The sequence below is a fragment of the Triticum urartu genome, chromosome 5A (assembly GCF_056163025.1).
Source record: "Triticum urartu cultivar PI428250 chromosome 5A, HENAU_Tu73, whole genome shotgun sequence".
NCBI lineage: Eukaryota > Viridiplantae > Streptophyta > Magnoliopsida > Poales > Poaceae > Triticum > Triticum urartu.
In genome coordinates this window covers 556947105-557019193 of record NC_141877.1, presented here as the reverse complement: position 1 = coordinate 557019193, position 72089 = coordinate 556947105, and the positions used below count along the sequence as shown (strand labels likewise).

Here is a 72089-nt window from a genome sequence, read left to right as displayed (position 1 = left end):
AATCATACCATAGGCTAGCTTCTAGGGTTTAGCCTCTTTGATCTCGTGGTAGATCTACTCTTGTACTACCCATATCATCAATATTAATCAAGCAGGACATAGGGTTTTACCTCCATCGAGAGGGCCCGAACCTGGGTAAAACTTCGTGTCCCTTGCCTCCTGTTACCATCCGACCTAGACGCACAGTTCGGGACCCCCTACCCGAGATCCGCCGGTTTTCACACTGACAGAGAGTCTCCTATGTTATCACTTTCATATACTAGTGGGAATTTTTCATTATAGAACTTGGCTTGTATATTCCAATGATGGGCTTCCTCAAAATGCCCTAGGTCTTCATGAGCAAGCGAGTTGGATGCACACCCACTTAGTTCCTTTTGTTGAGCTTCCATATACTTATAGCTCTAGTGCATCCGTTGCATGGCAATCCCTACTCACTCACATTGATATCTATTGATGGGCATCTCCATAGCCCGTTGATACGCCTAGTTGATGTGAGACTATCTTCCCCCTTTTTTGTCTCCTCCACAACCACCATTCTATTCCACCTAAAGTGCTATGTCCATGGCTCATGCTCATGTATTGCGTGAAGATTGAAAAAGTTGGAGAACACCAAAAGTATGAAACAATTGCTTGGCTTGTCATCGGGGTTGTGCATGATTTAAATACTTTGTGTGGTGAAGATAGAGCATAGCCAGACTATATGATTTTGTAGGGATAACTTTCTTTGGCCATGTCATTTTGAAGAGGACATAATTGCTTAGTTAGTATGCTTGAAGTATTATTATTTCTATGCAATATTGAACTTTTGTCTTGAATCTTTCGGATCTGAATATTCATACCACAATTAAGAAGAATTACATTGAAATTATGCCAAGTAGCATTCCACATCAAAAATTCTGTTTTTATCATTTACCTACTCGAGGATGAGCAGGAATTAAGCTTGGGGATGCTTGATACGTCTCCAACGTATCTATAATTTTTGATTGTTCCATGCTATATTATATTCTGTTTTGGACATTATTGGGCTTTATTATACACTTTTATATTATTTTTGGGACTAACCTATTAACCGGAGGCCCGACCCAGAATAGTTGTTTTTTGCCTATTTTAGGGTTTCGCAGAAAAAGAATATCAAACGAAGTCCAAACGGAATGAAACCTTCAGGAACGTGATTTTTGGAACAAACATGATCCAGAGGACTTGGACCCTACGTCAACACATCAACCAGGAGGCCATGAGGTAGGGGGCGCGCCTACCCCTCCCCCCCCCCCCCCCCGCAGGCGCGCCCTCCACCCTCGTGGGCCCCCTGTTGCTCCACTGACATACTCCTTCCTCCTATATATACCTACGTACCCCCAAACTACCAGATACAGAGCCAAAACCCTAATTCCACCGTCGTAACTTTCTGTATCCACGAGATCCCATCTTGGGGCATTTTCCGAAGCTCCGCCGGAGGGCGCATCGATCACGGAGGGCTTCTACATCAACACCATAGCCCTTCCGATGAAGTGTGAGTAGTTTACTTCAGACCTACGGGTCCATAGTTATTACCAAGATGGCTTCTTCTCTCTTTTCGGATCTCAATACAAAGATCTCCCCTCTCTTGTGGAGATCTATTTGATGTAATCTTCTTTTGCGGTGTGTTTGTTGAGACCAATGAATTGTGGGTTTATGATCAAGTTTATCTATGAAAAATATTTGAATATTCTCTGAATTCTTTTATGTATGATTGGTTATCTTTGCAAGTCTCTTTGAATTATCAGTTTGGTTAGGCCTACTAGATTGATCTTTCTTGCAATGGGAGATGTGCTTAGCTTTGGGATCAATCTTGCGGTATCCTTTCCCAGTGACAGTAGGGGCAGCCAGGCACGTATTGTATTGCCATCGAGGATAACAAGATGGGGTTTATATCATATTGCATGAGTTTATCCCTTTACATCTTGTCATCTTGCTTAAAGCATTACTCTGTTCTCTTGAACTTAATACTCTAGATGCATGTTGGATAGCAGTCGATGTGTGGAGTAATAGTAGTAGATGCAGGCGGGAGTCGGTCTACTTGTTTCGGACGTGATGCCTATATACATGATCATACCTACATATTCTCATAACTATGCTCAATTCTATCAATTGCTCAACAGTAATTTGTTTACCCATCGTGAAATACTTATGCTCTTGAGAGAAGCCACTAGTGAAACCTATGGCCCCCGGGTCTATATTCCATCATATTCATCTTCCAATACTTAGTTATTTCCTTTGACTTTTATTTTACTTTGAATCTTTATCATAAAAATACCAAAAATATTATCTTATCATATCTATCAGATCTCACTCTCGTAAGTGACCGTGTAGGGATTGACAACCCCTTATCGCGTTGGTTGCGAGGATTTATTTGTTTGTGTAGCTAGGTGCGAGGGACTCGTGGGTGGCCTCCTATCGGATTGATACCTTGGTTCTCAAAAACTGAGGGAAATACTTGCGCTACTTTGCTGCATCACCCTTTCCTCTTCAAGGGAAAACCAACGCAAGTGCTCAAGAGGTAGCAGTAGAGCGATCTGTGCTTTGGGTAGCTTTTGGATGGGCCACTGAGGCTGTATTCTTCGGCGACCAGGACTTCGGTCCATCTGTCGTTGAGTTGCTCTTGGTCAGCTTGAAGCTGTTGCTGCTTCTTTTTCAGGCTCCTTGCCGTAGCTATCAGCATGCACTTAAAAGCTCCTGTTCGAGGGGCTCTTCGGGTATGATGAAGTCTTCATCGCCGAGGCTTTCCTCATCTTCGGGGAGCGGAAGGTAGTTGTCGTCTTCCGACCTGTCGCTGTGCAGGGCCTGTTTGTTGGGGCTGGCTTGCCCGTTTTCCTGTTCCTCCTGCTCGAATGTTGTTCCCACAGGGTCTTTGTTGCTTTTGGCGCCATCCAGAGTACTATTTTCTCCAGTGCCATTGTTGTTGCGGTGTGGCTTGGGGCGCCGGAATTTAAACTGTGACTCCAGAGTTTTAACTAGGTCTCCCTTGTCTCTTCCGTGAGGCTTTTTGAGTGTATCGATCATGTACACATTATGTAAAGGGGTGGCCGTTTTGCGCCTAATGACTGGCAGATCTTGGCCTTTCTCCTTATCTGCATCGTTGTATGGGCCATCAATGTCTGCGGAGCCAGGAGTGGGCATGTCGGTTAAGTCCTCGACAGTGGCTATGAAGTGGGCGGTGGGCGGGAAGCATAATTCTCCGTCGTCAGCCCCTAGTTCGAACCGGGCATAGTTCGGCTGCGAGCCTCCCGTGAATGACAGGTTCCTTAAAGATTTTAGCACGTCGCCCAAAGGTGAGTGCTGAAAGACGTCTGCGGCACTACATTCGAAGGTCGATAACCGATCTAGCCCCGTGTCCGCAAGCATATATGGCTTGGAATTTATAGCCGGAGATGAATCCAGAGTTCCACTGACGCAGATATCAGGGGGTGCCGAGTCCGTGTGCGGCTCCAACGCCGCGTACTCTGTGGCTTCGGATGGCACAACCGGCTCTGGTTCTAAGGTCGTTGCAGCAACAGGGACCATCTCCTGGATGTGATCCGATGACAGATTTAAGTCATGTTCCACGGAGCGAAGGGGAACGATCGTTGCGGTCTCGAATCCATTGAAGATCAAGTCTCCACGGATATCTGCGATGTAGTTCAAGTTCCCAAATCTGACTTGGTCGCCAGGGGCGTAGCTATCGATCTGCTCCAGATGGCCGAGCGAGTTGGCCCGCAGTACGAAGCCGCCGAACATGAAAATCTGTCCAGGGAGGAAGGTTTCTCCTTGGACAGCGTCGCTATAGACGATTGAAGGAGCCACCAAACCTTTCGTGGATGGCACAGTGGAACTCTCAATGAAAGCACCAATGTCGGTGTCAAAACCGGCGGATCTCGGGTAGGGGGTCCCGAACTGTGCGTCTAGGATCGATGGTAGCAGGAGACAGGGGACACAATATTTACCCAGGTTCGGGCCCTCTCTATGGAGGTAATACCCTACGTCCTGCTTGATTGATATTGATGAATATGGGTGTTACAAGAGTGGTTCTACCACGAGATCGTGATGACTAAACCCTAAAAGCCTAGCCTATATGACTATGGTAATGAATGGTGTCCTTTCCGGACTATCCCCTCCGGTTTATATAGACACCGGGGGGATCTAGGGTTTACATAGAGTCGGTTACATAAGAAGGAATCTTCATATTCGGTCGCCAAGCTTGCCTTCCACGCCAAGGAGAGTCCAATTCGGACTCGGGTATAGTCTTCGGCCTTCATGTCTTCACAGCCCATCAGTCCGGCCCAATAGATAATAGGCCGGACGCCTGAGGACCCCTTAGTCTAGGACTCCCTCACCAGGCGTGTTTGCTGGCTGCGACCTCTCATGCTGCTGAGGTCTCCGGACTTAAGCAGAGTTTGGAGCGGACCGAGGAAGAGCTTGGCCGCGTGAAAAAACAGATGGAGGACCATCAAGGTATGCAATGACCTTGTGTAGATTTAAGAAGGATGAATGACTTGTGTTGACCATAGTGCCATGATATTTTGTAGGAGCAGCGACCGAGGTGGAGACCCTCAAGAAGGCGCTGGCTGAAGCCCAGGAGAGAGCGGCAAATGAACAAGCCGCCCGCGAAAAACATGAGGCTAGGGTTGGTGAGGTCCAGCAAGAGCTCCAGGATGTCGTGAAGAAATATGAGTCCTTGTAGCGAAATATTGCGGACCAAGAGTCCAAACTTGCCAAGGCCAGCCAAAGCGCACACGATACCCGGGTTGAAGCCCAGGGCGCCCTCCAGGAAATCCAGGAGGCCAGAAAAATCGCGGCAGATAAGGCCTTTATTATGCAGAGCAAGTATGTGAAGCAAAGGTTCCTCTTCTGACCTGGATTTGGAGTTCTCCAGGGGCGTTTGCGGATCTGCCGCGCAGTGCTACCGATGCTACGGAATTCTTCCGAGCCGAAGAGGGGAGCTTGACGGAGAAGCTATTCTCGTCGAAATACCTTGCGCCAGAGCACCGGTGTCCCTTAGCGATCAGCTGAAACAGCTGACCGAAGTGCATAGCATGGCCGAACTGGCCATGAAGGATTTGATAATCTGTCTGTGGGCTGCCGAAGCCATACCCAGCAGCTACTTCAGGCTCGTGAAGCGGCTGGTCAATGCCTGCCCTCGGCTTGATGCCATCAAGCGGTCGGTCTGCATTAAAGCTGCGCGGATGGCCTTCGCCCGTGTCAAGGTGCAGTGGGCGAAGATGGATGCCGTCAAGCTCGCGACCGAGGGACCGCCCGCGGGCAAGGAGAGCCGCACTTCCGAGCGATATTTTGATGATGTGTTGAAGGGATCTGCATTGTAGAGGGCCAGTGTTCAAAAGACATTATCTTTGAATGAAGTCGTTCATGTTATCCCTTCTTGTATTATGAAACAAAGCCGTTATGTAATATAATGTTTATTGTTTGAAAATTTTACCTCCTATGCGGCCGTTTTGTTAAATCTGAGAGTTGCCCAGTCGTCGGCTTCAGCCCCCATGTAGGTAGTACGGGGGTGTTCGGGGTGGAATCTAAACACTCTTGATCCAAGAGTTTGGTCCTTAAAGGAGGTGTTTAGCGCAATGAACCAGGCAATCGGACTATGTGGCTTTATCACCCTCACTTAGCCATAGGAGTTTGACAATAGAAAAGTAGGCACAGCCCCTAGTTAGTATTTAACCCGGACTAGGGTGCTGTAGACACCTGATCGGGTAAAGGCCGATTCGTAGCATAGTGCGGAAAAAATCGCAAAATATTTGTAACCTCCAAATAGCTTACCAGCTCTCGCCATATCATGATAGTCAGTTTTCGGCTTTCTCTACTGAGGTGTTTGCTCGGATAAACCAGAAACACAATCGCAGTAGTTCTCCCTTTACTACCCTAGCCGATAGGACGGAACGTAAGGTAGCAAGCACAGGAGCTGGGCAACCCAACTATTGACCTAAGACATGATTCGGAGCCGGTGCATATAATGATAAAATTCGGTGTGCCGAACTGTACTGTAAAAAGTGTTCGAACTTTGTTGTCGTAGTATGGAGCACAATGAAGCCCCTGGCAAATTAAAGCGTACCAAAGTGTACGGGTGCAATCGATAACGGAATAAAATGAAGTAGTAATCTAGTTCCACGTAGGTTGGGCCGCAAACTGTTTCCACTATAATAATACGTCAAAGCGTATTTGTACAAATAGTGTGATAAGCAGCAGGGCTATTTAACATGCCAAGACCAAGGGAGAGCTGCGTACAGGTCCTGAAAATAGGTAGAATGATCGTCAAGAAGAACATCTAGAGATTCCCCCACACGTCTGTGCTGCTTGCCGCCTTGCTATATCCGTCCTTCGAAAGGACCGGTGATCAGGCCGTCGAGGGGGGCCTGTAGAGACGAGACCAAAAAATGGTAAAAAGGAAAAGGAAAATTGTGTGTGGAAGCCGTATGATGGACCACAATAAAGTTACGCCTCCGTCTATGCCCATGGTATTTTGAGTGCGTAGTTATGTACACGCGGTACGTATGCCGCCATTTGGTCGGGACTGAGACGGAGGCCGAATTTCTAGTCGAGCTCCTGACGGGCTGGGCTGTCCTACTGCAGATTGGTCCGGACTCGTTTGACAGTGTCCGGGAGCTTGGCCGCCGAATTAAGATTCTGCTTGATACTACAAGGGCCGCGGTGTGCTCCTCAGTACAGAGGGAGTGCTCCGTGTTTCCATTGACTGTTATGACACCGCGTGGACCGGGCATCTTAAGTTTGAGATAAGCATAGTGTGGCACCGCATTGAATCGAGCAAATGAAGTTCGTCCGAGCAGTGCGTGATAGCCACTATGGAAGGGACGATGTCGAAGATCAATTCTTCGCTTCGGAAGTTGTCCGAGGATCCAAAGACAACTTCCAATGTGATTGAACCCGTAGGCTTGATCCTTTAAAGGTAGTTTTTGTGGGCTTGATCCTTGATGGATCGATGCCCATTTTGCGGATTGTATCCTGATAGAGCAGGTTGAGGCTGCTGCCACCGTCCATGAGGACTCGCATGAGGTGGAATATATCAATGATTGGGTCAAGGACCAATGCGGCTAAACCGCCGTGACGGATACTGGTCGGATGATCCCTGCGATTGAAAGTGATCAGGCAGGACGACCATGGGTTGAATTTTGGAGCGACTGGCTCTATCGCATAGACGTCCCTGAGTGCACGTTTGCGCTCCCTCTTGGGGATATGGGTAACATATATCATGTTCACCATTTTGACCTGGGGGAGAAACTTCTTTTGTCCCCCCCCACCCCATGTTCGGCAGACGGGGCTCCTCGTCATCATTCTCGCTTTGAGACTCCTTCTCCTTGTCTTCGGCATTTAACTTGCCGGCCTGTTTGAAGACCCAACAACTCCAGTGGGTATGATTGGCTTGTTTATCAGGGGTGCCGTGGATCTGACATTGACGATTGAGTATGTGGTCCAGGCTGGAAGAGCCCGAATTGTTCCTTTTATATGGCTTCTTCCGCTGACCGGACTTGGAGCCACTGAATCCGGCGTTGACCACCGTGTCATCAGTATTGTCACCATTGTTTCGACGCTTATGCCTGTTGCGTCGGGGCTTGCCATTGCTATTCTTGGCTTCGAAGGTGCCAGGTTCGCTTGCATTATGATTGCTATGGGCTAGACAACTATCTTTGCCCACACAAAAGCGGGTCATAAGTGACGCGAGGGCCACCATGGACTTCGGCTTTTCTTGGCCGAGGTGTCGGGCGAGCCATTCATCACGGATGCTATGCTTAAAGGCCGCTAGGGCTTCGGCATCTGGGCAGTCGACGATCTGGTTCTTTTTAGTTAAGAACCTTATCCAGAATTTCCTGGCTGACTCTTCGGGATGTTGAACTATGTGACTTAAGTCATCGGCATCCGGGGGTCGGATGTATGTGCCTTGGAAGTTGTCGCGGAAGGCGTCTTCCAAGTCCTCCCAGCTGCCAATGGAGTTTTCGGCAGGCTGCTCAACCAGTGCCGAGTTGGTCCCTTGAGTTTTAGTGGGAGGTATTTGATGGCATGAAGATCATCACCGTGGTCCATGTGAATATGGAGGAGAAAGTCCTCAATCCATACTGCGGGATCTGTTGTTCCATCATATGATTCGATATTTATGGGTTTAAACCCTTCTGGGAGTTCATGCTCCATTACATCATCAGTGAAGCAGAGGGGGTGTGTGGCGCCTCTATATCGGCCCAAGTCGCGACGTAGTTCGGATGGAGTCCATCTGCGGCTTTTGGCCCGGGCGTGATTATGCTTGTCATGTTTGGCTTGATAGCCGTCGTCGCGCGTCGAGGCACACCCCCGTGATTCGTACATCGACCTGGCCGGACCTGCTTTATTCTTTAGGTCCTGCCGCAGGTCATATGTGTATCCCCGAGACCTTGTGTCTCTACCTTTACGGCGAGATAGTATGGGCCGGTGATCGGCTTGAGTTGCCATTTTGTCCCGGCCACATGGTGGTCGGTCAGCCGCATTACGTGTTGCTGGTACGATCTCAAGTGCCTCGTCATCAAATTGAGGTAGCAGTTTATGCTTCGGGTAACTTTTGGTTGGGCGCATGCGGTCGTATTCCTCGGTTGCTAGGACATTAGTCCATCTGTCGTTCAGTAGATCTTGATCAGCTTGAAGTTGCTGTTGTTTCTTTTTCAGACTCCTTGTAGTGGCTATTAGCTATTGCTTAAAGTTCTCCTGCTCGAGAGGTTCCTCGGGCACGATAAAGTGTTCGTCGCCGAGGCTCACCTCATCCTTGGAGAGTGGAAGGTAATTACTGTCCTCCGAGTCTTCATTTGCGGCCTGTTCATCAGGGCTAACTTTCCCATCCTCCCGATCGTCTTGTGCAGAGTTTTACTCGGCGAGGTTTTATTGGTCTTCGGCATCACCCGGAGTATTGTTGTCTCTCGTGCCGGTATTGTTGTCTTTATGTGGCATGATTTAGAGCGGCGCAGTCGGCGTTTTGGTTGTATCTCGGGAGGTTTATCCTCTACTGGATTTTTCTTGTTATCGCCGTCACCCTCCTTGGGTGTATCCACCATGTCCATGTCATACGAAGAGGTGGCCGTCCAGCGTCCAGTAAACGGCGGGTTTTGGGCCTGCTTTTCTCTGGCATCGTCGTCCATACCATCGACGTCTTCGGAGCCGTAATCGAGCATGTTAGTTAAGTCCTCGACAGTGGCGATGAAGTGGGTGGTGGGTGGGACGTAAAATTCCCCGTTCTCAGTCCCTAGTCCGGACTGGGCGTAGTTCGGACGTTGCTCCTTTGTACTGACGAGGGATCGCATCAAGTCCAGAGCCTCACTTAAAGGCGAGGTTTGGCCAGGGAGAAGAGAATCCGTGGAGTACGGCAGGAAGGGGATTCCTCGGCCAAGCCCACACGATGTTGACTCCGAGAGTTTGGAGCCAGTGTTCGGGGAAGAGTCTGGCTTTGTGATGGTTGCCAGTGGCACTGCTTCCTCCGGCTCTCTCGTACTGGGCCTAGTGGCCACAAATAGTCCGGCGGGTTTAGAAACCCCGTGTTCGAACCTGGCGACGCGCTCCGGCTCTAAGGCCAGAGCGGAGGTTGGGGTCGTGAATCCATGGAAGATCAAGTCTCCTCGAATGTCAGCGACATAATCCAAGTTTCCAAAACTAATCTGGTGACCTGGGGCGTAGCTGTCGATCTGCTCTAGATGGCCAAGCGAATTGACCCATAGTGTGAAACCGCCAAACACAAAGATCTGACCAGGGAGGAAAACCTCCCCCAGGGCGGCCTTGTTGTAGATGATTGATGGAGCCATCGAACCTTCCAGTGAAAATGCAGTGAAACTCTCAATGAAAGCACCAATGTCGGTGTCAAAACATGTGCATCTCGGGTAGGGGGTCCCGAACTGTGCGTCTAAGGTCGATGGTAACAGGAGGCAAGGGACACGATGTTTTACCCAGGTTCGGGCCCTCTTGATGGAGGTAATACCCTATGTCCTGCTTGATTGATATTGATGAGTACGAGGATTACAAGAGTTGATCTACCACGAGATCGTTGTGGCTAAACCCTAGAAGTCTAGCCTGTATGATTGTGATTATGACTCTACGGACTAAACCCTCCGGTTTATATAGACATCGGGGGAGCCTAGGGTTGTACAAAGTCAGTTTACGAAAGAAGGAATCTACATATCCGAACGCCAAGCTTGCCATCCACGCAAAGGAGAGTCCCGTCCGGACACGGGAGGAAGTCTTCTATCTTGTATCTTCGTAGCCCATTAGTCTGGCCCATATTACATAGTACGGGCGCTTGAGGACCCCTTAATATAGGACTCCCTCACCCCCCCTATCGCCCACACTCACTTGGCGATGGTTCCAAATGTCGTCGCGGAAAGGGGTTAAAAACCGTTTGTATAGCACTGACGCGTACCAGTGAAATCCTATATCAAGCATCTTTAAATTCTCCCCTCCCCTTTGTTTAAAGATAAGAACCTCATTCTCAGGAGTGTACGCAATATAGGAAGAACTATCCATAGTGACAAAAAGTGACAAAAAAATTGCACACAAAAAACAGATCTGACGAGAAAACGACGAACGAAAAAGAGGGCGAATAAAACAGCAAATTTTGTGAAGTGGGGGAGATGAAAATGAGAGGCAAATGGAAAATAATGTAAATTGCAAGGAGATGAGATTTTTGATTAGTAACCTGGTAGATGTTGATTATGTCTCCCCGGCAATGGCGCCATAAATTCCTTTTGATGCGGCTTGAACTACGTCGGTATTTCCCCAAAGAAGAAGGGATGATGTAGCACAACTACGGTAGGTATTTTCCTCAGTGATGTGACCAAGGTTATCGAACCAGTAGAAGAACCACACAACACTATGTGAATGAGACCTGCACACAAAGAACAAATGCTTGCAACCCCACGTAAAAGAGGGGTTGTCAATCCCTCCCGGGTAAACGATAGGTAAAATTTGTAGTAGATTGGATAAATAGATCTCGCTGGAACATGAGATAAAATAAATAATAATAAATTGCAGCAAGGTAGTTTTGGGTTTTTGGATTAATAGATCTAAAAATAAAAGCAAATAAAAATATATCTCAAAGACAAACATAATAAAGAAGAGACCCGGGGACCGTAGATTTCACTAGTGGCTTCTCTCAAGAAAAATAGCATATGGTGGGTAAACAAATTACTGTTGGGTAACTGGTAGCACTTCAAATAATCATGACGATATCCAGGCAATGGTCATTATATAGGCATCATGTCCAAGATTAGTAGACCGACTCATGCCTGCATCTACTACTATTACTCCACACATCGACCGCTATCTAGCATGCATCTAGTATATTAAGTTCATGGAGAAACAGAGTAATGCAATAAGAACGATGAGATGATGTAGACAAGATCTACTCATATAGGAATACACACCATCTTGTTATCCTTAATAGCAACAATACATACATGTCGTTTCCCCTTCTGTCACTGGGATCGAACACCGTAAGAGCGAACCCATCACAAAGCACCTCTTCCCATGGCAAGAAAAATCGATCTAGTCGGCCTAACTAAGCCAAAGATTCAAAGAAGAAATACGAGACTATAAGTAATCATGAATATAAGAGATCAGAAGACTCAAATAACTTTCATGGATAAAAACATAGATCTGATCATAAACTCAAAGGTCATCGGATCCCAACAAACACACTGCAAAAAGAGTTACATCAAATATATCTCCAAGAGACCATTGTATTGAGAAGCAAAAGAGAGAGAGAGAGAGAGAGGACCATCTAGCTACTAACTACGGACCCATAGGTCTACAATGAAATACTCACGCATCATCGGAGAGGCACCAATGAGGATGATGAAGCCCTCCGTGATGGTGTCTAGATTGGATCTGTGGTTTCTGGAACTTGCAGCGGCTGGAATTGTTTTTTGTCGACTCCCCTAGGGTTTCTAGAATATTGGGGTATTTATAGAGCAAAGAGGCGTTGCGAGAGACCCACCTGGGCACGCCGTCCCCACCGGCATGTGGTGGTGGGTAGTGGGCCCCTCGAAGCCCAACTGGACGTGAGACCGACACCAAAAAATCCTATAAATGCAGAAACTCCTAGAAATAACCCTAGATCAGAAGTTCCACCGCCGCAAGCATCTGTAGCCATGAAAAACCAATCTAGACCCTATTTAGGCACCCTGTCGGAGGGGGAAATCACCACCTAGGGCCATCTTCATCATCCCGGCGGCCACCATGATGAGGAGGAAGTAGTTCAACCTCGGGGCTGAGGGTTTGTACCAGTAGCTATGCATTTAATATATCTCTCTCTCGTGTTCTTGATCTGGCACGATCTTGATGTATCGCGAGCTTTGTTAATATAGTTGGATCATACGGTGTTTTCCCCTCTCTATCTTGTTGTGATGAATTGATTTTTACCTTTCAGATTTCATTATTATCGGATTGAATATTTTTATGGATTTGAGAGCACTTGATGTATGTCTTGGCACTCAACTCACGGATTCTCGAAGTGACATTGGGGTAATCTATGCATAGGGGTTGATGCATGTTTTCGCCTTTGTTTCTCCGGTAGAAATCTTGGGGCACTCTTTGAAGTTCATTGTGTTGGATTGAGTATTATGAATCTGAACTTGTTTGATGCATATCGTATAATCAACTCACGGATACATGGTGACATTGGAGTATCTATGTGACATTAGAGTTGGTTGATGTGTATCATATGGTGTTATTTTAGTACGAACTCTTGGGTTGTTTGTGACACTTATAGGAATGGCTCGATAGATCGACCGGAAAGGATAACTTTGAGGTGGTTTCGTACCATAAAAACAATTTCATCTTATGTTCTCCACTAGATAAGAACTTTGGAGTGATTATTTATCGCACGTTGAGGGAAGGTTATATGATCCAATTATATTAGCATTGTTGAGAGATTGCACTAGTGAAAGTATGAACCCTAGGCCTCATTTTCAAGCATTGTAATACCGTTTGTGCTCACTTTTGTTACTTGCCACCTTGCTGTTTTTTATTGTTCCTATAACAAAAAATCAATATCTACTATCATTACTACACTTGTATCACCATCTCTTCGCCAAACTAGTGCACCTATACAATTTACCAATTGCATTTGGTGTGTTGAGGACATAAGAGACTCTTTGTTATTTGGTTGCAAGGTTGTTTGAGAGAGACCATCTTCATCCTACGCCTCCCAAGGATTGATAAACCTTAGGGCATCCACTTGAGGGAAATTTGCTATTGACCTACAAAACTCTGCACTTGGAGGCCCAACATGAGTCTACAAGAACAAGTTGTGTAGTAGACATCAGCTAGCAGGCTCAAGGCAACATTCCTCGCTCTCATGGTGGAGGGGTCGTGCGCTGGGATCACCGCTGAAATAATGGCTAGTGAGGTTCAACATGAGCACAAGTTCGCTTAGAGTGACATCACTATCGCGCCATTGTTCCCCAAGGATTTTGCCCTCACCCTACAGAACCCTTACCAGCATGACCTAGTGCTAGAAGAAAGGCGCGTCACAGGCCGTGGTGTGACCTTCAACTTGCGGCCTTTGTTCGCTTCGGTGCCCGGTACTCATCGAGTCTGGTGTTTCTACTATCGGGCTACGATCAATAGACTCCCCCACTATGCTTGGGCCGTGACACCACTGGCAAGGTCATTGGGGGCAACTATGCACTCGATCTCATTGAGCACAAGTTGTCGTTGATACGTCTCAAACATATTTATAATTTTTTATTGTGTATGTTATGTTTATATCATTTTGGTATAGCTTTGGCACTAGTTTTTATCACTTTTCTAAACTAACCTATTAACTTAGTGCCTAGTGCCACTTACTATTTTATGCATGTTTTTGAATTTACAGGAAAATAAATTTTACGGAGCTCCAAAAATTACCAATAAATTTTAGATTTTTTTAGCTGAGAAGCTTCCAGGCAGCCCAGGCCCCACCAGAGGGGAGCCCTATGGGCTTCACATGGCCAGATGATGCGACCAGGGGGTTGGCCATGTGGTGGACCCTTGTGGGCCCTACTAGACTTCTTTCCACCACATATCGACGCCTATATTTTTCCTTTGCTCAGAAAACCCGAAACAACAAGGATTTTTTCTGTTCCAGTCGGCGCGCCTCTCGGTTCCGTGTCAATCCAATCTTGAGGCCATTTCCGGTACTCTGCCCAAGGGAAAAATCATCACGGTGGCCATCTTCATGAACTTGAAGGTCACCATGATTGCCGATGAGTAGTTTCCTTTGGACTCTGGGTCCGTAGCATTAGCAAGATGGTTTTCTCTCCCTGGCTTCTGAATACAAAGATCACATGAGATGTCCTATATGATTGTGATCCATCTAATGTAATCTTTTGATGTGTTTATTGAGGTGTGATGAACTGTCTCTTTATGATCAGATCTATCCATGAATTCTTTTGAGATCAATGTGCGTACTTTGTTGTATAATTATTATTCATATATACTCCCTGATCTATTTGTCTATCTTTTGCCAATTATGATAGATGATCTTCAAGAGGGATTTGTGTATGGTTGTTGGGTTCAATCTTGCAAGTAATTTGCCACGGTGAAAGAAAGTGAAAAGGCCTTGTATTGTGTTGTTGCCATTAGGTATACAAAGATGATTACCTCGTTGTTCTTTGAACATGTGTTGAAAGTTTTTTCTTGTGAACATCAGTATAGACATAAGCGCTCATATATATGTGCATACACTCATCCATATGAACCACACACGCACACCCTACCCCTATGAGCATCTCCGAGAGACTAAGCCGGCATATCATCTTAAGATTTTACGAAGTCACAGTAGGCGCCTCGTAGTCGATGGGAATGTCTCCTTCCACTGAACGTGTATCGCCGGAAATCCTGAAATAAATCCAGGATAAATGCGAGCACCAGGACTTGAACTCTAGTGGGCTGGGATAGCACTGTTCACTTAATCATCCAAGCACAGGTTGGTTCACGAACATGTGCTAAAAGCGCGCAGGGTGACAAACAACTCAACATACATATCTATAACTTAAGTTTTATATTGGCAAGATTCTCAAACTGTAGGAATAGAAAGAGTGCATGGTTATAGTGGCATGTCTTCCCGGAACGTGACCAAACACGGTGCTCCTGGTTGAACTAACTACATAGCAGCTAGAAGCTTCTGGGATCCCCTCCCTGAAGAACTCTTGTCGACTAGCCAGTCGCCGCCTCCCCAAAAGTTAGGGTCCCTCTGCCTCCCGCCAGCGCCGGCCCGCCCCATCTCTGGTGGCCTTAGGGTCATGGGAGCGGAGTGGATCCTGGCCCTTGCCGGTGAGAAGGTTCCATTTTTATATCTTTTTTCAAGTTTCATTAGGGTTTGTGACTTGTTCAGGAAGGCGAGACGGCAGCGGCTCCATGAAGTTGAAAAAAAAGTCCTCCCGTCTAGCCCTCATCAGATGATGCGTCTAATATCGTCGGTGGGCGTGTGGAGGCGTGTCTCCAGTGGATCTGTCTTTGGTGGATTTGCTCGGATCTGTTCGTCATTTGTCTTTGTTCATGTGTTTTCAGGTTGGATCCTTCTGATCTACACTCTTCATCAGCGGCAGTTGCTGTTCTGGTGCGTTGGTTCTATGGGGCCTTAGCACGACGACTTCCCGACTATCCACTACAACAAGGTTTGTCCGGCTCCGACGAGGGAGGGGCGATAGCAGCGGCTCTCCTTCGGCTCGTTTCAGTGTTTATAGTCATCACTACATGGTCTATGGATTTGGATGTAATTTTATTATTTCTGGTGTTCGTTGTACTATCATAATTGAAGATGAATAGATTAGAAGTTTTTTCCACAAAAAAATAGTGGCATATCTTTTTGAATCCTATAGAACTAGCAGTAAAATACATGTACTAAGATCGAAGAGTGTTCTTTTTTCTTTTTCCCTCCAAACTTGAGTGCAAGCAAATCCTTAGAAGAAGGAAAACGAATCAAACAAGCAAGGCATGAAAAGTAAAATCTCATGAATCTTAATCATCCCCATATCTAATGAAATTATTTTTAAATGGAAGAAGACCTAAGTAAACTCAGACCTACTACTCCCTCCGATGCGTATTACTTGTCGCTCAAACGATCGGAGGGAGTATCATTATTTTAGACTACTAGATTGGCTATCAAGGACAACCACTAGACTCGAGCGCTCAGCTAATAAGTGTACTATATATCAAGCGTGATGCACACCCGGCTCAGTTGGTAGCTATAAGATGTGAAAATATCAAGGAGAGTGGCTTATAGTCAGGATTGTACGCCTGATACACAATGCAGACACCGGCAGATTTGTTTACGCGTTTGATGACAAGTTGAGATGCTTGCTCTGTCCTTGGTAGCCGGAGTATCAATTTGCCCGTTGTCATTTTGTGATCAACATGTCAGGATGCGCTGGGCAATCGATAAGAACGATACATTGTCCCGGGCCCCGACAAATGCGTGCATCGCATGGTCGATTTTCGACTAGGGTTGAATCACCATCACCATCAAAACTATATATATCATTGAAAAAAATTAAGGATTCCGTACCCTGATTTGCATTATTTCTAATTTTCATATTTATGTATGTATTCGGACGAAAGCAGGAGAGCTGGGAGAGGGAGAAGGAAAATGAACAAATGAGTCAGGGGATGGGAAGAAAAACACAACGGCAAGCAGATTATTTCATTTTTAAGACAAGTGCACGAGAGGAGATCGATATCATTCACCAGTAAGTTATCGAGATCGAGAGCTCGGCCGATGCCTCGGCGCTGGCAGGAGCAGAGAGTGCATATTGGCTAATGAAAGCTTGTCAAGACAAGTTCGATTTCTCTACCGATTCTATGGTCCCCTAGCTAAACGAGATTTGACGGATGCATTCTTAACTCCTGATTCATCAGCCCAAGGTCTTAGAACTGAGATTCAACTCTGCCCAGTCAGAGCATTGGCAAATCCGGCCCTATAAACATCCGGGCGTTTTCGCAGACACTTACTGATCATGTCTCAAAAAATGCATTTCACATTCGAATATCACACATCAGGTCCATTCCTTAAGTGCTCTCCGAGTCGCCCCCCGCGTGGGTGGCCGGGAGACCCCCAGATCCCGTTGGCCGGCCCTCCCCCTCCTCCCTCGCCGTCGCCCAGGGGCGCGGCCAGGCGAAGCCTGGTCGTTGCCGGCGGCGGCGGGGACTCGGGCCCTCTCGCTCGCGTGGGGCTGGCACAGGCTGGCGCCCCCGGGCCAGAGCGTGGCGGGTGGTGGCGGCGCCTCGTCGACTTCGCATCCCCGCGGCAGGAGGCCTCGTGATCTGGTGCATCGCGGTTGCCAGGGACGGCGGCGGCGTGACCGGATCGGTTCGCGGCGGCGCGGCCGGATCTATGCCCAAGTGTGGGCCTTGATCGCTGGTCTGCCGTCGGCAAGGTGGCGGGTGCGACTCGTCGGCAGCTGGGCAGATCCGCCGGGATTCTACCCATGTCTGATCCTTGACAGCGCGGGCATCTCCGGGGGAAACCCTAGATCTCCTTGGGATCGAGCGATGACCGTGATTTTGCGTCATAGTCCCTCTTTAGGGCATCGCTTTGGAGTTTACTCCGGTTGAAGGGACCAGCGACGTCGGTGGCGCACGTCTGGTGGAGCAACTGCCGATGAAAATCGCGCCGACTACGGTCATGGCGGACGATGACGGCGTCTTAGATGTCGTTCCCTTGTCGAGGCATCATCGTTGTAGTCTGCGTCATCAGGCTCGGGATGCTTCGGGGGAAACCCTAGATCTGGGTCTTCCGGATCGGACGATGATGGCGTTTTATCGCTTTCCCTCCTGGGGGCATAGTTTTGGAGCAAGTGATGGCTAGGGGGATGGTGGAGCGGTACTTCATCTCACACATTGATGGCGGCGGAGATCGGCGGCATGGCGCTGTGGAGGTTTGGCATCCGATGCGCGAAGATGGACTCGTGCAGGAGGAGGTAGCTGTCTGGCGTCATGGTGACGTCGATGGTAGAGTGGCCAGACAAGGTAGAAGTCTCAATATGATCTGAAGACGGACCTATGGAAGATGGCGGCGATGACACACGATTGCATCTGACCGGATTGTGCCCCGGACCCGGTATGTGGCTCGGCTGGGGTTTTCGGATTTTGATGTTAGGCTTAGGTGAGTGGTTTGGGTAGTGGCCCAGCTAGCATCCCTTCATCATATGGATAGGAGTAGCGGCATATGTTGCCAAGATGGTGGATTCAGATATATTGTTTGTAATACTTTGTAAGGTCCTCGAGAATAATCAATAAAGTGGCCGTATGCATCTCCCAGATGTAGAGGCCGGGGATCATCCTCCTTTTCTAAAAAAAATTGAATATCTCTAATTTAGAAACATCAAATCCATATTATTATATGCAATGTAAAACGATCTTTAAGTAGAGCTCGTCCGGCTCCACCGTGCCCATGTTCGGCGGCTAGCTGCGCTCCCCAGAGTTCTCGGTCCGGTCACCGGCAAGGTGGAGTAGGGCACGGGGCACGGGTCGGCTCAGGAGACTCAAGGTGCCGCCGTCTTCCATGCCCTACTCTTCCTCGTCGGAGTCCGGAACACGTTGGGTGCCGGTGGACATCATATCTATAATGGATCCGTCCTGCAACGAGACGACGAGATCCACCACCACGTGGTTGCGACGCCCAGACTGGTGCACCATACGGTGCGCCGGAGAATGCGATTCAGCCTCGCCGACGTTCACCGCCGCGAGGGATGCCGCCGCCTCCCGCGCCCACTGCCTCGCACGGCGGGCACGCCGCGTCATGGTTGCGTCGGACAATGCCCATGGTGCGTCCATGGTCTCGGCGCGCTAACAGAGGGGTTGCCAATCCGCCACCGCGTTCGGACGCCAGACGGACCACACTGCCTTCGGTGAGGCAGCAACGACTGCCCTAGCACTGGATCCACGCGTCATTTGAGCATATGCAATGGATTCCTGATGGAAGGAGTCCGAGCGTTGCCCTGCACGGGCCTCCTCCCGGGAGCAGCGGAGCGCAAGTCAGGCGGCCATCTCCTCCTCGGGCCACATGCGATGAGCTCGAGGTTGACAGATCTGGAGGTGAAACTCGGATCCGATGCCCACCATGCCGGAGACGCCGGAGGTGAGCTTGGGTGACGGAGGAGAGTGACGTGAAGTGGCTAGGATTTGGTCCGACGAGCGGATGGGGAGGAATATATGTGGGGTCGGGTGTGCCAGCATAGGCCGGGTCCGACATAGCTGACACGCCCGGGCGCGCCCGGGCTCCCCAATATCCGTCCATATTTGGACTGGATACGAGGGGTGCCGATCAGCCCGGGCGTATGAGGCAGATTTGGGGTGTTCGACTGTAGATACTCTTAGATTATATTTGCCCACTATAGATCTTCTCCACACCATTGACTTTGTTTATGTTTCTCGCGGTCTATACAGTTGTGTCCCTTACATCATCTATAACTGGACTTTGCAAATCCAGCCCATCAAAAGCCCGCGGACGTGCCCGGGCGCGTCGGCAGACACTGACGGATGAAGCCTCAAATTTGTTTTCTCACATTCGGACACCTCAATTATCATATCTCAAATCCATACAAACTCAAGCAACTACGTCGATGTTTTACACACATCGTCCGGCTACTACATCAATACTAAACATGCCATTGGACTACAAAGTTTTGGCATGTGTCGGTATGGTGGACATCATCCATGGCTGCCCTTGCCCTTCCCGACGCCCTTGTCGTCCTTTTGCGGAAATATCGGTCGAAGACGCAATAGGGATCGAGCCAGATCTGCTCGTCGCTGGAGCTGTCCTCGCCATCAATGTCCTCTTTCTCCTTCGTCGGTGGTAGTCCAGCCGTGGCACAGACCGCCCAATTCTGCTCTAGGGCAAGGGCGCACATGTTTCTCTGCTGTCGTTTCTTCACAATCGGGCACGGATGGCTTTTTCTTCTAGGGCCACCCGCGCCACCACATCAGTCGCCTCTGCCGCCGCCATTTCCTCGCGATACGGGCCTTGGCGGCCCTTATCCTCTCCGTCCCATGGTGAGCACACCGGTCCCGGTGGGACTCATAGTCCGCCCGACCGGTGATAGGGAAGGAGAGATTTTCCGACTGCCGGGACCACGATGATCTAGCCCCAGAGAACCCGAGCGCCCGTTGAGCCAATGCTATTGAGTCGCGCTGGACAGATCCTGCCGTCGGGCGGGCGTTGTCCTCCCGGAAACGGCAGTGTACAATGCGGACCGTCATTGCCTCCTCCAACTCGCATGAGATGGCACCCCAGTCGACGGATCTGGATTAGTCGGAGTCAGATCCACTGCCCGCCATGCCGGAGACGGCTTGAAATCACTGGAGGTGAGCTCGGGTGGCGGAGGGAGTGGAGGAGAGTGGGGTGTGAAGTGGCTAGGGTATGGTTAGATGAGCGGATGGAGAGGAATATATGTGGGGTCTGGTGGGCCAGCATGGGTCCGGTCCGACGTGGCGGACTTGCCCGGGCGCCCCCATATCCGCCCTATATTTGGGCTGGATATGAGGGATACCGGTCAGCCCAGGCATTTGAGGCTCGTTTGAGGCGTCCATCTGCATCAAAAATTCGTAACCGATCAGTGATCGGGCGGCCCGCTCGGACGTATAAAACGAGTTTAGGAGCCCGGCTGTAGATGCTCTTATTTACCAAATCATCAAACTCATACATTCCCACACAACTTAAAATAAACACACGTAGTTCATTTAGGTCACACACACACATAGCATAGACATAATTCATCATCCAAGCCATCGACTATCAGACTATTATAAATGGGCATGTTCTAAAAACTAGGGCTATGGGGAGAACTTTTCCACGGCTTCCCTTGTCCTTGTCCTTTTGTCTCCGTAGCGGTTGAAGACACAATGCGGGTCAAGACAGATTTGCTCGCTCCCAAAGTTATGTGGTCGGATGCGACACCGTCATCCTCCTCATCATACGGAGAGGGCACAAACATCTCTGCTTTGATCCTGTGCGAAGGCACGCGTATCCTGGGCTTGCAACTTCGCCCAGATGTGAGGATGGGCGTCTTCAGCGGCCTTGGCCTCCAAGGCCTAGTCCGACGTGACGAGGCGTGACGAGGCCTCCACATCCTTCCGGATGTCGGCGACGCGTCTGGCCTCCGCATCCGACTGGAGGCAATCGAGGATGGCCTGCTGCTCCGCCTGCAGATCCGCGTCGCCAGTGTCCCTCACATCTTCCTCCTCTGGCTCATCCTCCTCAACCTCCTCCTCCTCTTCAGCCTCGTCCTCCACCTCCTCCAACTCCTCCGGATCCACTTCATTCGGAGGTAGCCCCGCGGCGAACCGGCACTGCTCAAGGAGCTCGAACCGGCGCTCTGGCGTCAGAAATGGCTTGCTCCTCACTCAGCGGCATGGGGGCATGGCTACTAGGCGGATAGGTGGAGTGAAAAGTGGTGGCGGCGACGAAAAGGCGGAGGAAAATATGGATGGATGGTAGGGTTTTAGTGCCGCCCGGTGACTTAAATAGCCAGGCTAGGCACTACGCAGCCCACCGGAACTACGCCACGCGGCGCCCACCGGTCCGACGGAGGAGAGGAGCTTGGACCACCGGGTTTCAGGGCATTTCTGGCTGGGACCCCTTCGTCAGTCCTACATGGCGGGCGTGCCCTGGCGCGCCTGAGCGCCCCCATATCCGTCTCATATTTGGGCTGGATATGAGGGGTGTCGGTCAGCCCGGCCGTGTGAGGCCCGTTTGAGGCATCCGTCTGGTTCAAAAAATCATGACCAGGTGACCCGCCCTAGCGTTTGAGAATGGCGCGAGATGCCCGTCTGTAGATGCTCTAATGATTCCGCGAGTTCTTTTTCTCGCGTGTGCGCATGTTCGGGTATGTCGATCGTCTTTGTGAAACAACGCATATCGACATGTCTTCATAAAGGGCGCTGATAGGCGCCACCGCACCGGCCCAAATTGGGCCGGTCGGACCAGCGTCGTACGATCTAGTGATTAGGAGCCACACAATTTCCTCTCCCTCCTCTGGGCGTCTCTCTTCTATTAGAAAAAATCCTTCACGCGCCGCCATGGACGACGAGGCGCGGGCCTCGAAGCACCTCCCTGCATGTCTCCCCTGCCGTTGCCCTCGCCGTCGGTCGCCGTCGTCGCCTCCTGGATTTCTCGCCAGCAAATATGCGCCCGCGTTTGCAGCTCCCGTGGCGACGATTGCAGCTCCGGTGAGCAAGTCTGCGTCTATGGTGGCGTCGGCCGTAGCTCCGGTGAGCGGGTATGCGTCTGTGGTGGCGCCGGTCGCAGCTCTGGTGATGGTCGCCAGTTGCAGCTCCGGCGCCAGTCGCCGGTAACAGCACGACCCATGCAACAACTGGACATGGGCGATGGGCACCCAGGCAGACATCGCCATTTGAATGGACGTAGCAAAAAGCATCACCGGTCATAACAAAAATGACAGACGGCTGCAGCAAATCATGGTCGCCGCCATCGCAAGGTCGCAGGTCCGCCTTGTTGGATGTAGCAAAAAACTTTGCCGGTGGTAGCAAAATCCAACTATGGTTGAATCTTTATTATCTACGGTTGAAGCTTTTTCCGTGGTCGGTTGAAGCTTTTTGTGATGCCGGTTGAAGCTTTTTCCGTGGTCGGTTGAAGCTTTCTGTGATTTCGGTTGATGCTTTTTCCTGTTGGCAGTAGCCAGCTCTAGCATCGTCGTTCATTGTTGTAAGCTTTTTTCGACTCCGGTTGAAGCTTTGTGCAACATCGAATGTAGCATTTTATTGTGAGAGTAGCTGGTTCCAGCATCTATCATTGTTGGTTGAACCTTTTTGCCGCATCGGTTATAGCTTTTCAGAACGTCGTTGCAACATCCAAGGGAGGGGGAGCTATCCCTTGGTGCTCGCAGCTCGCCATCCGCGTAAGCCATGGCCACCCTGCCTGTGAGCTCCCGGGCCATGGTGGTGCCCCCCTATCGTAGCAGCGCCGGTGCTCGGCCCCATCCCGCACGTCCATGGCGAAGGGCGCGGCCATGGCGTCGTTGCAGAACCTGCAGGAGAGAGAAGAAACAAATAAGAAAAAAAAAGATACGCAATCATGAGAAAAAAAAGAAGAAGAAACGATTAGTCGCGGGCCCAGACGATTAGCCAACTTATGCGAGGCACGCGCAGCCGCATGATCTGCGTCATCGACGTAGCGCACGCGTCCGGCGAAACGCTTCGGCCGACGCCCCGGCAGCAAGCGTTTCCCTTTCAAAAAGGGCTAACCTAGACTAGTTCAGGCTCGTACGAAATCCGTGTTGCCAAATTTTCTAGGCTGGTCCCATGAAAGAGACACAAATCATTAATACCACAATGTTTCTTTAACAATATTAACACCACACTGGTTAACTCGACAAAGGTACTTCAGAGTAGATATATTGTTGCCAAATTTTCTTGGCTGGTCCCATGAAAGAGACACAAATCATTAACACCACACTGGTTTTTCTAACAATATTAACACCACACTGGTTAACTCGACAAAGGTACTTCAGAGTAGATATATAGACGACGGCATGATGTATACGGTGATAGAGACACAAATCCAACGGCACAACCTAGGCTCATGGGTCACGATCCATTCGAGTACTCCGGAGGTGCATGTAACACGAGAGAGCGGGGGCACCTCGCCGCGGTGGTTGGTGGGGAGGCGATAACGATGCCCGCAACGTTAATTGAGTACTTGAGCGGCTCGACTGTACGCACATGCATGCATGGATCATGTCTCCAAACCACGCCATGCACGTGGGATATACCATAAGCTTTGTGTCACGTACAGATAGTCACATGCCATGGTGCGCTGACAAGGCACACATGTACCAACTATCAAGGGCTGAAGCATACTCAATCGAGATGATATATCATCAAATCAAAATGATTGATGGATATAATGTTTCCAAGATGATTCATGTATATAGCAGCCAAAATGATATATCATCAATCAAAATGATTTTTTTGCGGGTGATCAATCAAAATGATTGATGTATATTATGTTTCCAAGATGATGCCACTTGCATCTTCACAAATACCCTCGTGTGTGTCTTTCTCGTATCGACCATCAGGGATAATCTGGGACACTGCGCTTGCCCTTATACATAGTAGATTTTTCTTTTTATTTTTTAAAAGAGGAAAGACCCTCGGCCTCTCCAACAAGTGATGAGCACAGCCATATACTAGTACAGGAGGTCATTCATATAGGACATTCCTTGTGACAGCATCCCCAAATTGTGTCACCAAACATATGATGATATAATAGCAGACAAAAGAGACGCTCTGAAGCAGCGCTTTCAAGAAGGAACCGCAACTCGCATGTCAATGTTGGGTTTTCACCTGGAAAAAATACATCCGCAATGTCTGCCGCCATAGTCATTGTCCACCATTCTACCGGCCCTCTGACACGAACTAACCAGCCAAAGGAGATGTCGGTGGAAGGGAAGACGCCATAATGTTGCTTCCGACCACTACTGCACCACCATCTTGTCAATGTTGGTCGTGCACACCATGACAACGCTAGTAGCTGTTGCCACCAAATACGCCGCCTCAATTCTCCATCATCGGATCCCAACGTGACCGAGTCAACGCCTTTTGCATTGTGCTAGATCCACATGATACGGCAAACCATGTGTTGGAAATATGTCCTAAAAACAATAATATTGTATTGTTATATTTTCGTTCATAAATAAGAGTTTATATTCTATGCTATTAACTGCTATGATTCTGGAATATATGATTCGGTGGAAAACTCATATGCACGTATGGAATGATAAACGATACGAGAATAAGTTCTTGGTCTTGCCTCTAAGACTAGCTCAAGTGTTGTTGGTGATCATGTTTTTCGGATCTTAGGATATCGTTAAGTGTAATGATAGTCCTAAAACAACATTGAGAGTATGACATTAGAAACACGATAATATTGAATCGACCCAAACTTGTTTGTTATACTTTGAGATAATATCATCTGAAATCAATTATTAGAACATGGAGTGCTAATGTGTGTTTTAGTTCCATAGACCATGAGAGTATCGTAGTCACTTCTTACCGTATTGTTGACTTTGCGGTTGCTCAAATGTCATATGTAACACGGTGATCATAATGACAACTTACAAGTTCATCGAAAAGTTTGACAAGGGACTAGATAGCTCGAGAGTGAAATTTGCTCCTCCAACGATGGAGAGATATTCTTAGGGCCCTCTCGATGTGACGACATCCATCATCACTTGGCCAGAAACAAGTGAGCACGTCACGGGAATGCTGGAACACATCAACGAGAAAGAAGAACAAAACCGGTAACGAGGAAAATAGTATAGTGAGCATGGTGATGACTCAAAAGGATACCAATACATCTCACCTCAATTTTTGTGAAGTATCGTGAAGCAAAGGGAACATCACATGATAACCAAAGGTTCACTTGATTGACATTTGTATACTCGGATGATATATGGTTTGCTAAGAAACCTAAGTTGTTGTTTCTTAAAGTTTGAGAATGTGATGTTTATGTCAAGAGGCTTCAGCCTGATAAGCTCGAACCCAAAGCAAAGAAGTGTGTCTTCATAGGATACCCTAAAGAGACCATCGGGTATACCTTCTATCACTGATCCGAGGGCAATGTCTTTTTTGCCAAGAATGGATCCTTTCTAGAAGGAGTTTCCGTCGAAGGAAGTGAGTGGAAGGAATGTAGAGCTTGATGAGGTAATCATACCTTCTGTCGAATTGGAGAGCAGCGCATCACGGAAAGAAGTTCCCGTGATGCCTACACCAGCCAGAGAGGAAGCTAATGAGGATGATCATGAAACTTTGAATCAAGCTGAACTTCGTAGGTCAACTAGGACACGTACCCCCCTGAATGGTATGGTAATCCTGTCCTGAAAGTCATTTTGTTGGACAACGGTGTACCTACTAACTATGAAGACCCAATGATGAGCCCAGATTCCGACAAATGACTTGAGGCCATCAAAATACGACATAGGATCCATGTATGAGAACCAAGTACTGACTTTGGTAGACTTACCTGATCGAGAGGCATTGAGAACAAATGGATCTTTAAGAAGAAGATGGACGCTGATAGTAATGTCATTGTCTATAAAGCTTGACTTGTCGCAAAGGGTTTTAGACAAGTTCAAGGGTTGACTATGATGAGACTTTCTCACCCGTAGCGATACTAAAGTCTATTAGGATTATGTTAGCGATTGCTGCATTTTTCGATTATGAAATCTAGCAGATGGACATCAAAACATGGTTCCTTAAAGGAGAGTTGTATATGATGCAACCGGAAGGTTTTGTCAATCCTAAGGATGCTAATAAGGTATGCGAGCTCCAAGTAGAGTGTGGTAGCAGCACCTACATGTGAAGCAGAATACATAGCTACTCTAGAAGCGGCGCAAGAGGGAGTCTAGATGAAGGAGTTCATGTCCGATCAAGGAGTGATACCTAGTGCATCAGATCCAGTGACTATCTTTTGTGACGACACTGATGCCATTTCCCCATTGTCAAGAACCAAGGTTTCACAATAAGAAACACATCAAACACCGCTTAAACACCCATCAGTGATTACATCAAGGAGGGAAACCTAGATCTTTGCAAAGTACATACGGATATGAGTGTGGCAGACACGTTGACTAAACCTCTTTGAGGAGAAAGACATGATCATCACCCAAACTCGATGGGTGTTAGGTTCATTACTATGTAAACTAGATTATTGACTCTAGTGCAAGTGCGGGACTGTTGGAAATATGCGTTAGAGGCAATAATAAAGATGTTATTATCATATTTCCTTGTTCATGATAAATGCTTATTATCCATACTAGAGTTGTACTACTGAGCTTATACTAGACTAGCTCGTTGATCAAAGATGGTAATGTTTCCTAACCATTGATAACGGGATCACATCATTAGGAGAATGATGTGATGGACCGACTCCTAAGCCTAACATCAGATCGTACCATTTAGTTTAATTGCTATAGCTTTCTTCATGTCAAGTACCTGATTCTTAGACCATGAGATCTTGCCGATCCCGAATATCGGAAGAGGCATGGCCGTGCCTCTCGCGGAAGCAAAATCGTGCCTCTTGCGGAAGAAAAAAGAAAGAAGAGAAAACGTGTTTTTTCCGTTTCCGAGAGGCACAACTCTCGAGGAAGCAAAACTGTGCCTCTTACGGAAGAGAAAAAAGAGAATTTTCTTTTCGTTTCCGAGAGGCACGACCGTGCCTCTCGCGGAAATAAAACCATGACTCTCACGGAAGCAAAATCGTGCCTCTCACGAAAAAAAGAGAAAACATGTTTTTTATTTCATTTCCGAGAAGCACGGTCGTGCCTCCCACGGAAGCAAAACCATTCCTTCACAGAAGCAAAAACATGCCTCTCGCGGAAGAATAAAAAAAGAGCACATAAGTTTTTTTCCCATTTCTCAGAGGCACGGCTGTGCCTCTTGCGGAAGCAAAACTAAGCCTCTCGCGGAAGCAAAACCGTGCCTCTCGAGAAAAAAAGAGAGAAATGAGTTTTTTTTTCTGTTTCCAAGAGGCACGGCTCGCGGAAGCAAAACATGGCTCTCGCGGAAGCAAAACCGTGCCTCTCGTGGAAAAAAAGGAAAACACATTTTATTTTCCCGCTTCCAAGAGTGCCTTTTGTAGAAGCAAAATCGTGTCTCTCGCGAAAAAGAAGAGAATGTGTACTTTTTTCGTTTCTGGGAGGCACGGTCGTGCCTCTCGCGGAAGCAAAACCTTGCCTCTTGCGGAAGCAAAATCACCCCTCTCGCGGAAGCAAAAACAGAGAAAACGCGCGGGGGAGGGGGGGTTCATTTCCGAGAGGCACAGTGCCTCTCACGGAAGAAGAAAAAGGAGAGAAAACCCATTCTTTTCCTGTTTCCGAGAGGCACGACCATGTCTCTTACGGAAGCAAAATTATGCCTCTTGCGGAAGCAAAATCGTGCCTCTCGCAAAAAAAAAGAAATAAGTTTTTTTTTCATTTCCTAGAGGCATGGCCGTGCCTCTCGCGGAAACAAAACCATGACTCTCGCGGAAGCAAAATCGTGCCTCTCACGAAAAAAAAAGAGAAAACATGTTTTTATTTCATTTCCGAGAAGCACGGTCGTGCCTCCCACGGAAGCAAAACCATTCCTTCACAGAAGCAAAAACATGCCTCTCGCGGAAGAATAAAAAAAGAGCACATAAGTTTTTTTCCCATTTCTCATAGGCACGACTGTGCCTCTTACGGAAGCAAAACTAAGCGTCTCGCGGAAGAAAAACCGTGCCTCTCGAGAAAAAAAAGAGAAATGAGTTTTTTTCTGCTTCCGAGAGGCACGGCTCACGGAAGCAAAACATGGCTCTCGCGGAAGCAAAACCGTGCCTCTCGTGGAAAAAAAGGAAAACACATTTTATTTTCCCGCTTCCAAGAGTGCCTTTTGTAGAAGCAAAATCGTGTCTCTCGCGGAAGAAAAAAAAGAGAATATGTACTTTTTTCGTTTCTGAGAGGCACGATCGTGCCTCTCGCGGAAGCAAAACCTTGCCTCTCGTGGAAGCAAAATCACGCCTCTCGCGGAAGCAAAAACGGAGAAAACGCGGGGGGGGGGGGGGGGGGCGGGGGGTTCATTTCCGAGAGGCACAGTGCCTCTCACGGAAGAAGAAAAAGGAGATAAAACCCATTCTTTTCCTGTTTCCGAGAGGCACGGCCATGCCTCTTACGGAAGCAAAATTATGCCTCTTGCGGAAGCAAAATCGTGCCTCTCGCAAAAAAAAGAAATACGTTTTTTTTTCGTTTCCTAGAGGCATGGCCGTGCCTCTCGCGGAAACAAAACCATGACTCTCGCGGAAGCAAAATCGTGCCTCTCACGAAAAAAAAAAGAGAAAACATGTTTTTGTTTCATTTCCGAGAAGCACGGTCGTGCCTCCCACGGAAGCAAAACCATTCCTTCACAGAAGCAAAAACATGCCTCTCGCGGAAGAATAAAAAAAGAGCACATAAGTTTTTTTTCCCATTTCTCATAGGCACGACTGTGCCTCTTGCGGAAGCAAAACTAAGCGTCTCGCGGAAGCAAAACCGTGCCTCTCGAGAAAAAAAAAGAGAAATGAGTTTTTTTCTGCTTCCGAGAGGCACGGCTCGCGGAAGCAAAACATGGCTCTCGCGGAAGCAAAACCGTGCCTCAGGTGGAAAAAAAGGAAAACACATTTTATTTTCCCGCTTCCAAGAGTGCCTTTTGTAGAAGCAAAATCGTGTCTCTCGCGGAAGAAAAAAAAAAGAATGTGTACTTTTTTCGTTTCTGAGAGGCACGGTCGTGCCTCTCGCGGAAGCAAAACCTTGCCTCTCGTGGAAGCAAAATCACGCCTCTCGCGGAAGCAAAAACGGAGAAAACGCGGGGTTTTTTTTCATTTCCGAGAGGCACAGTGCCTCTCACGGAAGAAGAAAAAGGAGAGAAAACCCATTCTTTTCCTGTTTCCGAGAGGCACGGCCATGCCTCTTACGGAAGCAAAACTTTGCCTCTTGCGGAAGCAAAATCGTGCCTCTCGCAAAAAAAAAGAAACAAGTTTTTTTTTGGTTTCCTAGAGGCATGGTCGTGCCTCTCGCGGAAGCAAAACCGTGACCCTCGCGGGAAAAAACATGCTTTTTTTCATTCCCGAGAGTGCCTCTCACGAAAGCAAAATCGTACCTCCCACGGAGGAAAAAAAGAGAGAACACGTATTTTTTTCGTTTCTGGGAGGGACGGCCGTGCCTCTCACAGAAGAAAAAGGAAAAAAATGCGTTTTATTTTTCTGTTTGCGAGAATGCCTCTCGTTGAAGCAAACCATGCCTCTCGCGAAAACAAAACGGTGACTCTCGCGGAAGAAGAAAAAATAAGAGAAAACACGTTTTTTTTTCGTTTCCGAGAGGCAGGGCCAATGCCTCTCGCGGAAGAAAAATACAAACAAAACATGTCTTTTTCCGTTTCCGAGAGGCACCGCCGTGCCTCTCGCGGAAGGAAAACAATGTCTCTCACGGAAGCAAAACCGTACCTCTCACGGGTGAAAAAAACCTTATTTTTTTATTTTCAAGAGGCACAGCCGTGCCTCTCGCGGAAGCAAAACCATACCTCTCGCGAAAGAAAAAAAACACGTTTTTTCTGTTTCCGATAGGGCACGGCCGTGCCTCTCGCGGAAGCAAAACCGTACCTCTCACGAAAGAAAAAAATATCATGTTTTTGCATGTAATTTAATTAGTTGCTCCCACAAACACTTGTTCATTTGTGTCGACGCGTTGAGCCGTGATTTGTATTTGTTTCAACTCAAACAGACACACGCGGATCAGATGAATCGGCGCGTTCGAGTTGCCCTAAGGAATATGCCATGCAGGCTCAGCCGAGCGCCGGTAGTTAGCTAAACGACCCAAATTGTCTCAAAAAGAAAAGAAAAAAAGCTAAACGAGCCAAATTTACTCCTCGAGAGTCTGCATGGGTTGAATGCGAGCCACCAAACAAACACCTGTTGTTTCTTGGAACACCCGTCGTCGGCGTGGGTGATCTTGAGCGCGCGCGAGGCGCACGAATCTCTCGTGGGCGCGCCTCGTCCGTGACGCTGCTGGTCCCAAGTCGCGCGCATAGAGATGGTGCGCGCGTACCAGGAAGCCGGGTTTGATCCCTGTTTCAAATAAAAAATGCACATCTCTCCCATGATTGAGATAAGGCCATGATCGACACTCTAATTATAATTACAATTAATCAGCCCACGCTATCCTGATGCAGCTACTCCGCTGTATGTAACTGCGATCTTATCTTGATCCCCTGATAATCTAATCGATTTACATCGCTATCAAACAGTAAACCACTAGGCCCAAAGTCCAGAGTTATGCAGTAGCCAACGCTAAGAGCATCCCTCGAATATTTCCCCTATCCTTAAAAGTTAAATGTTTTGAGGTGTTATAAACATTTGCTTAGCTAGCAGATGCCGTAAACTTTAATCCTCTGTAAATGACATTTGGTTCACGCAGTTAATAGAACACTTTGCCTGGGTGCATGTTGTCCGCAAACCTTGAGCTAAATCCATCACACACGCACACATTAAACTTCCTAAATCCATCACACGCACTTTGAAATAAAAACATTGGCAGATTTCCATCATGAACATAACCCTGGCTAAATCAAACCATCACGAGATTCTGGCGAAATAAACCATTGACATGGTTGCTGCTGCTGTCCGTATGGAGCAGCACAAATCAAAACCCAACCCCCATTGACATGGCTACTCCCTTGTGTACGATTAGGATCTTATCCTGATCCACTAATAATCAAATCGTTTTACAGTATCAAATCAAACAGTAGGCCACTAGGACAACGTTATACACACTAGCCAACGCTAAGCTCACAGTCACACCCTACCCTTCGTCCATCTATAAATAGGCCGGTTGCTCGTCGAGAACTCTCACACCATCCACAGCAAGCAACACTAGCACTACACTCGTACCATTGTTCTTCCATCTTAGAAGCGTACGTACGCCAAGATGTTCGGCGGCGGTCTCCCCATCATCGGTGGGATCGGCGGGCTCACAGGGAGCAAGACCCGGCTCAAGGGGTCGGTGGTGCTGACCCGCAAGAATGCACTCGACTTCAACGACCTGGGCGCCACCGTCATGGACAATGTCACCGAGTTCCTCGGCCGCGGCGTCACCTGCCAACTCATCAGCTCCACCATCGTCGATTCCAGTGAGCACCATCGAGCACTCTCCTTCAGCATTGCGTACTTATCTTCCCGTGCAATGCAATGCAGTCTCTGATTAGCTTGTTTGTTTACGTGGCTCGGCTAGACAACGGGAACCGCGGGAAGGTGAGCGCGGAGGCGAGCCTGGAGCAGTGGATCACGAGCCTGCCGTTCATCACGGTGGGCGAGAACAAGTTCAGCGTCACCTTCGACTGGGCGGTGGACAAGCTGGGGGTGCCGGGCGCCATCATCGTCAAGAACAACCACGCCTCCGAGTTCTTCCTCAAGACCATCACCCTCGACAACGTCCCTGGCCACGGCAAGGTCGTCTTCGTCGCCAACTCGTGGGTGTACCCGCAGGCCAAGTACCGCTACAGCCGCGTCTTCTTCGCCAATGATGTGAGCGAGCTCTTCAATCGCCAATGATCCATGTGTTCAATGGATGCAACGTACGTTTTTGCATGTCCACTTATTTAAGTATACGTGTATGTACGTGCCTGCGCAGACGTACCTGCCCAGCAAGATGCCGGCGGCACTGAAGCCCTACCGCGACGACGAGCTCCGTAACCTGAGAGGGGACGACCAGCAGGGGCCTTACGAGGCGCACGACCGCGTCTACCGCTACGACGTCTACAACGACCTCGGCGACTCCCGCCAGATCCTCGGCGGCTCCAAGGAGTTCCCCTACCCTCGCCGCTGCCGCACCGGCCGCAAGCTCTCACAGACCAGTGCGTTTTATTTCTCTTTCTCTTTCTCAATCAGTAACACAGTCTCTACTTGGAACTTATGAGTACAATCCATTGCGCGCAGACCCTGATCGCGAGAGCCGGCTTCTGCCGCTGGTGCAGAGCATCTACGTGCCGCGGGACGAGCTGTTCGGGCATCTCAAGAAGTCGGACTTCCTGGGCTACTCGCTCAAGGCGCTGGTAGATGGCATCGTGCCGGCCATCCGCACCTACGTCGACCTCTCCCCCGGCGAGTTCGACTCCTTCGCCGACATCCTCAAGCTCTACGAGGGTGGCATCAAGCTGCCCAGCATCCCGGCCCTCGAGGAGGTGCGCAAGCGCTTCCCGCTCCAGCTCGTCAAGGACCTCATCCCCATGGGCGGCGACTACCTCCTCAAGCCCCCCAAGCCGCAAGTCATCAAACGTACCTACCTACCTACTGATATTTTACTTATTTTCCTTAAAAATAAACTTATATCTTACTTAAGTATTTCCTCCGTTTCAAATTACTCGTCGTGGCACCCTCCGTTTCAAATTACTCGTCGTGGTGCCACGACGAGTAATTTGGAACAAAGGGAGTAGATATAAATAATTCTATAAACTACTTCTGGTACATAGGATTCATCAAACGTTGGAAGAAAAATAAATATAATTTCGACTATTTACGCACGTGCAGAGGATGAGAAAGCATGGATGACCGACGCCGAGTTCGCAAGGGAGATTCTCGCCGGCGTCAACCCGATGATGATCACCCGTGTGACGGTGAGAGCCAAATTAAAAGTGCTAGTATGTATTAAACATGGACTAAACTAACGGTAAAACTAATCCATTGCATTGCAGGAGTTTCCTCCCAAGAGTAGTCTGGATCCCAGCCAGTACGGCGACCACACCAGCACCATCACCGAGGCGCAGATCGGGTCGAGCCTCGAGGGCCTCACCGTGCAGCAGGCAGTCTCCAGCAACAGGCTCTACATCCTCGACCACCACGACCACATGATGCCGTACCTCGTCAGGCTCAACAACCTCGACGACACCTTCCTCTACGCCACCAGGACTCTGCTCTTCCTCAAAGGTGACGGCACACTGGCGCCGGTCGCCATCGAGCTGAGCACGCCGCTGCTCCAGGGCGGCCTCACCACCGCCAAGAGCACCGTCTACACTCCGGCGTCCACCGGCGTCGAGGCCTGGATATGGCAGCTCGCCAAGGCGTACGTGTGCGTCAACGACTACGGCTATCACCAGCTGGTCAGCCACTGGCTCAACACGCACGCCGTGATGGAGCCCTTCATCATCGCCACCAACCGGCAGCTGAGCGTGACGCACCCGGTGCACAAGCTGCTGCACCCGCACTACCGTGACACAATGAACATCAACTCGCGGGCGCGCGAGCTGCTCGTCAGCGCCGGCGGGATCATCGAGCTCACCGTCTTCCAGCGCAAGTACGCCATGGAGATGTCCTCCGTCACCTACAAGGACTGGAACTTCAACGAGCAGGCCCTACCAGACGATCTAATCAAGAGGTAAGCAAGTTTTTCTTCGTATATAGCAGGTTAATCATGTGAAGAACCGTTCCTCAGTGAGTGACATGGTACTACTAATCATGAATTGCAGGGGCATGGCGGTGCGCGACCCATCTAGCCCGCACAAGGTGCGGCTGCTACTTGAGGACTACCCTTACGCGGTGGATGGGCTCGCTATCTGGACCGCCATCGAGCAGTGGGTGACAGAGTATCTGGCCATCTACTACACCAGCGACAGTGTGCTTCAGAGCGACGTGGAGCTGCAGGCGTGGTGGAAGGAGGTACGCGAGGTCGGCCACGGCGATCTCAAGGACGCGGCATGGTGGCCCAAGATGATGACGGTGGCGGAGCTGGTCAAGGCCTGCGCCACCATCATCTGGACCGGGTCCGCGCTGCACGCCGCCGTAAACTTCGGGCAGTACCCCTACGCAGGTTACCACCCCAACAAGCCGTCAGCGAGCCGTCGTCCGATGCCGGAGCCGGACACCGAGGAGTACGCCTTGCTGGCCCGCGACCCAGAAAAGGTGTTCATCCACACCATCACCAACCAGGTGCAGTCCATCATTGGCATTTCCCTGCTGGAGATCCTGTCCAAGCACTCCTCCGACGAGATTTATCTCGGGCAGCGTGACACGCCGGAGTGGACCTCGGATGCCAAGGCGCTGGAGGCGTTCAAGCGGTTCGGCACAAGGCTGGAAGGCATCGAGAGCCAGGTGGTGGCCTTGAACGGAAACCCCCAGCTCAAGAACCGCAATGGACCAGCCCAATTCCCCTACATGTTGCTCTACCCCAACACCTCCGACCACACGGGCAAGGCCGAGGGGCTCACGGCCAGGGGCATCCCCAACAGCATCTCCATCTGATGAGATATTCGGAGAAAGGTCGGTTCTCGCCAGCACGCAAAAATGTCAGGGTGCGTGCTTGCAACAACATTGCTTAAATAATCCAGTACATTAGTGCTCATTTGACACCCAAGTGTTATGTGCATGGGTAGCCACTGGCCAATGTATCATCTTTCATGTAATTTTCCCTTCCGAATTATATATTAATAAAGTGATGAGTTATGCTTCTTTTAATTGAAAGAGTAGGAAACTACCTACTGTAATTTTATTATCAAAACATAAATAAACATATGCAGACTATGCTAGTAAAACGGGCATTGAATGTGGTTTCGGTACATGGGCCTGAAGCGGTTTCCCGTCCACCTATAATCCCTTGTCGCTAATGTGCCTAGAATTGGAGACAGATATCAACTGCATGCAATGACATAGCACAGTAAGCCGTGCATTGAGAGAAATGCCTCACATGCTTACAACATCAGAAGTGCCTTCTTATTTGGAACCACCTCCTATCAAGAGATAAGAGAAGGATGTTCCTACAAGGCTTCACAGAGTTCAGCGACTCTCGGCCGTCGGATCAAAACGCTTGATGGGTTTTGGGCTGTTGGATCGAGAGGTGGGAGTATCTGGGCCGTCGGATCTGGAAGAAACACTGCTGGAATGAATAGTAATAGCAACAGAATGTAAATACCATGCCCCCACCAGGGCATTTCGGTCATTTCGCGTGGTGGGGGTATAAAAGGGCCGGCTGCTCCTGTGACGGAGACCTAGCCGCCTCCTCCCTCGCTCGCTCCCGCAGCCGCCTTCCTCCTCCCTCGCTCGCGCCTCCGCCCCGCGCCTCCCCCTCGCCCAGCTCCTCCCGCCTCGCCGCCGCCTCCTCTCCCCTCCCGCGCGCCTCCTCTCCTCCCATCCACATCGCCGCCGCCGCCACCCACCGCCTCAGCAGAGCCCCCCCCCACCACGACAACGAGTAGCAGAGGAGGGAGGACGAGGACAGATCCTGCGCAGCAGAGCCCCCCCCCCCCACCACCACGACGACGAGCAGCAGAGGAGGGAGGACGAGGAGCATGACGGCGGCGGCGGGGGGGGGGGAGCAGCAGCAGCAGCAGGCCAAGGCGCCAAGCAGCAGCGAGCCCCGACATCTCCGCCACCGCGCAGCACAGCGCCGAGCTCGCCTCACTCCGCTGCGTCCTCTCCTCCCGCCGGATTCGCCGCTCACGGCCACCATCGCTCACCCGCGCCCTTGCCCGTGGTTAGGGTTTCGGGTGTTCGTCACCGGTGGCCATGGGGTTGCGCCTCCTCTCTGCATCTGGTCAGTTCATCCCTTGCCCCTCCTTCCTCCTCCTCCTCCTCCTCCTCTCTATCTCTTTCTAATCTCTCTCTTCTTTTGTAGTAGCAGAGGAGAGGAGCGGGGACGAGCCTCCTCCCATTTACTCTATGTGTGTGTGTGTGTGTGTTCATCCGCTCGAGAACTGGATCCCGAGGGGTAGAGATGCAACCCTGCAGAATTGGATCCACACTATCAATATCAAATTGTACCGGTCTATTCCTTTTCTATCATTTTCACTTAATCTTCCCTGTCTTTTTAAAACTGAATATTGTATGAGGTCCGACACTCTTCCAGCTTGCTATATTTGTTAAACACATACTGCAATGGTGGGTGATTCTGTATTGTTGTTTAGTGCAGCAGCAACACTGATGGCAGTTCTACCTGACAATGTGTAGTAGTGTACTCATTAGGTAGCCCACTTGTGCCGGATGGTTTCTTGTTTTATTGCTTGTGCACTATCCTTGACAAATGAAATGTGCAGCAGGCTTTTGATATTTTAGTCATCTGGCCTTGTATGCAGTACTTTGCTAGGCTATTGCAGACAAATTGAAAGAAGTGCAAATGTGTAGTTCCAGAATTAGGGGACCAGAGATAATTGATCTTTTTTGCGAAAAAACTAGGATTTTACATCACTAATTAGCCCTTCATTCTTATATGCTTTTGCATTTGTTGCGTTCCCGCTTTCAGCTCTTTTCATTGTTTTCACACGTAGGATGCCAAGTGTAATTTAATTCATATGTACATGTACTATTTTCAGGTCTTTCTTTGTCCTACCTGGTGCATGTTTTGTTTGCTTACCCTCTGTATACCATTCATTTTAGAATGATGCAGGTTTTATTCTTACAGAAATAGATATCATGAGTGGATTTCCTTTTACCTGAAAACTTGCCGAATTCAGTGCTCGGAGAAGTCTGCTATGCCAACTTATGGGTGCAGAACTTCTGATCCTTATTATCAGATCGTGTCACTCATTCCACTCCAAAACTGGTGAGCTCTGGAAAACTGTATATCTCTGCAGTCTCTTGTTCCTACCATTTAGTACTATAAATCCATTCATTGGAGCTATATATCATATGACGTACTCCCTCCGTTTCAAAATAGATGACTCAACTTTGTATTAACTTTGTACTAAGGTTAGCACAAAGTTGGGTCATCTATTTTGGAACGGAGAGAGTACCATTTAGTCTGGTTCATGAGTAAAATGTTGTTTCAATAAATTTAAGGTCGTTCTTTGTTTGCTTGTTGTTTGCTAGCACTAATGCTGATGTATGAACAAATATAGAGCTTCAGAAGAAAACAAAGTATAGTTCATATTTTTAATCATTTATGTCCATATCATGTGATCCTAATGTATGAACTTTATGTGGTTTGGTTTAAACGATGTCAAATAAAAGAATATACATTCTGTAAATTAAATAACCCCAACAAATCAAATTAGGAAACTATTGTTGCTGGCAAAATGAATTTATAGAATTAGGGATTTGCAAGGCTTTCGTTCGCGGCTGGAAATACTTTCACTACACGCTATATGAGTATTTTGATTTTTGTGCATTTCCTAATATTTTTAGGGATTGGCGATGATCAACTTACAGTCAATTTTTATTATCTAATTAGACATATAGGTAGTGAATACATCGTTCTAACTGCATAAGTAGGCATATAAAAATCTTATTCTAGCGGTGGGATATGCTTTTCAAAAGCTAGGTGTTGTATGGTGATGTGTTTTTTGGCCTCACCGTGTTCTTCTTGTTTTGCTTGTTGGTGTGCAGGCTGGCCAATGAGGGCTTTTTGTTTCTCATCTTATTTCTAGCAAAGGCCAAAAATATTTCTGAGTTTCAGAAAGTATGAAATGCAAATTAAAAAAATGTTTGTGAATTTTCATAATTATTCATGAATTCTAAAGATATTCATGATTTTAAAAATGTCTACAATTTCAAAAAATGTTCGTTAGTTGAAAAAATGTTCATGATTTCTAAAGAATGTTCGTGAATTTTTTTAAAAATACTATTCACGTATCTGTAAAAAATATTAATGATTTGGAAAAGGAGCATGAATTTGCAAAAAAAAATGTTCAGTAATTCAGAAAATGCCAAGAGTTTGTAATAAAATGTTTGAAATTTGGAAAATGTTAGCGATTTAGAAAAATCATGATATTAAGGAACGTTTGTGAACTCAAAAAATACTCATGATTTCAAAAAACTGTTTACAATTTCAAAAACCATTCAATAATTTGAAATATGTTTGCAATATTGGTTCAGTAACTTCCTATTGCATATTGGTTCCATCTTTTCTTTTGCATCATGGTAAATTATTCTCATCTTGATATATATCATTTGGTCAACTGAAGATTTGAGTGCAGGGTAGAATTCTTGGTTGATTTTAGAATTTCGTTGTTGATTAGTTGGCCAACAGACTTTTATGAAATTCAAGGCGTCATTTAGGGTACTATATGTCATATTTCTCTTATTTCTATACTCACAATATTTCCGCATCATCTGAACAAATAATGCTAAATTGATATAATCATTCTGGATCAGTGTCATCTTCTCAATGTTGAACAGCCAAAATATATACATAGTGAGCAGTCCGCCGCACATGCTCATACGTCATATTTATGTACTGTTTAACACGGCAAAAATTGGTCAAACATTTAAACATTTATACTGTTTAACACAGCCAAAGTATATACATAATGATCAGTCCTCCGCTGCATGTTAGATCCAGCCTCCCTCCCTCGACACCATTCTTCTTACTTATTATTATTTATTTTAAAAATATCTTTAGTTTTATTTTCTAGCTACTTCAATTCATTTGTATATGGTTAGTTCCATCGCACTACGAGGATGATCCATGGCTGGTCGCGAATGATCACCTACGAGGACGATTCATGGCCGGTTGGGGATGGTCAGTTCCATCACACTGCGAGGAGATGATTCATGGCCGGTCGGGGATGGTCACCTGCGGTGAGCACGAGTACCTCCTCCATATCCTCCCTATACTAGCACCCTTGGCGATGAAAATGACAGCCAGGAGAATCCCTCCTTCACACCTCTTTTCCATCTCTGTCAGATTGTCCTCTCCAGCAAGGTGTCTATGCATGAATCATATTTATGATTTCTTTGAATTTTTAACAATTAATATAGATTTTTGTACCCACAGCCCGAAGGCCAACCTTAATACTGGACCTCTAGAGGGGCATGTGGCCAACCATGCCGGAGGACGCAGAGGAGTTGTTTGGGAATGTTATCATCAGAGGACCCAAGAAGCAACCCACCACGGATGCATGGACGAACCACGCAAGTCCATTGTGAGTTTGATGCTTCTCATGTGTTCACTGTGATGCAATGAAGATCTGATGGGCAATGGTCTCATGACATTTCCTTTCTGAAAACTTAAATTTATAGCTTGCAATCCATCTGTGGCGAGGGTTCATGACAGACAAGCCAATAGATTTGGGGGTCCACTTCCCGGTGAAACAAATGTTCACTGCGGACAATACGAAGACGATGATTGGTACAATGAGGTGAATATATTATAATTTTTATTCTTCTCTCTCCATGTCTATGTTTGTCCTTGATCAACTGTCCACTTAATTATTTTAGTTGTACAAAGTCTTAAGCTGGCCTCACTAGGTCGTACCCAGTGGCGGAGATAGGGGGGGCCAGAAGGGGCCCTGCCCCCCCCCCTAACACCATGATTTTGCATGTAATTTGCTATGAACAGTGGCAAAGTTAGTACTAATTTGCTGCTAAAAATCTATTTTTCAACACTTTGGCCCCCCCAACCTATTTTAGTAGCACTTGGCCTCCCTTATAGATATTTGCTGGCTCCGCCACTGGTTCGTACTCGTACCACACCATGGGAAGGTTATGGGCAAGGTGGTTGAGCTTGATGCCAATGAGTTGGAGGTTATTGCTTTGGCAACGCCGAAGGCCGTTCACGTGAAGAGGAGATGTGCTTGGTGACAAGAAGTCTTAGACCACCGGTGAGTTTTGCTTCCTATCAGTTCAGCAGTGTGTGTACATGTTCAGAATTGTTGGCTATAAACACTTGAATTATCTCCAATCATGTACTTCAGGTTCTACCATCTTCCATATTTACCATGTTTTGTCACTTAACAAAAGTTACATAACTATTTTGTGTATGTATGCAAAATTCTGGTTTAGAAACTTAATGCAGAATTATGAACAAAATTATCATTCAGTATTAAGAATTTACATTTATCATAAGAAATGGCAAATTCATAGGTATTTCAATCTAGAAATTACAATGCAATGTTCAGGGAAGATGGCGAGCTTCTAATTAGCGGTAACTTTATTCTGTTGAAACCGAAAGATATGGATGAGCCATGATAATGAGTGTTAGGGGGTTGGATGGCACGACGTAAAAATATATCATTTTTACTAAATAACTTCATTTTCCGCAGAAACTTCCTTGCACTAAACTTACAATATTGGCTTCTCTAGATGTACATAAGCTATTAGCTCTTAGCACTATTTAATTCCACTCATATTTACGAAAGTGCTCTTTTGATCCCGAGTTCACAATCTCCCTGATGAACAGTAAAATCCAAAAACTTAGTTAAATAATTCAAAAAGATTTTGGATTTAAACATCGATGAAAGTTTTAACTTCCTGAAAATTTTGGAGATGAAATAACATTGGTGGAGGTCTGGACAAAAAGAAAAAAAATCGATGCTCCAAAATGCTTCCGAGAACAAATCTTTTGGAGCGTCGTTTTTTTTTGCCCAGGCCTACACGAATGTCATTTCATCAAAAGCATTTGCAAGAAGTTAAAACTTTCATAGGTTTTATAGAAAAATCAGATTATTTTATATATTTTACTTTGTTTTCGGATTTTACTGTTCATCAAGGAGCATGTGAGCTCGGGTTCAAATACTCCAGGTCTTCACATTTATTCCTATTCTCCTTTTGCCATTTTTTACATCTAGGCATATAGTGTTTTGTTGTGTCTCAAAGTTTTACCTTTCTAAAAGTGATATGTGTTTATATTTTGTGGATGTTTTTGTTGCTGGTATATTTTCTCAAGTGATAGTCATCATATCTTGTCAATCTCTATGTTATGAGAGGTATAAAAATATAATCGGGTCTAAATTTGATAGTATGCTACCTTGGCCAATATACTGCATCATGTGAAGGCTGCAAGGTTGCACCAGAGAGCTCAAAATTTGGTGTCTTCGCATTGAAGGATCCAATCCATCGACTTTGGAGTTTGAACATGTCACTTGTGATGGGGAGAGGAAGAGATGACTTGCATACACTGGACAATGAGTGTGTTAGCAGCGTAGTGGCTCGGGACTGAACAAGTTGTAGTAGCCCCTTCCCTTATAAATGTTTTGTTTTGATTGGAAGCACCTTATAATTTAGCTAATATATGGATTTCATTTACATCGTCTGTCCAAGTATGCGAGGCCCATGAGACGGGCATTAATCACTTCTCTTTTTTGTCAGTATTTTGATAGGGGACCTATGTATATGGAAGGAGTTAGTATCATGTAAATCGTATCACCAATTTAAGGATCCTCATGTTTTCTTACTTTTCAACACTTATTTGTGATTTTGTTCACAAGTTTTCAATTTCATTCTGTAGAATGAAGATAATATTTTTGTTGTATTTTTTGTCCATGTAGAGGATGCAAGACAACATATTAAGTAATCAATTAATGAAATAATGAATTAACTTGCGTATGTGTATGTTTATGCCTCACTCTTTGTCCCTCCTAGTGAGAGGGCGACGATAAGGATGGTTGTCTTCGGGTGTCCCCCAACGTGGTTGACGGGTTGGCGGTGTGAGGAAATGTGTGACTATAGAGGGAGCTCAACAATTGGGCTACAATGATAGGAAGAAATGATGTTATGGGAAGAGAGTGGTTGATTGCAAATAAAGTGTTAGCTATGTTGTAGCGATTGTCCACACAGCTGAATTTGGAGAGCCTATTGGCTGTCTGTTTGATGGCCCAACATGCCCAAATATACAAGGAAGAAATGAGCTTCGACCTTGAAGACAACTTTAGTCAATTGTTTAATTCATTTATATGCATTGTATTGTAGCCTGTAGCAACGCATGAGCGGTCTACTAGTGTGCCTAGAATTGGAGACAGATATCAACTGCATGCAATGACATAGCACAGTAAGCCGTGCATTGAGAGAAATGCCTCACATGCTTAGAACATCAGAAGTGCCTTCTTATTTGGAACCACCTCCTATCAAGAGATAAGAGAAGGATGTTCCTACAAGGCTTCACAGAGTTCAGCGACTCTCGGCTGTCGGATCAAAACGCTTGATGGGTTTTGGGTTGTTGGATCGAGAGGTGGGAGTATCTGGGCCGTCGGATCTGGAAGAAACACTGCTGGAATGAATAGTAATGGCAACAGAATGTAAATACCATGCCCCCACCAGGGCATTTCAGTCATTTCGCGTGGTGGGGGTATAAAAGGGCCGGCCGCTCCTGTGACGGAGACCTAGGCGCCTCCTCCCTCGCTCGGTCCCGCAGCCGCCTTCCTCCTCCCTCGCTCGCGCCCCTCCCTCGCCCAGCTCCTCCCGCCTCGCCGCCGCCTCCTCTCCCCTCCCGCGCGCCTCCTCTCCCCTCCCCTCCCCTCCCGCGCGCCTCCTCTCCTCCCATCCACATCGCCGCCGCCGCCACCCACCGCCTCGAATAGCGCCGTTGGCGGCCAGATCCTGCGCAGCAGAGCCCCCCCCCCCACCACCACGACGATGAGCAGCAGAGGAGGGAGGACGAGGAGCATGACGGCGGCGGCGGGGGGGGGGGAGCAGCAGCAGCAGACCTAGGCGCCAAGCAACAGCGAGCCCCGACATCTCCGCCACCGCGCAGCACAGCGGCGAGCTCGCCTCGCTCCGCTGCGTCCTCTCCTCCCGCCGGATTCGCCGCTCACGGCCACCATCACTCACCCGCGACCTTGCCCGTGGTTAGGGTTTCGGGTGTTCGTCACCGGTGGCCATGGGGTTGCGCCTCCTCTCTGCATCCGGTCAGTTCATCCCTTGCCCCTCCTTCCTCCTCCTCCTCCTCCTCCTCCTCCTCCTCCTCTCTATCTCTTTCTAATCTCTCTCTTCTTTTGTAGCAGCAGAGGAGAGGAGCGGGGACGAGCCTCCTCCCATTTACTCTATGTGTGTGTGTGTGTTCATCCGCTCGAGAACTGGATCCCGAGAGGTAGAGGTGCAACCCTGTAGAATTGGATCCACACTATCAATATCAAATTGTACTGGTCTATTCCTTTTCTATCATTTTCACTTAATCTTCCCTGTCTTTTAAAACTGAATATTGTATGAGGTCCGACACTCTTCCAGCTTGCTATATTTGTTAAACACATACTGCAATGGTGGGTGATTCTGTATTGTTGTTTAGTGCAGCAGCAACACTGATGGCAGTTCTACCTGACAATGTGTAGTAGTGTACTCATTAGGTAGCCCACTTGTGTCGGATGGTTTCTTGTTTTATTGCTTGTGCACTGTCCTTGACAAATGAAATGTGCAGCAGGCTTTTGATATTTTAGTCATCTGGCCTTGTATGCAGTACTTTGCTAGGCTATTGCAGACAAATTGAAAGAACTGCAAATGTGTAGTTCCAGAATTAGGGGACCAGAGATAATTGATCTTTTTTGCGAAAAAAACTAGGATTTTACATCACTAATTAGCCCTTCATTCTTATATGCTTTTGCATTTGCTGCGTTCCCGCTTTCAGCTCTTTTCATTATTTTCACACGTAGGATGCCAAGTGTAATTTAATTCATATGTACGTGTACTATTTTCAGGTCTTTCTTTGTCCTATCTGGTGCATGTTTTGTTTGGTTACCCTCTGTATACCATTCATTTTAGAATGATGCAGGTTTTATTCTTACAGAAATAGATATCACGAGTGGATTTCCTTTTACCTGAAAACTTGCCGAATTCAGTGCTCGGAGAAGTCTGCTATGCCAACTTATGGGTGCAGAACTTCTGATCCTTATTATCAGATCGTGTCACTCATTCCACTCCAAAACTGGTGAGCTCTAGAAAACTGTATATCTCTGCAGTCTCTTGTTCCTACCATTTAGTACTATAAATCCATTCATTGGAGCTATATAGCATATGACGTACTCCCTCCGTTTGAAAATAGATGACTCAACTTTGTATTAACTTTGTACTAAAGTTAGTACAAAGTTGGGTCATCTATTTTGGAACGGAGAGAGTACCATTTAGTCTGGTTCATGAGTAAAATGTTGTTTCAATAAATTTAAGGTCGTTCTTTGTTTGCTTGTTGTTTGCTAGCACTAATGCTGATGTATGAACAAATATAGAGCTTCAGAAGAAAACAAAGTATAGTTCATATTTTTAATCATTTATGTCCATATCATGTGATCCTAATGTATGAACTTTATGTGGTTTGGTTTAAACGATATCAAATAAAAGAATATACATTCTGTAAATTAAATAACCCCTACAAATCAAATTAGGAAACTATTGTTGCTGGCAAAATGAATTTATAGAATTAGGGATTTGCAAGGCTTTCGTTCGCGGCTGGAAATACTTTCACTACGCGCTATATGAGTATTTTGATTTTTGTGCATTTCCTAATATTTTTAGGGATTGGCGATGATCAACTTACAGTCAATTTTTATTATCTAATTAGACATATAGGTAGTGAATACACCGTTCTAACTGCATAAGTAGGCATATAAAAATCTTATTCTAGCGGTGGGATATGCTTTTCAAAAGCTAGGTGTTGTATGGTGATGTGTTTTTTGGCCTCACCATGTTCTTCTTGTTTTGCTTGTTGGTGTGCAAGCTAGCCAATGAGGGCTTTTTGTTTCTCATCTTATTTCTAGCAAAGGCCAAAAGTATCATTCTCTTTGCCCCGGTCATCTCTGCCCCTGGTGGTGCTTTTGGATGTGCTATACATCACATCCTCGCCTCCTTGGCCACTTCGGCGCCCGTGGAGTTCATGCTCGTCGGCGGGACGGTGCAAGGCGCAACTCTGATGCAGCGGCGTGGATGTGTGGCGTAGGAGGCGGTTCCTCGCCAGTTGGATGGCGTTCAGGCGCAACCCCGGCACCCACTAAATACTGCCTCGGCTACAACCTCCCTTGGTGAGCTCCATCATCCTCCTATTCCTCTGCTTCGGCTACTATATGGAACATGGTCGTGGCTATGTTGATGTAGTGCTTGTCTGGTTGATGCTCTGTAGTTGTGGATCCATGCTTGAGCTCTCTCAGAGCTCAGGCACTCTCGGCCGTCGGATCTTTTTCCTGATGATGCATGGCTTTGTGATTAATCAATTTGTGGTTGTTGAACTGTTCTTTGCTGGATGGGCTTTCCATTTTGGCGAGTCCGCTAGAGTTGCTCTTAGCTTGCGCAGGGCTATGATGATCGATTATGGCTGATATAAGCATGCTCTCGAGCAATTGGGGCACTTGTGGGTATTAAGTTGGACCCCCCCTCGTTTCTTTGAGCCGTTTTGATCATGTGCTTATTTTAGTGGCTCTGTCCTTGGATGGTCATTTATGATGAGTGATAACCAGGGCAGTTTCACCCTTGTAAGAACATATTGATCTGGTGATGGAGACACTAGGGGAAGGGTCATGATCGAGCAAAGGCGAATCTGAGCCCATTCAAATGCAGTTCTGGTCTCAAGCACAGTGTGCTATGTTGTCGTTCTGTATTTGTATTTAGCGCCTCTTTGGTTTGTACATTTCCACAATGATAGCTTCAAATCTCTTTTGCTATTTGAAACTGCAGTTTTTTAAGGGTCACACATAGACATGATGTGTTCACATGTTAGTTGAAAACTTGGTGAATTAAATATATATCTCAGCTACTATTGATAATCATGGCTAAAGACAAATTTCTTCTTTAAGTTTGCTTCCCATGTACATGTGTTACTGCTTGTGAATCTCTACAGTTCATGAGAACTTGCTGCAGCTCATCATGAATGGGTCGAGGGGAAGATGATCTGCACTTTTCTTGCAGGTATGTGTTTGTGCATGCCCTGTTTTGCCACTGGTTGCCGCTCATGTCTGATTTTCTGTGGTTTGCCCCGCAGCTTCATCCGCTCCTGTAGGTGCCTCTCTCGATCCGAGCTAGTTGCATCTTCGTTCATAGATCTTTGGGTCATCTGCAGGTTGACCCCTCTTCTCCACATACTTTTCAATCTTCTTTTAGGGCTATGCCGGTATGGCCATGTGCTGGTGTGCAGGATGGGAAGTGAGGGCCTTTTTTTGTTTTTTCTTGTCTTTGGTAAAAGCCAAAAGTGTTACGGCTTGTTATTGGTGGAGCGTAGATTTATGGCCTTTATGATTTGACTGGATCCTCATAGGGCGTGTGATTGCTGCTCCTCTGTTGGTTGAGTGTTGGTGTTTTTGTTGCTATATTACTATACATTAATTTCTGTTGATATTAGAAAGAAAACTGTCAAAACTATTCCCTCCTACATGTTTTGAATTGTATGGCTTTTCTTGACCAATTTTTGTTTTCTGCAGGTTTTCCCCTACTATTACTATGCTCACGGGGAACAGAAGCATGAGGGCATGGATCCCCAAGAATCCAAGTGAGGACCGACATTTCTGCTCTGGTAAATCCATTTGAGACACTGGCAGGTTCACGATGGATTTCTTACTGGATTTGTTTCAAAAAAAAGAGTTACACATATTGTCAGTACCATCTATTTTCCTGGTATGAGAAAATGTCAGATTGAGTAATTCATTTCCGCTAGTTTCTAATTGTACCCGAGATAATCTTGAGGTGCTGTCAAGATTTGTTTTGTCTATTTTCATTTCTTGATTTTTTGTGAAACTCCATAGGATTAGCAAGGTGTATTTATGCTCACCCCTTTTTAGTGTTTGGTCAAGCCGATGGACTGCAAACGTTATGTCCATTAGTAATTCATATTTTTAATGTAGATGCATTTGGTATGAGAAGAAAGGCATGTGCTCTTATATTTTTCCAATGCTCAAATATATGCATGTGGTTACAGTTACTGTACTGATTTCAATAACATGAGAATGGCAGGCTCTCTGTCATGAGAAATACAAAATAATAAAAAGTGACTGAGGTAGCATGTCCCATGTGAGATATAACCATATTCTTATTTCACTACTAATATTACTGCCTAATTCTACATATTAGTTGTATCGCCATAACTTGCCCAATGGCAATCACTGTAGGTTCCATCCATTTCCAAAATCTGCTAATTGTTAATATGCACTTTACATTCTGTTTTAGATACTAATACATATACCAAGTTTTTTGCTTAGTTAAATTTGAGTTATGGTAGTAGCTACAAATGTCTACCTTGCAGCTTTGTACTGTTCTGTTCTGAATTGTATGATTGATTCTTTACATATTCAAGTAGCTTAATTTTCTAATAGTTAGGTTTGGAAATAGGCAGGTCATGGAAGGCCTTTGATTTGTTGGATCAGTCTGCCCTCCATATAATGCCACTAGATGTAGTGCCTGATATCGCCTTGTATTGCGCAGTTTTAATTAATTAAGTAAACTGGAGCAGCAGGGTATCTGCCCTGTTCCAATAATAATGAAAAAGTTGTTTTTTCTTGTCCTGCAAAATATAGCCCAAAACTTTCAAATGTTTTGTTTTCAAAGGACAGAGCACTTCTCATATTAGTGAGTTGCTTTGTACAATTCATATTTGTTGAACTATACGCCATGCTTCCTATCTGTTCTCGTTGTTTTCTATGTTATGTTTCTGAATATGTATCCAGGACAACTGGTCTAAAGTTGTATCTAGATGAGTTGCATTTTGTTCATTTACCAAAATATAGCTATTATGGGATTATTTGGTTATTAGCTTTATGGACAAGCATATAGTTTTAGTCAATACAATAGTAAACTTGCTCTCAAGATCTTACAAAATATTAGGTATCCTTAGTTCCAAATATGGTTTTAAAGGTTCTAAAATTATTTCTTTTATGCTAGGTGCCATGCTGTGGAGAACATCTGGCCGCCATTTACACTTCATTACCTCCATGTTTCGATCTGGTGCCTCCACTCCTCAGCACCTCTTTATCTGTCGTGGCAGCAGCAATGGAGGTCTCCAAGGCTCCTTCCTCTTCTGGTTTGGCAACCCGCCAGCCCTCCAAATGTTAGTACTCCTAATCACCGAGAATTCCTTTATTGGTTAACCGTGCACGTCTCCAAGAAGCATAGAGGTTAGGTTATGCAATGGTTTCCCTGCTTATGCCCAGAGATTCTTGAGACATGGCACAGTGCCAATGCGGTGTGCTTCGATGTGGATAGCATTGTATGCTTGTATGAGGGTAGTGATGAGCTTGCTGATTTATGTGGGGCTGGCAGGCGGTTGCCGAGTGGACGACAAAGTAATTGTCATAGTTTCTGGACTATGTTAGTTGTTTAGCATATAATATCTTCCGAAAAACTAATCTTGGCCTTATTATTCTCAGGGCGATGATAGGGACCGTTCCATTTGAAGAGGCTCTTGCTGCCTGGATCTCTTTAAGCAAGCCATCTCTGTCCCAAGTTGAGGACCGTTTGGAGAAAAGGCCACCCAGGTGACCTTTTACAAGTCTCAGCCTCAAGTTAATTTCATAAGTTAATCACTATTTAGCTGCCACTTTTGCATTCCTATATTGAATCTTCCGAGATTCCCCAGCTCTGTTGTTCTTGTATTGGAATGGTTAGATATGTGCTACTGAACATATAATAATGCTCTTAGGAATGCTTGACTGGTTTTACTCGGCTTCTCTTTTTAAGCTAATACGAAAAATAGTAGTTGAGTATATGAAAAATTGATTTGGTGCCACAGTAAAAACACGATTTCAGAATAGTACCACCACATAGTCTAAGATCATTTTAATAACACCAAGTGAGACATTAAAATACTAACTGCCTATACCACTATAGTCTTAACCTTTAGGCCGTTACGTGCCCTCCAACCACAACATAACCCTTTTAACTTATTTGTCTCATGTGTTAATTAGAGATTTCCTAAAATCTGTGGCTACAGAATAATTCCAAGGTGGTATTTGTTAATCATTTATTCAGCACTGCAATAGATGTATTTTTTGTGTTGGATATGCATTGTTCATTTTCCTGGTTCATTGACATATTTATCTGTTTGTATCTGCAGGATTTCTCAACGCTGATTTCATTAAGACATGAAAAGCCAATAATACCAAAGTATTCCTTGTGTCCGGAGGTTCCCGGCAAATGATCAAGGTATATCTTCACTAAACGGCTGCACGAACGATACTTTCGAATCTGGACTATCAGAACATAGTCAAATTTGCATGTCCTTGAAACATCTTCAAATTTTGTGACATACACACACACCAAGATGCTTTTAAGATATCCATAGTTTGAATACAGAAATTGGTTCTAAATTTTCCGTCTATATTATTTATTGAACAGTAAACCAGGATATGTTTCTTCCCATGATCTAAAAGCAACAATTCCTCTTTTCTTCACTTTAGAACGTTTTAAATTTAATTTTGTGTCTGAAGTTTCACATAGTGGTCAACAGAGGTGTATTCAGGCCCAAGCTTATAGAGCTGTAACAACAGAGGTGTATTTAACCGAACTAATGTGACCTTATTTAAAATATGACTAACAAAACTCTGTCAATGATTTGAAGTGTCAGTTTCCCTGCCTTTCAATGCAGTACTTGGATAATTTTCTGCTTTCAAATTCAAATCGTTCTAACCTTTGATCCATCTAACTAAGTGAATGTTCTATCTTTTCAGTTTCTCTTTCTCTATGTGTGTGTGTGTGTGTGTGTTCTGATCCATTTTATGCACCTCGACATACAGATCAGCATCTGTGTGTGCCGTGGCTTGGGAGGGACAAACAAGAAGTCGATTTGAAATTATGGAAGAGCAAGGGAGGCGGGAAGAGTTGTGCACTTTTATCCTTTCTACTAACGCATCATAGCATCTGATCTTTACCCGCTTGGCCACATTGTTGGGACCGGGACCCTCGCGCCAAGGCGTGATCACGATGTAGTGGGAGAAGATCTGTGGGCTTTTTGTAATTTACCCGTAGGTTTAGCATTTGCCTTTATTATATCAACACCATCATACGCTTAGTTAATTTTTTAAAATGTTTAAATTCAAATTTATTGAAATTTGTTAGGAGTAACAACATTTTGCATGCATAAAAGTAGCTCCAACAAACTAAGTTACGCCTAAGACTTTAGTTATCTATTCTGAGTTGTGGATCCTCTGCAAGTTATTATGTGTTGTCGTATCTTCTATGCCTAAGATATTTGGTGCTAAACCTATCGCGAAATATGCTTTCTATGTTCATATATTGTTAAGTGGCTTATTGTGTGCATACAAATGTTTTGACCAGCACCCTCGCGCCAAGGCGCGATCCCGATCTAAGTCAATTTTTGACCACCGTCTTTTGGCTCTTGCTTTCAACATATGCAGTATCGGTTAGCCATTTTCTTGACACAACACTTTAGGCAACGGATCAGACTTCTTGAGCCATTCTCTGTTTACTTTCGATACATTTTTCAAAATAAACAACCAATGTTTCCTCCATATATGAATGACTCAATGACACAATGAATTTTTTCCAGTCAACTGATCATCCTAAGCCTCATCCTGTATTCAATACATTTATGTTCCATTGCTAACCAATGTTCATTTGTGATGTTTTTTCTCAGGATGGAAATGTTCCTCGGCACCATGACGAACATCAACGGAGGAACAACCTTTTTATTTTATTTTCTGTTGGCTCTACTGTATTGTTGCTGCCACAAAGATTTATCTGGACATGGAGCCATCATGATGTGTTTAAAAATGATTACATTATCCTTTTCTAACCTGTTGGTGTTAGAGACATCTTAGCATTCAAGCAGGTTTAGTTCATTGTTTATTAATTCCTATTATGTAAAAAAAATCACTGATCATCGCTTGACAGAAAATATTTTGATATGCAATCATGTGCATGGGCGAAGAACCTGGATGTTATTTACAGGTTTTGGATCATGGATGATTGTTTTGAATGAAAAATATCAGATAAAAGAAAGCATGTAATCTTTCTAATCCAGCAAAGCCTTGAAACCTTGATGCTTCTAAATTTGTGTGAGCTAAATGATAATTTTTGCAACACCCAAAACCGTATGTTGCCTTATAGTTTCATGACGATGTTGAACTTAACGGTGATTTGCTCCAATTACATGTGAATGTTTCTTCTTCCTCATATTTTGTTATATCCTATTTGAATACGTACGCTAAACTTGATTTCCTACTAAATTGAGCATTCACTACTTGGCCATAGCGCTGTGACCGGCACCCTCGCGCCAAGGCGCGTTTTCGATCTAGTATACTAACATTACATGTGGTTTCTTCAGCAGAACGACATGTATTTCGTGTTTGAGGGTGTTCTTTTTCAGTTTCAGCGGTATTCAAAATACACAATGAATGCGTTTTCATAATGCACACATCCACATTCATCTCATAATTGCATTGCATCCTATTTCATAAACACATGTATATATATCCATATGTGTGAGCAACATATAAAACAAACAAAATGTGTCTACAGTAAATTTATGAAACAAAATTTCAAAATGGCAATGTGTGATCACCAACTGGGAAAATAGTCTCGAGTCCATCAACAATTTGAAAATGACCATTGCATTGTCCGTTGAGCAGTAAAGAGTCTAGGTAAGACCCTCGACTTCTTGGATTGCTGGTGAAAGGCGACGACTTTATCATATCTGTGACACGCAGTTGAGAGTCCAGATAGTCATCCTCCTCCTTTTATAGAGGCGCCAGTCCTCCCCAAATTAACAATTTCAAAAACTGCCGCAAATTTGTAAGAAAACGTTCATGATTTAAAATAAATCAAGATATCAAAAAAAATGTTAGCGGACAATGTTCACGAATTGGAAGGATGTTCGTAAGATGAAACAGAAAAGGGAAAAGGAAAAATAAAATAAATTTGAAAATAAATAAAAATAAAATGAAAACGGGTATGAAAAAAATGAGAAAATTAAAATGAAAAGGAAAAGAAGAAACAAAGAAATAAAAAAATCCAAAAATAAAAAAATAAAGAAATAAAAAAGGAACATGAAAACGTTGTTTGAGTTTGAAAAAAAAGTTTGCGAATTCAAACAATGTTCACGATTTTGTTAAATGTTCGAGAATTTGGACAACAATGATGAATATGAAAAATGTAGGCAGATTCAAAAAATGATTGTGAGTTTCAGAAAGTTTGAAATACAAATCGAAAAAATGTTTGTCAATTTGTAAAACTATTCATGAATTCTAAAGATGTTCATGATTTAAAAAATGTCGAACATTTCAAAGAATGTCCGTTAGTTGAAAAAATGTTCATGATTTCTAAGGAATGTTTGTGATTTTTTTAAAAAAACTGTTCACTTTTCTGTAAAAATATTCATGATTTCGAAAAGTAGCATGAATTTTCAAAAAAAAAGTTCAGGAATTCAGAAAATGCCAAGAGTTTGTAATAATATGTTTGCAAAATTGGAAAATATTAGCGATTTAGAAAAATTATGATATCAAGAAATGTTCGCAAACTCAAAAAATCTTCGTGATTTCAAAAAACATTCAATAATTTTAAATAGGTTTGCAAGATGAAAAAGAAAAAATGGAAAAATAAATTAAAATAGAAAAGGAAAAGATTAATGAAAATAGAAAACCAAAAAGATAAAATGACAATAGAAAAGAGAAATGAAAAATGGAAAAGCAAAAAATATAAATGAAAGAAAAAAGCAGAAGAAAAACCTATAGGAAAAAGTCGAAATGGAGCGGCTTGTAGACAGGCGCACGGGACGTGCTAATATATGATCCCGCGGCCTTAAGACTTAACCTCAGGAATCGGCCTTGAGGCGGCACGCCGAAGATGGGCCCGGCGCATGTATCCTCGTGGCGTGCCGCGGGCTGGCTCTTATAAGCACAACCCATATGGCCGGTTCTGCTGCATCCGACGGCAAATCCATCGTCCTCTATTGTTTGGTTACAAAAATCGAGAAAGAAACTGTCGCCGATTGAGATCGCGCTGCCCCTGCCCCCCGTCTTCGGCTCTGGCTCCTCCTCCTCCTCCGCCGCGGACGTCATCCTCCCTACTCCCTCCCCAACGGACCAAAACTATAGGAGATCCGCCGACAAAACGTCAGCCATGACTCCGCCCTCGCCTTCCCTGTTCCTATTGCATCCCTTTGTGGACACCTACCTCCCCGGGCCCCCGGCGACGAGACAACCAAGGACCAGAGGCCTGTACTGTCGTCTGGAGCAAATCGGGCATTCGGGCTCCCCGCGGACGTCGACTGCGACACGCTCATGCGGAATATGGTGCTAGAAGCAGACCTTGCTGGTGCGCCCGATCTGTGCCGCCTGACCCTCCGAGGCGGCACTCAGCTGCCCACTAGTATCCATGCCGTCGACCAGAACCTGATCATCATCGCAGCGGCCTTTCCCGAAGTCTACTACGGCGACGTCTTTATCATCTACTCTACGACGCCATTGACAGGTCGCTCCGCATGATCCCTCACGCGCCCAGCACACGCCCTCCCGTCCATACGACCAGTGTTCTGGTGGCACGCCGCACGCTGCCGGGACGACGACAGGTCCTACGCCCTGGTATTTCCGGGGACCGTCTACGGCATAGGCTCCCGACGGGAGCATGTTCTGTTCGTGTCGCCGTCCTCATCCAGCTTGCACTGGGAGATAACCAAGCGCGCCAACTTCCCCGGCCATTTGCTCGCTGAAACAAGCTACTTCGTCGCCAAAGAGGTGTTTTCGCACCGTGGCCGTGGTTACTGGGTGGATCTCTTGATCGGTGGCATGTACTGCGACTGCGGTGACCTGCTCTCCGACGCACGTTCCGTGGAAATACGTTCATTGGACCTGCCCGTGGGGTGCGAGAGGTACTTGGGCTGCGGAAACTATATACCAGAGACAAGAGCCTTTCGGACCATGGGCTGTGTCGGGAATTCCATCGAGTTCGTCTCCGTCACCGGCTTCCTTGAGCATGTGGATCATGTGGATGACCGCATGGTGAGGATATGGAGACTGACGGAAGATATGAGCTGGGATGTAGACTACGAGCTCAAGCTGGGGAGCCTGCGTGAAGACAGGGAGTTCAAAGGGAACGCCGTCTTGCCAACCTCCATGGCACCCATGTACCCCTTCCTTAGCTTGCAGGAAGACCATGTCATCTACTTTGCACTGGGCGACTGCACATACAAGCCATGCTTTTGGGTCCGTGTTGATATGAGCAGCAAGACTTTTAACTGCACACCTCTCTCTCTGACAGACGCCGGCATTGGCGGTCTTGTCCCTGTCCCCGGCAATTCTGAGGGCAAGCTTGCTTGGACTTCCACCCAAGAGGAAGTTGGCATTATCAGACTTCCATCCAAGAGGAAGCTGCCAACTTCTGAAGCCATGTCCTGTTAGTTAGGTGATTATACTACTTGCTGCTCCGAAATGCTATGATTCATAGTGTTTCACTCATCTTACTCAAGCAATCAACAACACATCCTGTTCATTTGAGTTTTAAATTGGTTTGTCTTGCAGGGAGGGGCAATATGGAAGCGCTTGTGCTGGCGTTGTGGATATAATAGTTGCTATCCCTGTCGCATTTTGTTTGCAAATGCAAAGTATTGTTAGTGAATATCATGGTGTTATGTCTTGTACTTTTTCCATGTACTATGACCATGATTTTTTGATTCAAGTGTTCATATGGTGTATTCGAGATAGGTTCAGTAGCACAGGCATTCTTTTTTGGCCAAAATCACTTTTTTGACATTGCCAAAAAATTTTAGCACAAAACAAACTCCTTCGAATTCTATTTCATGACATAATCCTTTTCAAAAACGCCACGAACCATGGCGTTTCAGTCCTACTCCGATAGCCCCTACATCTCCTTCACCGACACCATCTCCGATATTAGCCCCTACATCCCCGTAACCCTAGACCTCGCTGCTCACAACTACTACCATTGGCGTCACCTTTTCATCGTCCACCTTGGGCGATGCAATCTCCACTCTCACGTTGCCGACGACTCTCTTCCTCAACTTCATGATCCGCAATGGGTCAATGATGATCTCTCCATTATTCAATGGATCTACATGCGAGTCTCCATAGAGATCTTCAATCTTTTCCACTGTGATGGTGCCTCTACCGCCGATCTATGGGCGACCCTTCGTCATCTCTTCCAGGACAACGTCAACGCTCGCGCCAACAATCTCCACACCGAGCTTCGAAATACGGTGCAAGGTGATTCACCAGTCGGCGTCTACTGCCAACGCCTCAAGGCGATCGCGGATGAACTCCGCAAACTTGGTGATCCGATCGACGATCGCCATCTCATCAACGTCCTCCTCGTCGGCCTCAGCGAGCGATTCGAGAAGTAGGCCTCCTTCATCCCTATGGTGCATCCGCGTCCCTCCTTCGCCGAGGTTCGCTCGATGCTCCAATGGGCCGATCGTGCCCTAACTATGAAGGACTCCCGTCCTCAGGTCTTCACTGCTTCCCCTCGCCCGCCTGCGTCGACGCCGCCACCGCCACCTCGACCAACAGTGCCTCCTCAACCATCCGGCTGGCGTCCAAGTCCCAACTACCGGGGCAAAAACCCTAGGCCGTCGCAGTTCCGCACGGCGCCCGCTCCTGCTCCGCCCCCGGCTCCACCAACTGCACCACCACCGCCCTCGGTTTCATCAACTACACCACCGCCGCCGCCCAGATGGCACCCATCTCTTGATCCATGGACATGGCTAGCCCAGGCGTGGCCTATGCCTTGGTCCGCCCCTACGCCATATGGTGCCCTGCCTACCTAGACCGGTGGCTGGCAGCCCGATGCTTGCCCTCGCACCGGCACGCCCGTCCTCGCGCCTCGACAGCCGGCGGCTCCATGCCACGCTGCTCCCTCCTACGCGCCATCGATCTACAACACCAGTCCTTATGCATCCTATGGTGCTCCATCGTCCCCCTACATGCAACAGTACAATGATGGTGTCTCTCTTTACGCCGATTTGCCGATGCCACCACACCCGCAAGCTCCCATGACTACACCGGCCTCTACTTCGACTCCGAGCTGGGACCAAGCTGCTTTTCTACAAGCCATGAACAACTTTGTTGCACAAGGGAACTCAGGTACAGATTGGGTTTTCGATTCTGGTGCTTCTTGTCATATGTCTACATCGAGTAATTTGCTTTCTTCTTGCACACCTTCGTCTTTTCCCTCTATTACTCTCGGTGATGGATCTTCTATTCCTCTTTACTGTGTCGGTCAAGGTCAAATCCAATCCCCAATTAAGCCTTTGCTTCTTCGTGATGTTCTTGTAGCTCCTGCTTATTAAAAACCTGATTTATGTTGCCAAATCACCACTGATAATCATGTTTCCATTGAGTTTGACCCATTTGGTTTGTCTGTGAAGGACTACCCGACCAAAGCCGAGATCGCTCGATTCAATAGCTCCGATGATTTATATTCTCTCCATGGTGCTCCGGTCACTGCTCCTCCAACATGTATGGTGGCCTCTGTTGATCTGTGGCACCAACGTCTCGGCCATCCCAATAAAAATGTGTTATCCACACTTCTTAGTGAATTTTCAATACCTTATAATAGAGACTCTCATAATTCTTCTATGTTTCAGTCATGTTAATTGGGCAAACATGTTCGCCTTCCCTTTAGTTCCTCTCAATCCTCTAGTAATTTTCCTTTTGAATTACTTCATTGTGATCTCTGGACATCACCCATAGAAAGTGTATCTAATTTTAAGTATTATCTCGTGATTCTCGATGATTTTACTCATTATGTTTGGACTTTTCCTTTACGCAACAAATCCGATGTTCATAATATATTCCTTAACTTTCAGCGCTATGTCTCGGTCCACTTTTTCCTCCCTATAAGATTCATCCAATGTGATAATGGTCGTGAATTTGACAACTTTAAAAATCAAAATTTCTTTGTACAATATGGAATTCTCTTGCGCTTCTCCTATCCTTATTGAAGGAAATATGCCCTAGACGCAATAATAAAGTTGTTATTTATATTTTCTTATATCATGATAAATGTTTATTATTCATGCTAGAATTGTATTAACCGGAAACTTAGTACATGTGTGAATACATAGACAAACAAAGTGTCACTAGTATGCCTCTACTTGACTAGCTCGTTAATCAAAGATGGTTATGTTTCCTAACCATAGACATGAGTTGTCATTTGATTAACGGGATCACATCATTAGAGAACGATATGATTGACTTGACCCATCCGTTAGCTTAGCACGATGATTGTTTAGTTTACTGATATTGCTTTCTCCATAACTTATACATGTTCCTATGACTATGAGATTATGCAACTCCCGAATATCAGAGAAACACTTAGTGTGCTATCGAACGTCACAGCGTAACTGGGTGACATAAAGATGCTCTACAGGTGTCTCCGATGGTGTTTGTTGAGTTGTCATAGATCGAGATTAGGATTTGTCACATTCGTGTATCGGAGAGGTATCTCTGGGCCCTCTCGGTAATGCACATCACTATAAGCCTTGCAAGCAATGTAACTAATGAGTTAGTTACGGGATGTAGCATTACAGAACGAGTAAAGAGACTTGCCGGTAACGAGATTGAACTAGGTATTGAGATACCGACGATTGAATCTCGGGCAAGTAACATACCGATGACAAAGGGAACAACGTATGTTGTTATGCGGTTTGACCGATAAAGATCTCCATACAATATGTAGGAATCAATATGAGCATCCAGTTTCCGCTATTGGTTATTGATCGGAGATGAGTCTCGGTCATGTCTACATAGTTCTCGAACCTGTAGGGTCCGCACGCTTAACGTTCGGTGACGATCGGTATTATGAGTTTATGTGTTTTGATGTACCGAAGGTAGTTTGGAGTCCCGGATATGATCACGGATATGACGAGGAGTCTCGGAATGGTCGAGACATAAAGATCGATATATTGGAAGCCTATATTTGGACATCGAAATGGTTCCGGGTGAGTTCGGGCATTTACCGGAGTACTGGGAGGTTACCGGAACCCCCCGGGAAGTATATGGGCCTTATTGGGCCATAGTGAGAGAGAGGAGAAGGGAGCCTAGGAGGCCCCCCCCCAAGCCCAATCCGAATTGGGTGGGGGGCGCCCCCTCTTTCCTTCCTCTCCTAATCCAACTAGGGACACTACAAGAAATATGTCAACTAGTGACCTTCTGGCAGTGACCCTAGAAGAATTGGTCATAAATCTATGACCATTTGAGACCAATTGGTCAAAAGCTGTTCGGGGGGCTCCAGACGCTAAACTATATCGACCATTTTGGTCAGAAAGGTCGTAATTTCCTTACACGAAATGGTCACAAAGCAGACAACACTGATCCGCTGCCTTATTTCTAGCTGGTCATGACCAATATAGATGGTCATAACCTTGTAAGTTGTGGTGGATTTATATGACTAGGCGCCACCTCATCAGTTTTGCCTATGTGTCATGTCTATGTGTCAATTTTTGCCCTAGGTTGTGAAGCAACCTATATTTCTGTCATTCCCAAAATTCCCAAAAAATTGGGCATTCTTTACTATCCAAATCATTGCCTCATGACAATATTCAACTCCATTTGCCTGGTAAATCTACCTCGGCAAATTTCCAAAGTTTTTGTTCAACTCGAACTGTTGTGAAGGAAGTACTATCTACGCATATCCTAATGAGCTGAATTTTTGCCACATCTTCTATATTCCCATATCATTGCTCTCCCCAAAATTTGAGCCCCATCTAACAATACATGTGAGTGTGGCTTTAACATTCATATTTCTGTCCAGTGTGGTACGTTGCAAAGCAAGTGACACCTAGGCTCCTCCATTTGAGCTGCAAATTTTCCCAGATAGTGTCCTTAGTAGATGATCATCCTCAGCCAAAACTCAGGCCTATTGGCCATGTGCATTTCCCGTACCACTAATCAAACACTTGGGTGCTAATTCATGTTTGAGCATTGTTCGGTCTCCTCGTGAGATTCTTCTGTTGTTATTTTCTTCCAAGCATCTACCTGGGGAGTGCCAAACCTACTAGACATGCCTAGGCTTCCCACAACGCATGGCAACGCCACGGTCAGGCGGTGACCATGCGGCGGGCATGCGAGTATACGCGCTTTGGAGTTGGGGCCCTGGGCCACCGTCCAAACCTCAACGTATCACCACCAAATCATGTATTTATGCTTAAATAGATACTTATGTACCTAGAAATGATTTTTGGAAAAAAGATAAAGAGCAAACTATAAGGCAGCTGCACTTCAAATTTGACCCGCTTCGTACTAAATCAGCGGAAATTTGTCTTTTCACCAGAGATGGATCAAAGATTTTGACACCCAACCATTTTGTCAATTGTGCATTAAATATGGCCTAGTATTTTAGAAAATTGATTTGGTCCAATTTTGCAACAAATATATGGTAGGTCCTTCACAAAAAAACTCATTTTGGGCACTCGGAAAATGGAAAAGGAATTTTCCGTGCAAAGAAAATGAAAACTCCCTTAGGAAACATTTTTTGAAATTCCAAAATGCACCCTTTTGCACAATATGATATCATTTGAACAAATTATGCCATGAATGTGGCCATAAGATTGATCATTTGGGTTGAAAGCTATGAATCTTCACGCATGACAGCTCATTTCTGAGAACACTTTTTTTAAAATAATTGTCGTACTACAAGTTTATTATTTTTCCTGCAAACTTGGTCACATATGATGACACGATGCGAAGGTTTTCTAATTTTTTGATTTTATTTTGAATTTTTTATGCCCGTTTCAAAATGCGGTCAAAACAGCGGGCTTGACCGTTCCTAGCTAGTGGTTGAATCTTGGAAATTTTTTGATGTTTATCTGATTAAATAGATACTTATGTACCTAGAAATGATTTTTGAAAAAAAATAAATAGCAAACTATGAGGCAGCTACAATTCAAATTTGACCCGCTTCCTACTGAATCGGCGGAAATTTGTGTTTTTCACTAGAGATGGACCAACGCTTTTGACACCCAACCGTTTGGTCAATTGTGCATCAAATATGTCCTAGTATTTTATACAATTGATTTGGTCCAATTTTGCAACAAATATATGGTAGTTCCTTCACACAAAACAACTCATTTCGGGCACTCGGAAAATGGAAAATGAATTTTCCGTGCAAAGAAAATGAAAAATCCCTTAGGAAAAATTGTTTAGAATTCCAAGATGCACCCTTGTGCACAATATGAGATCATTTGAACAAACTATGCCATGAATGTGGCCATAAGATTGATCATTTGGCTTGAAAGCCATGAATCTTCACGCATGATAGCTCATTTCTGAGAACACTTTTTTTAAAATAATTGTCGTATTACAAGTTTATTATTTTTCCTGGAAACTTGGTCACATATGATGACACGATGCAAAGGTTTTCCAATTTTTTGATTTTTTTTGAATTTTTGATGCCCGTTTCAAAATGCGGTCAAAACGGCGGGCTTGACCGTTCCTAGCTAGTGGTTGAATCTTGGAATTTTTTTGATGTTTTTATGATTAAATAGATACTTATGTACCTAGAAATGATTTTTGGAAAAAATAAATAACAAACTATGAGGCAGCTATAGTTCAAATTTGACCCGCTTCCTATTGAATCGGCGAAAATTTGTCTTTTTCACCAGAGATGGACCAACGCTTTTGACACCCAACCATTTGGTCAATTTTGCATTAAATATGGCCTGGTATTTTAGAAAATTGATTTGGTCCAATTTTGTAACAAATATATGCTAGTTTCTTCACAAAAAAAACTCATTTCGGGCACTCAAAATGGAAAATGAATTTTCTGTGCAAAGAAAATGAAAAGCCCCTTAGGCAACATTGTTTGCCATTCAAATATGCACCCTTGTGCACAATATGAGATCATTTGAACAAACTATGCCATGAATGTGGCCATAAGATTGATCATTTGGCTTGAAAGTCATGAATCTTCACACATGATAGCTCATTTCCGAGAACAATTTTTTAAAAAGAATTGCCATATTACAATTTTATTATTTTTCCTGGTAACTTGGTCACATATAATGACACAATGCGAAGTTTTTCCAATTTTTTGATTATTTTGAATTTTTTCTACCCGTTTCAAAATGCGGTCAAAACGACGGGAATGACCGTCCTAGTTAGTAGTTGAATCTTCGAATTTTTTTGATGTTTCTCTGATTAAATAGATACTTATGTACCAAAAAATGATTTTTGGAAAAAATAAATAACAAACTATAAGGTAGCTGCAGTTCAAATTTGACCCGTTTCCAGCTGGATCGGCGGAAATTTGTCTTTTTCATGAGAGGTGAATCAAAAATTTTGACACGCAGGTATTTGGTCAATTATACATTAAGTATGTTCTAATATTTTAGAAAATTGATTTGGTCTAATTTTGCAACAAATATATTGTAGGTCCTTCACAAAAAATCATTTTCTGCACTTGAAAAATGAAAAATAATTTTTAATCAATCATGACCAATTTTTTAGTCAACTACGACAAATTTAAATGGTCATGACATCGTACCCGTGTGCTGCGTTTTGATTGGTATGTGGGCATTTCACGTGGATCGTGGATCGAACATCGTCGGATGCTCGCGGATCCAACGACAGTCCTCATCCCAAGCCCACCTAAGCCGAAACCCTAGTCCTCGTGGACATTTTCCATCCACCCCCGCCTCCTTTCTTTCTCCCTCCCTCCCTCCCTCCCGCGACCCCGACCCCAACCCCTCCCTCCCGCGACCTCCTCTCCCCCGATCCCATCGGCTGGCGTGACCTCCGCTCCACCAGCCCCGCCAGCGACCTCCTACCCCAACGCCGGCGTGTGGCAGATCCAACCCAGCAGCTGCCCCTTCTCCCCCGTCTCCTCCTCCCGCTGCCGCCACATCCTCATCTCCTCCTCCCTTTAGATCCATCCACCCGCTGCCGCCCCTTCTCCCCCGTCTCCTCCTCCCATCAGATCCATCGCTGTTGCCACCTCCTCTTCTCCTCCTACCTTCAGATCCATCCACCTGCTGCCGCCCCTTCTCCCCCATACCAAGCAACCTCCTCTCCTCACGCAACGGAGACAACAGCGCCGCCGCCCAGCGACAACAGTGTCGCGGCTGGCTTGCTCGCCGGCGCGCGTGTGCGTGCTTCGATGCGCGATGCTCCGTCGAGCTGGCCGGACCATGGCGCACATGTGGCTTGCCTAGGAGTTGCGGTGGCAGCGCTGCACGCCATGTCTCCGGCCACCAGGACGACGACGGCGTGAATCTCGAAGACCTCTCGTCCTCTCCCGGCCTCAAACGCTCACCCGTAGCCCTCCCCATGGCTAGGGTGGCGGCGCCTCCATCGTTAGCACGGCTCCAGCAACATTGGCGGCTCCTCCCCGACATCTGCGGCGCCCCCACACGCGGCTCAGCCCCAGGATTGTGCTATTCCGCCCGGTGGCCATGGGGTACTCGAGCTCCATCCCCCCTATCTCTCTCTCTCTAATGTCTTCTCTGTTCTTTGACTGTAGGTATGCATGAGGAAGTTGTAGATAGACTGGACGGCAAGGATGGATGGCGCCTCGACCATGGCTGCTACTCGGGATTCATCAGCCATGGATCTTACTCTCTGGCCGTAGGTGAGCTCGTCCCCTCCTCCTCTCTGCTCGATTAATTTGCTAGTACTAGGATTGGCCATTGCTTCTCTGGTGTTAGAATTTGGCACTGAACCGCGTGTGGGTTGGATTGATTTTGCACAAAGAGCCTAACAGCATATCAAAACCGAATCATCTTTTTAGGTTCGCTGGAATGCATCAGTTCAACGAACCAAACACATCATGCATCACAACAAAGAGCCTAACAGAAGTTTTGCTCTACTCCTTGCTAGTTCTGTAATTAGATGCATTTTGTAGATAAATTGTTGGCCATCTATGATGGATTTACAGTGCTAATTTGGTTGTACAGCCTTTCCGAGAACCGGCAAGGATACTTCAAACATTATTTCTATTACAATGGTTTCATTAATCTGGTCTCAAAATTCAGTTTAGTTGGTTCAGTTTTGTAGTTTAACTGATCTCATTTGCCACATGCACTGTCTTACAATGATTTACAATTCACCGATATGATCACAAATGGACAGCATCAATGATATGCTCTCAAATTTGTTTTCCAAAATATTGACAGGAGCATTGCTCTTTCTGTTAGTAGAAAAGAGGAAGTTTAAATACAATTTCAGTACAGGGGCCAACCCCTAGCACCTTGGTACACAACCTAGATCATTAATGAGTATTCTGCTCACATTTTGACATGCATAAATGACCTGCTCTTAAATTGATAACATAAAGTTACGATCTCAGAAAAATTTGAGTTATAGATTCCTCACAAAATACAAATTCAGTTTCTAAAATTGAAACTTCACTTTAGGTTCTTGCTTCTCAGCTACTGCATGCTGCCTCCTTTAGCGGTTTACAAATTCAGTTTCTAAAACTGAAACTTCACTTCAGTATTTCTTGCTTGCATGTTTGCTTCTTATTTAATGGTTTGCGATTCGGATCAACTAAAATGAAAGTGAAATGCTGAGATGTGGATCACACTAGTACTATTTCAGTATTTCTTGCTTGCATGTTTGCTTCTTCTTTCTGCTGAAGCAGGCGAGTTGATTTTCTACTCTTAGTTTCTGTAGCAATTGGAGGAGGAGTTGGTGCCGAGAACTGGACCGGATGTGCTTTGATTCGTGATCTACAGCGCCCTTGATCGCAGGTGCGTCATCTGCAGCGACGTAGATTGTTTGTTCTGACTAAATTCAGTTAGAACAAGTTAAGCTCCAGACTGCATATAAGAAAAGAATAAAAACAGATTCCTAAATTCAGTTAGAACAAGTTGAGTACTTGGAGTATATTCAACGCCCTTGCTTGTTTGTTCTGACTAAATTCTGTTGCCTCGCATGACCATGAGCGGAGGCTGGAGCAGATCCAGAGGGCGTTCCAGGGCCTCGAGGGCTCCCACGTCTGTCCCTTCCAGGTCAAGCCTCTCTTTGCTATTTGTTTCTCCTGTAGTGTACATTATATTACTTGGTTTGTTGTTTGCAACGCTGCCTGCGTGCTACTGTCTAGTTTGCTGTTGCTTTTCGTGCTTCACTGAATTTCAGGATTGGGGTGTGTTTTCTGAATTTTCGTGCTTGTTATGATGCAGTATGCTTTGACGGGAGCATCTGTAGAGAGGGTCAGGGAGTGGGTCTCAGAGCTGGCTCATCCACTTGGAGGTACTCACCTTGCTAAATCTTGGTGCAACTTATCATCAGATTTTCTTTGAAACTTGCGTTGATTGGTCTAAAGATGAAACGATAGTAGTATACACACGACATGCAGCAGCCACTTATATCAAACAGTGGAACAGTGCTGCTATCCTGAATGGAACGACATGATATTCAGCATCGTTGAGAAATCTTTTGTGTATTGTCGTGTGTATAGCAGGGTTCAATTAGATACTTGGAATTAATGTCTGTGTACATATATAACCGATTGGATTCTGTATGTATGCTTAGATGATTGTTTGGCTCTATATAATTGTTGACATGAATATCTTGACTTTCCAAACAAGTATAGGATTGTGCCTATGCATACAGATTATCCTAACAAAACTGGAAGTAAAAATTGAAGCATGAAATAAGCAATAAGTCGCTGGAGCTGTGATGGTGATCTTTCTTTGACTGGCTGTCATTTGTTATAGATGACAATCTTTTAGTTGCTTCTTCAAATTATGTAACTGCAACAAATGATGTATGAATGTATAGTGAAACCAATGTTGCTTTGATAGCAAAATTGAAAAAAACTGAATTGTTTCTCTGTCGTCCAGTCCTTTGAATTAGTGGGCTGAAAATATTGTTGGGCTGGAAGAGGCCTTAGCCCAAACAATATTGGACAAAAAATGAAAGGAAAAACGTCTTAAAAATTTAAAAAATTAAATGGACCGCAAAAAGGCCGAGGCCCAGAAAAATGGAAGAAGCTCAGAAAACAAAAAAGGCCAAATTATTGGGCCAGGCCCATGTACCTAGCAAAAATTAACAAAAAATATATATATTAAAAAGGCTGAATTAATGGGCTCAGCCCGTCTAAAGCACCGAAATGGACCGGGCTGATTCTGAGTAACGACCTTTTCAATTGGTCGCAATTTTGCCATGTTAGATTGCTACGTCTGATCCGACGTGGCCTGGGCAGACAGCCAGTGACCAAAACAAAAGGTCATGGGTTCAACGACCTTCTGTTTTGGTCGTAAATGTCCACGACCTTCTCACAGAGAAGGTCGTTAATTTCAGTTTATGACCGCCAGTTTTTGACCTTCCGTTTTTGGTCATAAAAAGGTCGTAAATGAAAAACAATGACCTTTCGGTGACCAATAGTCAAGGTCACAAGTTGACATATTTCTTGTAGTGGGAAGGGGGGGAATCCAACTCCCGGTGGGACTATGACTCCCCTTGGGCGCGCCATAGAGGGGCCGCCCCCTCCTCCACTCCTTTATATACGGGGGAGGGGAGCACCCCATAGACACACACGTTGATCTCTTAGCCGTGTGCGGTGCCCCCCTCCATAGATTTCCACCTCGGTCATATCGTTGTAGTGCTTAGGCAAAGCCCTGTGTCGGTAACTTCATCATCACCGTCATCATGCCATCATGTTGGCGAAGCTCTCCCCCGACACTCAGCTGGATCCAGAGTTCGTGGGATTTCACCGAGCTAAACGTGTGCAGATCGTGGAGGTGCCATACCTTTGGTGCTAGGATCGGTCGGATCGTGAAGACGTACGACTACATCAACCGCATTGTCATAACGCTTCCGCTTACAGTCTACGAGGGTACGTGGACAACACTCTTCCCCTCTTGTTGCTATGCATCACCTAGATGGATCTTGCATGTGTGTAGGAAAATTTTGAAATTACTGTGTTTCCCAACAGTGGCATCCGAGCCAGGTCTATGTGTAGATGTTATATGCACGAGTAGAACACAGAGGAGTTGTGGGCGTGGGTATATACATATTGATTGCCGTCACTAGTTGATTCTTGATTCAGCGGTATTGTTGGATGAAGCGTCTCAGACCAACATTACGCGTACGCTTACGCGAGACTGGTTCTACCGACGTGCCTCGCACACAGGTGGCGGGTGGGTGTCAGTTTCTCCAATTTTAGTTGAATCGGATTCAATGAACAGGGTTCTTTCTGAAGATCAAAAAGCAATCACTGTACTGCGTTGTGGTTTTTTGATGCGTAGGCAAGAACGGTTCTTGCTCAGCCCGTAGCAGCCACGTAAAACTTGCAACAACAAAGTAGAGGACGTCTAACTTGCTTTCGCAAGGCATGTTATGATATGATCTCGTCAAGACATGATGCTAAATTTTATTGTATGAGATGATCATGTTTTGTAACAGAATTATCGGCAACTGGCAGGAGCCATATGGTTGTTGCTTTATTGTATGAAATGCAATCGCCATGTAATTACTTTACTTTATCACTAAGAGGTAGCGATAGTCGTAGAAGCAATAGTTGGCGAGACGACAACGATGCTTCGATGGAGATCAAGGTGTCAAGCCGGTGAAGATGGTGATCATGACGGTGCTTTGGAGATGGAGATCAAAGGCACAAGATGATGATGGCCATATCATATCACTTATATCGATTGCATGTGATGTTTATCCTTTATATATCTTATTTTGCTTAGTTCGGCGGTAGCACTATAAGATGATCTCTCACTAAATTTCAAGGTATAAGTGTTCTCCCTGAGTATGCACCATTGCTACAGTTCGTCGTGCCGAGACACCACGTGATGATCGATTGTGATAAGCTCTACATTCACATACAACGGGTGCAAGCCAGTTTTGCACAAGCAGAATACTCGGGTTAAACTTGACGAGACTAGCATATGTAGATATGGCCTCGGAACACTGAGACCGAAAGGTCGAGCATGAATCATATAGTAGATATGATCAACATAGTGATGTTCACCATTGAAAACTACTCCATCTCACGTGATGATCGGACATGGTTTAGGTGATATGGATCACGTGATCACTTAGATGATTAGAGGGATGTCTATCTTAGTGGGAGTTCTTAAGTAATATGATTAACTGAACTTTAATTTATCATGAACTTAGTACCTGATAGTATTTTGCATGTCTATGTTGTTGTAGATAAATGGCCCGTGTTGTTGTTCCATTGAATTTTAATGCGTTCCTAGAGAAAGCTAAGTTGAAAGATGATGGTACCAACTACACGGACTGGGTCCGTAACTTGAGGATTATCCTCATTGATGCACAGAAGAATTGTGTCCTGGAAGCACCGCTAGGTGACAAACCCACTCCAGGAGCAACGCCAAATGTTGTGAACACCTGGCAGAGCAAAGCTGATGACTACTTGATAGTTTAGTGTGCCATGCTTTACGACTTAGAACCGGGACTTCAACGACGTTTTGAACATCATGGAGCATATGAGATGTTCCAGGAGTTGAAGTTAATATTTCAAGCAAATGCCCGGATTGAGAGATATGAAGTCTCCAATAAGTTCTGCAGCTACAAAATGGAGGAGAATAGTTCTGTCAGTGAACATATACTCAGAATGTCTGGGTACCACAACCACTTGACTCGGTTGGGAGTTAATCTTCCCGATGATAGAGTCATTGACAGAGTTCTTCAATCACTGCCACCAAGCTACAAGAGCTTCGTGATGAACTATAATATGCAAGGGATGGATAAGACGACTCCCGAGCTCTTTGCAATGCTAAAGGCTGCGGAGGTAGAAATCAATAAGGATCATCAAGTGTTGATGGTTAACAAGACCACTAGTTTCAAGAAAAAGGGTAAGGAAAGAAGGGGAACTTCAAGAAGAACGGCAAGCAAGTTGCTGCTCAAGTGAAAAAAACCCAAGTCTGGACCTAAGCCTGAGACTGAGTGCTTCTACTGCAAAGGGACTGGTCACTTGAAGCGGAACTGCCCCAGTATTTGGCGGATAAGAAGGATGGCAAAGTGAAAGGTATATTTGATATACATGTTATTGATGTGTACCTTACTAATGCTCGTAGTAGCGCCTGGGTATTTGATACTGGTTACATTGCTAATATTTGCAACTTGAAACAGGGGCTATGGATTAAGCGAAGATTGGCTAAGGACGAGGTGACGATGCGCGTGGGAAATGGTTCCAAAGTCGATGTGATCGCTGTCGGCACGCTACATCTACCTTCGGGATTAGTTTTAGAACTAAATAATTGTTATTTGGTGTCAGCGTTGAGCATGAACATTATGTCTGGATCTTGTTTAATGCAAGATGGTTATTCATTTAAATCAGAGAATAATGGTTGTTCTATTTATATGAGTAATATCTTTTATGGTCATGCACCCTTGATGAGTGGTCTATTTTTACTAAATCTTGATAGTAGTGATACACATGTTCATAGTATTGAAGCCAAAAGATATAAGTTTAATAATGATAGTGCAACTTATTTGTGGCACTGCCATTTAGGTCATATTGGTGTAAAGCGCATGAAGAAACTCCATGCTGATGGACTTTTGGAATCACTTGATGCTTGCGAACCATGCCTCATGGGCAAGATGACTAAGACTCCGTTCTCCGGAACAATGGAGTGAGCAATAGACTTGTTGGAAATAATACATACTGATGTATGCGGGCCGATGAGTGTTGATGCTCGCGGCGGGTATCGCTATTTTCTTACCTTCATAGATGATTTGAGCAGATATGGGTATATCTACTTGATGAAACATAAGTCTAAGACATTTGAAAATTTCAAAGAATTTCAAAGTGAAGTGGAAAATCATCGTAATAAGAAAATTAAGTTTCTACGATCTGATCATGGAGGTGAATATTTGAGTTATGAGTTTGGTCTTCATTTGAAACAATGCGGAATAGTTTCGCAACTCACGCCACCTGGAACACCACAACGTAATGGTGTGTCCGAACATCGTAACCGCACTTTATTAGATATGGTGCAATCTATGATGTCTCTCACTGATTTACCGCTATTGTTTTGGGGTTATCCTTTAGATACGGCTGCATTCATGTTAAATAGGGCACCATCGAAATTCGTTGAGACGACACCTTATGAACTATGGTTTGGCAAGAAACCCGAGCTGTCGTTTCTTAAAGTTTGGGGCTGTGATGCTTATATGAAAAGGCTTCAACCTGATAAACTAGAACCCAAATCGGAGAACTGTGTCTTCATAGGATACCCAAAGGAGACTGTTGGGTACACCTTCTATCACATATCCGAAGGCAAGATATTCGTTGATAATAATGGATCCTTTCTAGAGAAGGAGTTTCTCTCGAAAGAAGTGAGTGGAAGGAAAGTAGAACTTGACGAGGTAATTGTACCTACTCCCTTATTGGAAAGTAGTTCATCCCAGAAATCAGTTCCAGTGATTCCTACACCAGTAAGTGAGGAAGCTAATGATGATGATCGTGAAACTTCTGATCAAGTTACTACCGAACCTCGTAGGTCAACCAGAGTAAGATCTGCACCATAGTGGTACGGTAATCCTGTTCTGGAGGTCATGTTACTTGACCATGACGAACCTACGAACTATGAGGAAGCGATCATGAGCCCAGGTTCTGCAAAATGGCTTGAGGCCATGAAATCTGAGATGGGATCCATGTATGAGAACAAAGTGTGGACTTTGGTTGACTTGCCCGATGATCGGCAGAGCATAGAGAATAAATGGATCTTCAAGAAGAAGACTGACGCTGACGGTAATGTTACTGTCTACAAAGCTGGACTTGTTGCAAAAGGTTTTCACAACTTCAAGGAGTTGACTATGATGAGACCTTCTCACCCGTAGAGATGCTTAAGTCCGCCTGAATCATGTTAGAAATTGCTGCATTTTATGATTATGAAATTTGGCAAATGGATGTCAAAACTGCATTCCTTAACGGATATCTTAAAGAAGAGTTGTATATGATGCAACCAGAAGGTTTTGTCGATCCAAAAGGTGCTAACAAAGTGTGCAAGCTCCAGCGATCAAGCCTCTCGGAGTTTGAATATACGCTTTGATAGTGTGATCAAAGCATATGGTTTTATACAGACTTTTGGAGAAGTCTGTATCTACAAGAAAGCGAGTGGGAGTTCTGTAGCATTTCTGATATTATATGTGATGACATATTGCTGATCGAAAATGATACTAAAATTCTGAATAGCATAAAAGGATACCCGAGTAAGAATTTTTCAATGAAAGACCTCAGTGAAGCTGATTATATATTGGGCATCAAGATCTATAGAGATAGATCAAGACGCTTAATTGGACTTTCACAAAGCACATACCTTGATAAAGTTTTGAAGAAGTTCAAAATGGATCAAGCAAAGAAAGGGTTCTTGTCTATGTTACAAGTTGTGAAGTTGAGTCAGACTCAATGCCCGACCACTGCAGAAGATAGAGAGAAAATGAAAGTCATTCCTTATGCCTCAGCCATAGGTTCTATCATGTATACAATGATGTGTACCAGACCTGATGTGTGCCTTGCTATTAGTTTAGCAGGGAGGTACCAAAGTAATCCAGGAGGAAATTCATCTTGGATCGGATCCGTTCCATCCTCACACACAGACAAGCTCATCGAGCCCTCCTAGGCTCCTCTAGGGGATTTCTCTCCTCTCCTCTCCTAGGCTTATCTAGGGGATTGCCACGCCGGTGGCCACCTCCTCCCACGCCAGCAGCCACCCCGGCCCCAGCGTCCACTCTGTCACCTTGCCATCTCCACCTACATCCTTCCTTTGTGAAACCATGGCACCTTTTTCACTAAACTTTGAGAGGGGCAAGAAGTTTCAAGCAATAATGAGATGCACGGTCGGGCACCCCGTGGTCTTCTCTCCAGGTTTTCGTCAAAAGAAATTCATCATGGTCGTGTCATTCTGTCGGGCCACATTCAAGTTGGATACACACACACGGTTAGTATTTCTCTTCAATCCACTTTTGGAGGTTATCCTCAAGGTTTTAGAGTGTCTTCTCTTAAGGATCGTTCTTACAAGTTCTCGGTTGCTTCTAAATCAGTGTGTTTTCATATTTACAATGCTGGCAAAGTGGTTGAAAAAGATTTTGAGATGGTCTTTAGCCTTTGGGGTAATGGGGGTCGAAATTGGCGTCGTGAGGAATCACTGTTCTACAAAGAATCAGATGCCGAGTGGACTGTTGTTGGCCATAAGGGTAAAGCCATTGTGCCTATCTCCAGTGGTCGCCGGAGTAGATCTTCGGTGAGGGAAAGTAGGTCGGTTTTCCAGCGGTTATCACGTGCATTTGATACGGGATGTGATTTGAGTCAGCAACTAAATGAGAATATTACTACTATAGTTAATGAGTCCATTAATGAGGGGCAGGAGCACAGTTCAGAGTTGTATAATAGCACACGATATTTTGAACGTGCATGCTTTGCTTGTGGTGACGTGGGTCATTTGGCACGCTTCTGTCCAAAGCCCAAGCTTACTAGGCTTTGGCCTTTCATACCAGTGGCCACTTTTAGTAGACCACCAGCTGAGGCTTGGGCAGAGGGGGTTGTTAACGACTAGTTCAGGCACATTGGGCCGGCCTAGGAGACGAGAATTGTTGCCTCATTTAGGGAGCTTGTCTCAGGGTATTTCCCAAACTTCCAACCGAGACTACAGACAGACTCCTCGCATTCCACTCCTGCTTCCCCTTCTGTGCAAGCTCGTCCAAGCTCTCCGCCATTGTTGACAGAGTCCAAGCACCAATCCTCTGCTGTAGCCATTATGGCCAATATACCCATTGATCCACAGCCGTTCGTTCCACATAGGTTTCAGATTCAGCATATTGAAGGAAGGACAGGGGTCACCAGGGTGGTTCTTCCGCGTCGTCCGCGTCGCCATGAGGATTGGGCCATCGCCACCATCCAGCCACTACAAGATGAGGTACTTTTCCCTAACATCCGCGATGTTTTGGAAGATTTTCTGCACAATGATCCAGATGCTCAAGTAGGTTTTCGAGAGATTTAGCCTTGCCCCTTTGGGGAGGCATACATTCAGTTTAGGCACATCCGTGACACAGACAGGATGGTTAGG

The 72089-nt window shown here is 45.7% G+C and overlaps 3 protein-coding genes and 1 pseudogene across 3 annotated transcripts; all 4 read left to right on the top strand.

Moving 5' to 3' along the window:
- Nucleotides 1–31372: 31372 nt before the first annotated feature.
- Nucleotides 31373–34981, top strand: LOC125510543 (linoleate 9S-lipoxygenase 2-like). The gene is made up of 7 exons (XM_048675759.2): nt 31373–31665; nt 31767–32059; nt 32166–32388; nt 32471–32809; nt 33062–33147; nt 33226–33905; nt 33997–34981. The coding sequence occupies exons 1-7, from the start codon at nt 31464–31466 to the stop codon at nt 34766–34768; spliced, it is 2595 nt and encodes an 864-aa protein (XP_048531716.2). The 5' UTR covers nt 31373–31463; the 3' UTR covers nt 34769–34981.
- An 830-nt stretch (nt 34982–35811) lies between these two features.
- On the top strand, nt 35812–41344 carry LOC125505950 (uncharacterized). Its single transcript, XM_087524472.1, has 6 exons — nt 35812–36056; nt 38751–38755; nt 38900–39161; nt 39234–39381; nt 39479–39597; nt 41233–41344. The coding sequence occupies exons 1-6, from the start codon at nt 35812–35814 to the stop codon at nt 41342–41344; spliced, it is 891 nt and encodes a 296-aa protein (XP_087380598.1).
- An 11654-nt stretch (nt 41345–52998) lies between these two features.
- Nucleotides 52999–54653, top strand: LOC147972835 (uncharacterized; annotated as a pseudogene).
- A 267-nt stretch (nt 54654–54920) lies between these two features.
- LOC147972834 (uncharacterized) lies at nt 54921–55448 on the top strand. Its single transcript, XM_087524471.1, has one exon. It carries the CDS (start codon nt 54921–54923, stop codon nt 55446–55448), a length of 528 nt encoding a protein of 175 aa, XP_087380597.1.
- The last annotated feature ends 16641 nt before the right edge of the window (nt 55449–72089 follow it).

Excerpts from the sequence above, each read along its gene's own strand:
- LOC147972834 (XM_087524471.1), top strand. The coding sequence starts at position 54,921 with ATGGCGTTTCAGTCCTACTCCGATAGCCCCTACATCTCCTTCACCGAC.
- LOC125505950 (XM_087524472.1), top strand. The coding sequence starts at position 35,812 with ATGACGGCGGCGGCGGGGGGGGGGGAGCAGCAGCAGCAGCAGGCCAAG. Across the intron at positions 39,162-39,233 it reads AGATTGTCCTCTCCAGCAAG|CCCGAAGGCCAACCTTAATA; the intron begins GTGTCTATGCAT and ends TTGTACCCACAG. Across the intron at positions 39,598-41,232 it reads ACGATGATTGGTACAATGAG|GCTGCAAGGTTGCACCAGAG; the intron begins GTGAATATATTA and ends CATCATGTGAAG.
- LOC125510543 (XM_048675759.2), top strand. The coding sequence starts at position 31,464 with ATGTTCGGCGGCGGTCTCCCCATCATCGGTGGGATCGGCGGGCTCACA. Across the intron at positions 32,389-32,470 it reads CCGCAAGCTCTCACAGACCA|ACCCTGATCGCGAGAGCCGG; the intron begins GTGCGTTTTATT and ends CATTGCGCGCAG. Across the intron at positions 33,148-33,225 it reads TGATGATCACCCGTGTGACG|GAGTTTCCTCCCAAGAGTAG; the intron begins GTGAGAGCCAAA and ends ATTGCATTGCAG.